General features: G+C 43.5%; 2 protein-coding genes across 2 annotated transcripts in view; one reads left to right on the forward strand and one right to left on the reverse strand.

The window, feature by feature from the left end:
• The window catches only part of PGD (phosphogluconate dehydrogenase), a 33,537-nt gene extending 19,213 nt beyond the window's left edge, over nucleotides 1-14,324 (forward strand). Inside the window, 9 exon segments of the mRNA XM_073603557.1 lie at nucleotides 1,033-1,167; nucleotides 1,294-1,396; nucleotides 1,399-1,466; nucleotides 1,468-1,483; nucleotides 6,677-6,807; nucleotides 7,828-7,961; nucleotides 10,478-10,577; nucleotides 11,323-11,445; nucleotides 14,093-14,324. Coding sequence (XP_073459658.1) covers nucleotides 1,033-1,167; nucleotides 1,294-1,396; nucleotides 1,399-1,466; nucleotides 1,468-1,483; nucleotides 6,677-6,807; nucleotides 7,828-7,961; nucleotides 10,478-10,577; nucleotides 11,323-11,445; nucleotides 14,093-14,212 — 930 coding nt within the window. The 3' untranslated portion in view covers nucleotides 14,213-14,324.
• Nucleotides 14,325-16,047: 1,723 nt separating this feature from the next.
• LOC141110170 (uncharacterized) lies at nucleotides 16,048-52,611 on the reverse strand (the record flags this gene model as incomplete). Its single annotated transcript, XM_073601378.1, is given in 6 exon segments — nucleotides 16,048-16,254; nucleotides 16,452-16,556; nucleotides 32,634-32,717; nucleotides 34,019-34,181; nucleotides 38,419-38,570; nucleotides 52,473-52,611. Coding segments are annotated over 6 exon segments (742 nt in total), but the record flags the coding sequence as incomplete, so codon positions are not given.
• Nucleotides 52,612-54,721: the final 2,110 nt, after the last annotated feature.

Consider the following 54,721-nt stretch of genomic DNA (forward strand, 5'->3'; position numbering starts at 1 on the left):
AGCTTCCCCCTCATTTGCTAAGCTCTGGAGTAACTGCACTTGCAGAGTGCCGTTCTGCTTGTGTCTATCTAGCAAGGTTACTCTGCAGTATAAGCAAAGAAGCTGAGATTTCTGCAGTCTGTAAATGTGCTTTTACTATACAAAGATGCTGTACATACAAAACTATTACAATCTTAGGAATACAAGACTGACAGATATCTATAACAAGCAAAATGCCTAGCAAACTGAACAGCCTATGGTCAATATCAGTACAAATACACTTAAAGGGTTACTTTTCTGGTTACTGTATGTTCGTGATCTCCATTGGAAACGATTCTCCTTGAGATCAGGCACGTTTCTTGTATCATGAGTGGCTTCCGATCTTAAAACAGCATGATGATGTGGTGTGTGTGTCCCAGTCTCTACTCGCCCCTTTTATGTGTCAAGCTGTTTACCATAGTTACCAAACAACAGAAAACATACCTGTTTACTGTTGCTGTAGAAACAATGGATTGTTGAAAACTGTCGAATGAATACAAAAATGGTATCTACGTATCATTGTCTACTCAAGCCAACACCTGACAGTAATCTAACAGTCATTCTTTCAGTTTGAGAGCTGAAAGAACCTCAAACAAGTGATTCTCTCACGTGTGTGCTGTAGCTATAGAGACAATAGCCTGTTGAAAACTGTCAATTGAATACAATAATACACCGTACCCATTGTCTACTCAAGCCAGAACCTGACAGTATCTCTATGACCAACCACTATTGTGTAATGTTATGTCCCATGTATCTTATGTCTGATTAATATAAAAAAAATCATATTGTAACAAACGCAACACAAGTGCTCAGTCTATTTGCCGTTAGTAAATCCACCCCTCTGTTGTGCTGAGATGCAGATAACCCGTTTCGCTTGTCACGTCCAATGTTTCTTCATCCTGTCCTTCCTGCACTGTCATTTACACATGGAAGTGCTGTGAGGCTTATTCGAAGCGCTTCCAAAATATTCTCCCTTCCCCAGTCCTCTTAAAATATGTTTGTCTTTATGTCCAGGTGGGTGATGAAGGTGCTGGACACTTTGTGAAGATGGTGCACAATGGCATAGAGTATGGTGACATGCAGCTGATCTGTGAGGCCTATCATCTGATGAAGGACATCGTGCAGTTGGATCACGATGAGATGGCAAAGGTGAGCGAGCCTTCCCACCCCACCCCCCCCACCACCGGCCATCAGAGTCTCTAACTTTCTGAGAATCCACAGATGACTAGCACACATTCTTTGTGTTATTGATCATTCTTTGTTTTTGTAATTCAGACATTTGAAGAGTGGAACAAGACTGAGCTGGACTCCTTCCTAATCGAGATCACAGCCGACATCCTAAAATTCCGGGACACCGATGGCACCCACTTGCTGCCCAAATCCAGGACACAGCCGGGCAGAAAGTAACAGGAAAATGGACGGCAATCTCTGCTCTGGATTTCGGTGTTTCCTGTGACCCTCATTGGTGAGAGTGCCGTCAGTGCTTTAGATTTAATGTGTATTTCCACTTTTGCAGCTAAATTGGGATAACACCTACATTTATATTTGTTACATGTTCCCCAATAACATAGCATAACTTAAAAAGGTAACTTGCATTTAAGTGCTTTTTTACGTGCTTAAAAAAAATCTGTCCATGCTCTCCCTGCTTTTGTAATGTTTAGAGGGGGCTGTGAAGTAATACTAAAGTCTTGTTTGTTATTTTTAACAAAAATAAATAAAAAATGTTATACTTACCTGCTCTGTGCAGTGGATTTGCACAGAGCAGCCCGGATCCTCCTTTTCTCGGGTTTCCTGCCAGCGCTCCTGGCCCTTCCCTCCCGGTTTGTGCTCCCACAACAAGCAGCTTGCTATTGGGGCAGTCGAGTCACATTCAAACACGGAATTGCGTCTCTCTCTCTCTCTCTCTCTCTCTCTCTCTCTCTCTCTCTCTCTCTCTCTCTCTCTCTCTCTCTCTCTCTCTCTCTCTCTCTCTCTCTCTCTCTCTCTCTCTCTCTCTCTCTCTCTCTCTCTCTCTCTCTCTCTCTCTCTCTCTCTCTCTCGAAGCCAATGGCGCTTTGCTGCTGTCTCAGTCAATGAGGAGGGAGAGTCCCGTGTCTCTCGTGCAACATCGCTGGATCAAGATGGGGCTCAGGTAAGTATTAGGGGGGCAGAGAGGGGCTGCCTGCACACAGAAAACTTTTATCTTCATGCATAGTATGCATTTAAGATAAAAAAAAAAAAAAAAAATCTTCTGCCTTTACTACCAGTTTAATATAATTGTTCCTGTCCGTACTGTTCGCAGTTCCTCATTATCACCTATAAGCTAGATTTGAACACGGTTTGTCGTTACAAACTTACAAAACACTCTTCCTGCATTGTGTGTTAATAATATAGCCTAGCCTGTTTGGGGACAAAGACACCACGAGCCTGTCCAGACATTCTGCCATGACACTTTCTTAGAAACATTTTTTTTTTTTTTACAAACTCTTTATTACAAAATTTTTACTTACAAATTATTTAACATAACTTACATGATCATATCTATATCTTTTCTTCCACAAATTTTTACATGTATATCTATTTTTAATACCCATTCACTCTTACAACCCATTCTTCCCTCTCATCCATCTTATGGTCACTAATTCTTTCCCCTTTTACTCATTTTATACTGTATTTTGTATACTGTACATATTTCTGCATATTTCCTTTTTGTTCATACATTATTTTCTCATGTGGTACCACTTGGTTTACTGCTCTCACCCATTGATTTATTGTAGGTGGATTTGGCTGGATCCATTTTTCCACTATTTGTTTTCGGGCCAGGAATAATACTTCTTGCAAAAATATCCTAGTGTATCCACACACCCTTTCTTTTACCACCCCCAGCACACATAGTTCCACAGTGGCCGTAATAGGTTTATTTATGACTTTTCCTAATTTCTTGACCCACCTGTTGCCAATACCTTCCTATACATCCACACTGCCGCATCACATGGATGAAATCCTCTCCTCCTTCCCCACATCTTGTTCAGTCTGGCGCCTGCATCCTCCCCATCCTATACAGTCTGTTTGGTGCCAAGTATGTCTGATGTATTATATTTAATTGAATTATCCTGTTGTTCATTGCTGGCGATACTTTCAAATGCGAGGAGCAGATTTCATCCCAGTCCTGATCACTCATTCCCGGGATGACCCCCTGCCATTTATCCCTCACGCCCACCGGGTCCCCACTTATTTTACTCCTGTAATAGGTGTGAATACAACTTGAATATCAATCCCTTTTGGTCCTTGAGATTTTAATATGCCTATAAGGGGATATCTAGAGATTTTTGGTTCTTTTCTTTAGGGCTGCAACTAACGATTATTTTCATAATCGATTAGTTGGCCGATTATTGTTTTGATTAATCGGTTAATAACCTTACAAAAAAGTGTGGTGTATAATTTAGTTAATATGTAAAGTTTAAAAAAAAAGGACATTTATTCCTAAATATCTCTATACGCAGGGGTAAATATAAAATAACCACTATACGGTTAGGGAGTAAAATCTTTAATCCACTCTGAGAATAACAGACAGAAGAGATATACTCTATATACTATTAGAGGAGATATACTCTATATACTATTAGAGGAGATGTACTCTATATACTATTAGAGGTTGAATCTTGTAAATATCAACAGACTCAGATCAAATTTTTTTATTTAAAGAAAAAAAAAAAGTTCTAGACTGTTTTGCAGATTTTCAAACAGAACTGTAATATTACATGCTTTTCTGCAGCTTCTCCATTGAAGTATATTGAACCAAAAAAGCACTGTTTTGCATTGAAAAAGGCCCTTGACCCTTTCCAAATACACAGCAGCTGAAAAAAAGCATAGATGTGAACGTTAAATGAACTGTAGTGCATTTCTGCAAAAAGCACCAAAAAAACACATGGGTGGGAACCAGGCCTAAGACATTTAGTAACATAATGGAGTTAAAAAAAAAAAAAAAAAAATTAGCCCTTCGTTTTTTTACTGTGCAACAGTGAAAGTAATGTTTACAGTAGAGATTATTTGCTCTTTTTTTACTATAAAGTGCTAATTTTAGCTTTTTTTTAACCCCATTGTGTTACTGGCCGATTAATCGGTTATGAAAATAGTAATCGATTAATTTCATAATCGATTAGTTGTTCCGGCCCTACTTTTCTTTCAAACTGTATATATATTTTCGCACATATATTTTTTTTTTTTTTTTTTTTTTTTTTTTTATGTGTGTGTGTAATTTTATAATATATATATATATATATATATATATATATATATATATATATATATATATATATATATATATATATAAATTTTTTTCTCACACATGTGTTTTTAAAAAAAAATATATATATATTTTTTTTTTTTCACAGTGGTGCCCAAATACCACCAAAAGCTCTGCTTTGTGTGAAAAAAAGATATACATTTTAATTTTTGGTACAGCGTTCATGACTGCGCAATTACCATTTAAAGTGGCAAAGTGCTGAATAGAAAAAAAAAAAAAAATGGCCTGGTCATGAAGGGGGGTAAAACCTTCTGGAGCTGAAGTGGTTAAACAGTCACAACGTAAATGATTTAGTGATGACTCCTTACAGGAATGTGACGTTCATATAAAATGTTGCAATAGTGAAACAATAAAGTGGCCGCTGTTGTGACTATACCATATCTGTGTGCATCATGAAGACTTGGGTCAGCTCGCCGGAACCCGCCTGTATCTCCGTCAGGAGAAAGGAGCAATGTGGCAGCATTGCACACAGCTGGCAGAGGAGCATTTTGCAAATTAAAAAAAAAAAAAAAAAAGTTTATAACCATGTCTACATCTTGTGACTGTTTTTGGTAACAATTTGAATTGCAAACTAGGTTTCAACGCTTGTAGTTGTGCAAAGATAGTGCTGTATTTGCAAAGCCGTTTCTAAAAAGGAACCGCTGCAATGCAATTTAAAATAGATTCGTGTTCTCTTCTGTCTCAGAACCAAATCATGATTGCAATGCACTAAGATGCGACGACGCATATGTGTTAACAAATGGCCCCTAATGTGTTTTTAATTCAATGGTGCTTTATAATGGCAGTGACATGCAGATAATATGTGTGATGTTTTAAGGTGTTATTTAAAAAAAAAAAAAAATTTAGTTAAAGCATTTTTTTCAGAAAAGGTCACACAGGGGGAATTCACCTTTTGCAATGACTTCCTGAGTACTTCCTTGTAGCCTGTTTGCTTTAGATTAGATGATGCTTTTATTGTTGCCATGTAATACTGTGTGGGTGGGGATGATTTCTTGCAGACACTTCCTGTCCCCTCCCTCCTGTAGTTTTTGCTGGTGGTGTAATTCGGCCCAGGAAGACTTCACAATCAGATTTGTGCCATCTGTGATCCAATTCTTTAAGATGATGCAATGGAGTTGCAGCACAGAGTTGGGGTTAAGGGAGGGGGTGACACATGATGGGGCTAAAAATCTGTGAGGCTGCTCAATTTATTTTTTCTCTTCTTATATTTTTTTTTTTTTTTCTTTTCCCCTTGCATGTCTGTCTGCATGTCAGATTGTATGCATGTAATTTCCCTTTTAACCTAATTTCCCAAATGAATTTCATTTGCAGATTAAATTTCCTTAAGGGGACATAGTAACCAGTAACTGTCCAGACACTTAGGAAGTATTGGATGGTGGGCTTAAGGTAAACAAGCTACTGAATTACCACTAAAAAAGTGTTGGACATTTAACCGCTTGACCTCCAGAAGATTAAGAAGAGTCTCCGCTCTAATTCGTCCCAAAGGTGTTCTATCGGGTTGAGGTCATGACTCTGTGCAGACCAGTCAAGTTCCTCCACCCCAAACTCGCTCATCCATGTCTTTATGGACCTTGCTTTGTGCACTGGTCCAAATCATTTGGTGGAGGGGGGATTATGATGTGGGGTTGTTTTTCAGGGGTTGGGCTTGGCCCCTTAGTTCCAGTGAAGAGAACTCTTAAGACGTCAGCATACCAAGACATTTTGGACAATTTCATGCTCCCAAATTAGTGTGAACAGTTTGGGGATGGCCCCTTCCCGTTCCAACATGACTGAGCACCAGTGCACAAAGCAAGGTCCATAAAGACATGGATGAGTGAGTTTGGAGGTATAGGAACTTGACTGGCCTGCACAGAGTCCTGACCTCAACCCGATAGAACACCTTTGGGATGAATGAGAGCGGAGACTGCGAGCCAGGCCTTCTCATCCAACATCAGTGCCTGACCTCACAAATGCGCTTCTGGAAGAATGGTCAAACATTCCCATAGACATCCTAAACCTTGTGGACAGCTTTCCCAGAAGAGTTGAAGCTGCAAAGGGTGGGCCAACCCAATATTGAACCCTACGGACTAAGACGTCATTAAAGTTTGTGTAAAGGCAGGCGTCCCAATACTTTTGGCAATATAGTGTATATACGTGATCCCACACACAGCAGCCGCCCTGTAGCAGTAAAATTGCTATAGGGTGGTGGGCAAACCGTTAATATTGAATGTATTTGGCTTTTGAGTAAAAAAAAAAAAAAAAAAAAAACTTTAAATCCCAGTCCAAAGCATAGAGAAGGCATGAGTAGCAGAAAATCCAAAGCATGCCAGAAAATGCTGCACAGTGTCTTGTAGTGGCATTCCTCTGATAGTGTTGTCACTCCTGTCTGTACAGGTGAAGCTGTGTTTGCACGCTGTCTGTCGTCCCTAAAGAATGAGCGGAAAGTGGCGAGCAAACAGTTACAAGGACCAAAGCAAGCCCCCTTTAAGGGTGACAAGAAGGCCTTCCTCGAGGACATCAGAAAGGTAGGTGTTCTGGGATTTGCTGCCTCATAGAATTGCAAAGCCTCTTATTTCGTTGTTTTGGATATACATATAAAAGAGATCTGCTTGATGTAAATCTTCTCAATTCCTACTTCTCTGTGTAGTTATATACTTTACCTGGAGTTCCCCTTTAGAGCCCTTTCACACTGACAGCGCGGGGGCGTCGGCGGTAAAGCGCCGCTAGTTTTACCGTTGCTTTAGAGGTGCTTTTCTGCCGCTGGCAGGGTGCTTATAACCCCTGCTAGTGGCCGAATAAAGGGTTAAAAGCGCCCGCAAAGTGCCACTACGGAGGTGCTTTGCCGGCGGTGCTGCCCATTGATTTCAATGGGCAGTGGTGCTTTAGGAGCGGTCTATACACCGCTCCTAAAGTGCCTCAAAAGAGCTGCTTGCAGGACTTTTTCTTTAACGTCCTGCCAGTGCAACGCCCCAGTGTGAAAGCAAAATCCAGAAGTAGTAGAAAGAGAAAATTATCACCGCTCCTAGGAAAGCCGATCGAAAGCAAACATCTCCTCCATGCTGGAAGCAACAGGTGCCGGCAATGCTTGTACAACGAAGTAATTAGAGAAAGTCCTGGACACGCACTCAAATTGATATGTTGCCTTTATTGAATAAAAGTCATAAAAGATACATGCCGCAGCAGAAAAATGCAGGAAAGCTGACGCGTTTCACACTGTGGTCAGTGCTTAATCATAGCTTTCTGCTGCGGCATGCATCTTTTATGACTTTTATTCAGTAAAGGCAACATATCAATTTTGAGTGCGGCTGTCCAGGACTTTCTCTAATTACTCCAGTGTGAAAGCACTCGGGCTTTCACACTGGGATTGCAGATGAGGCATTTTTCAGGCGCTATTTTTTTAGTGCTAAAGCGCCTGAAAAACGCCTCCAGTTTGAAAGGGGTCTTAAACACACTTTTGTTCCGGTGTGAGCCCCTTGGTGATGAGCTGCAGTCGGCGCTCAGACTAACTCATCGTCTGCTGAACTGCTTTCTGTTTCCTGTTGCAGGCGCTATATGCATCCAAGATCATTTCATACGCACAAGGGTTCATCCTCTTCCGCCAGGCGGCCCAGGAATTTGGCTGGAAGTTGAATTATGGCGGTATCGCTATGATGTGGAGAGGAGGCTGTATCATCCGCAGGTAATTTCTTAGCACATACCTCCATGGCTTAGAGCAGATAACACACTGGAAAAAATAAAAGTACATCGCTAAGGTTTTAAGGGGGAAAAAAAAAAAAAAATGCTTGTTGCCCCGCTGGCATTGACTGACTGAGTTACTCACCTAGGCTTTTCAGAAAAAAGGCAACGAGGCGAACATATTTACTTGGCACAGGTTTCTTTTAACTTCTGAAGGCCCCTTAGACAGACCTGGGCAGTTTGTGCCTTCTCAGCTGTTCAGATATAAGTCCCGGAAAACAACCTGAAAACGCACATACTCTCACTGCTCAAAGGTAAGTCGGCAACGGTGGCATGACCTCTGTGGTTTGGGGTCTTCACCTAGTCACAGCTACAGTTCTCAAGAGAAAGAAATTCCGGATGGCCTCAATCCCAGTGATGAGATTTAAAAAAGCCTTTTCAGTAAATCTGTAAAAAGCACACTGATGTACAGGCAGAAGAGGCGGGGTGGTGTTAACGCGTTTCACATTTTAGACTGCTTTATCAAAAGCCCATAACAACCTAATGGCCTGCAGTTGTTGGGGAATGCAGAAACCTTTATTTTCACAATAGCTGGAGCCCAGCAAAGTGCCGAAATCTGTTCTTGGTACATACTCGTCCTGTGGCATTGTGTTGGGATTGTAGTAGAGCTGTTGTAAGACCTATGAAGGTACAAGTATGCTGCTTTTATTATGAGAAGTGTCCATTGTAGCCTCCTAAGCTGGCCATAGATGGATTGAAATTTGGCCAGTTCAGCAGGGACTGGATGATTTTTAATATTACCTATGGCCGTTCCCCCTCGAGACTTCTCTCGAAAAGGAAGTGTTAGCATCTGCAGTCAATCTGCTGCAGCACCGATCTGTGTAATCTGACAGCGGAGGAATCCCGTTGTCAGATGCCATGACACAGTGAGGAGGACTCCTCCACCATTCATCTCGCTAGTGTGGATGGGGAGTCTGTTGGTGTTTAAGGCTCCGTTCACACTGCCGCGACTTTAGATCTGACTTGTGAGTCCCCAAATCGCATGACATGTGAAATCCCATGTAAGTCAATGAGAGCTGTCTTAAAGTGGAGCTCCACACAAAATGGAAAGCTCTGCATGTTTGCTCCCCCCCCACTGCCAAGAAGAAATGGGCTGGGGTGCCGACATTGTAGGATCCCTGGACAGGTAAGTGTCCTAATATTAAAAGTCAGCATCCTACAGTATTTGTACCTGCTGACTTTTTTAATTTTTGGGTGGGGCAGGGGCTCTGCTTTAATTAGCACTACTGAAGATGCTCCAGCTTTATAAAATGTTCCTGTACTACTTCAAGGCTACTTGTGTCCATAGACTTCAATGGAAGTCACATCCAAGTCGTATCTTCATCTATATTGATGTGATTCAGATCCGACAGAGGAGGATTATACAGGTGGTGCATGGCATCTACCTGTATGCTGTTACCTCTGCGTACTTGCACAAGACAAAGTTGGTTCAAAGTAGTGCTTAAAGGGTTTGTAAATCTTCTTCCTTCTCCTTTTTTTTTTTTTTTTTTCTTTTCTTTTTTTTCTTTCTTTTTCTTCTTCTTTTTTAAATCTTATCTCCACTGTGCAGTTCGTTTTGCACAGTGTGGCCCCGAACCTGGTCTTCTGGGGGTCCCCCGGCAGCTTTGGCGGCTCCTAGCATCGGTAAACCCCCTGGGAGAAGTGCTCTCCCGGGGTTACCTTGTGGGCGCGCTCCCGAGTCCAGCATTTGCGTCTATAGACACAGAATGCTGGACTCGGCCCCCGCGTCATTGTATTTGATTGACAGCACTGGGAGCCAATGGCTGCGCTGCTATCAATCTATCCAATCAAGAGCCGAGAACCCCGGGCAGAGAGGTAGAGCATGTCTCCGAAAAGGCAATGAAGGGCTCAGGTGAGTAAAACTGGGGGGCTGGTCACTGTCAGAAGGGTTTTTACAACCTCTTTAAGTTGCCTGTTAAAGTCACATAGTAAGTCACGTGACTTTCAGGTTGCAGTAGTGTTTGTTTTTTGATCAATCCGCCTGCTGCTCGCAGAACAGAGCTTTAGTTTTATGTTTTAGGGGTGTGTAGAAGTTTTATGTAGCACTTTCTATAGTACAGTGGTTCTCAACCTTCCTAGTGCCGTGACCCCTTGATAAAATTTATCTAGGGAAACTGTAAAAAGAGCCTATTTAGTACTGTATAAGCAGCCTTAATGCATTCCAGTAATTATCAATGCTTCCGTCACGCTCTAAGTAGCTGTGCATTGAACATTAATGCGGTTTGACATGCTTTTATCATGTTTCTGTTGACTTCAATGGAAAATGCATCTGGGGAAAAAAGTGTGCGTTCAGCCTAAATGGAATGTAAGTCTGTTCAGCATCTGTGAAGAGACGTTTAATAATTGTACTGACACCAGGGAACTATTGTATCCCCTGACAACCAAGAACAAATCGACTGTTTTGCATAAATTGGGGCCTCATAATGAAATGCTTTTTCTTCATTATTATTTCACTTTTAGTGTGTTTTTGGGGAAGATCAAGGAAGCCTTTGACAGGAATCCAGATCTGCAGAATCTCTTGTTGGATGATTTCTTTAAAAAGGAGATGCACAACTGTCAGGTAATGAGGAGATGTTGTTGCAGGAATGATTCATTCAACCCTCCTTCCAGATTTACTGAAAAATGTATAGATAATAAATGTGAGTTCTTACTTCTGATTCTATAGCAAAAGTAAGCTACTGTCTGGATTGTCGGTAAGCAACAGCCCTAATATTTCATTCTGCACAGACCACAATTCAGTACAGATTTGAATACAATTGTATGAGTTCTCTTTTGCTGTTTGATAATATTAGACAATGTTGTACAGTGTGAACTCGATTTATGTTTGTGAGAAGTCAAATCTGTACTTGGTGAGGGTCTCAGTCAGTTTTTAGGGCTCCCCAAATGATCAGATCTGACTTTTTTTTTCTTGATAGACATGTTTGTCTGTGGTCCTGAATTTAAAGGGGTACCTGTGTGGAATAGAAATTGGGGAGGGGCGCTGGTTTTTTAAAGATGGGGCGCGCTTCAGGATTGTCATCCTGATCCTTGTTTCCCTAAGTATGTTGCCAGTGCACTAGCAAGAGTTTAGACTTTAATGGCTGCATGCTTGTTCCAGGGCAGAGACCAAATGAGACCTTCTCTCCCTCCCAAAGGGGGAAGAAGGTCATTTGGTCTCTGGCCTGGAACAAGCATGCAGCCATTAAAGTCTAAACTCTTGTACAATCACTTGAATTGGTGGTCGCATTTTTGCCCACAAATTTCATAAAATAATTCTTTTACTCTTATTTCCCTCATTTGTTTACTTCTGTGTTTCTCCTGTTCAGGAATCATGGCGCAGAGTAGTGAGCTCCGGAGTGCAGTACGGCATCCCTATGCCATGCTTTACCACCGCACTGGCTTTCTATGATGGTTACAGACATGAAATGTTACCGGCCAACCTCATTCAGGTAAAATGATTTTTGTACAGGGCCTAGTCCAGTGTTTCATTTAGGGTACCCTTTAAAACGTATGCACCACTTTCTAAAAAAAAGTTTTGTATATCACAGCAGCCTTCACACATCGGGGCTCCTAACGTTAGAGGCGATTTTTATTTTTGCAAAGCAAATACACCCTTTATACCCTGGTACTGATATCCAGCATTTCTCTGCTCCCCTAGCTCTGACAGAGGGGCAGGGAATGGGAAAACAAGGATGCTGTAAAAAGGCACCTGTCGTGCCCCTACCAACCAATGGTAATACCTGTGGCTTTGTGTAGCAAAAGGTAGACAATTTTTAGGCAACCCAGATGGCTCCCTAGTTGGGGGGGGGGGGGTACATGACTTTTCTCTTATAAGCCACACAGGGAGATTTGGGCTCCATTCACACCTAGGCGATTTGAATCATGGGCGGAATTGCTGCGATACCAAATTGCGGTGGGACACACGTTTTGAGATGCCATTACTTCTTAAGATAAATTGTGGCAAATTGCAATGCTGTTGCCCCCCCAAAAAAAAGCCCCTGCTCATTTTTAAGCAACAGGCTTTGCACATTGTGATTTTGACACGATTGGGGTGCTATTAAGAAGTAATGGCATTGCAAATGCATACCATGATTTGGAATCTCTGTGATTCCGCCCGCGATTCAAATTGCCTAGGTATGAATGGAGCTCTATTAAAATTGGTGCAAACAGAATCTGGATCAACTGTGCAAAGTAACCAATCAGCTTCTAGGTTTTAACCCCCATTCACATTGACTGCAGCTTTGAAATCACGCGACTTCATCTGAAATTGCATGTTACTGTGCAGCAGCCGACCTCCCTCCCCCCTTTTGCATTTTCTCAAAGAATGCAAAATGTTCTCTGATTGGATGAAGTGGAGGTTTTGATGTCACCACCCCCTACACCTCAACCTCGTACATTGCAACTAAGCAAAAAAAAAAAAAAAAAAAACTTGCACTGAAGCTTTTAATGTGTAGACTTGTCAAATCATTATATCTTACCTTTTAAGAGGCATTGGAATCACATTTTATTGTGCAATATGCAGTGTACAGGATAAGAACATAATGGGGTCAGTGCATTGCTTCTCAACCTTTTTCCAGTCAGGGCCCCCCCTAAAGTATTACGCACATAACTGTGCTCAATCCTGATGCTCTGCTCTTTAGAGGTTCCATTAATTCTTAAGGGTACCCCACATATTTTCAAACATGGGGTGCTTTTGGTGCAGCACAATTTAAAAAAAAAAAAAAAAAAGTCAGACTTCTTTTTTCCTGCATTTTGCATTGAAATTCATGGGCTATCCTATACACAGAATGCATCCACACAGATGTGAACCAAGGGCTTGTTCACATGTCAGGTTGGAGGGGTGGTAAAACTACATGGTTGAGCTGTGTTTACCACCCCCAACTGCTCCCCCCTTTAGCTGCAAAGGCAGCAGCTGGGGGTGTACACATGCTGTGGCTGCAGATGTACCCAGGGTGAATGGGGCTGCAGCCACCCGGCAACTGTGTGCATTGCAGAGTTGCTTCTTTACTGCCTGCCAAATGCCTCTGAAAAGCAATTTGAGCATGGATTGCTTTTCAGAGGAGCAGCAGTCCTTGCTGTTATCACAACCACACCCTAAAATGCAGTTCTGACAGTACAGGAATAGGGGGGTCAGGATTAAAAGTAATGTATACAGACACATGCGTGCGCACACACACTATTAAATGGGTACCTTAACGACAACAACATACAATGCACTATTAACAAACGCACACATATAGGTTGAACTGGATGGACTTGTGTCTTTTTTTTTTTTTTTTTTTTACCTCACCAACTATATATGTAACATGTACACACATACACGTATAAGCCCCTTTTTCTAGTACAATACCTTTCCTTCACACAGCCGGGTACACTGTTGGGGGAAGCAGAGAGCACAGCACACTCCCCTTGTTAAAATTTGAGGGAGCTCCCTTAAAGTGCCAATGTATGGTTCAGCAGGGGGTCGGGCTCATCCAACAGCCCTTCTCCGCTGATCCCTGCGGCACACCTGAGGACCTCTGGCGGCACCGCGGTTGAGAGAGGCTGGGTCAGAGGCTTGATTCTCCCATGACACCATTGAAGGTATCTGCGGCAGGGAAGTCAACCTTCTGTAATAGTTATGCTCTTATCCTGTAAATGTTATGTTGCACAAAAATCTATAGACTTTAAAAAGAAGTGTGTAAATTTCAGTTTTGCTATATTGGTTTAGGAATTTTCACCTAATATAATATTACTACTTTTTTTTTTTTTCCATCTGCCTTCACATGTCATATTCCTATCTTTGATACATCTACCAAACAATGTATATCTCATTACTACAGGTACCTAATATAACGCTGTCTATTTACACAATGCTTTACATATACTCACATCAGTCCCTGCACACAAGTAGCGTACAATCCTAAGGTCTCTAACTCACATTTCATACATGTACTAGGGCCAATTTTAGACAGGAACCAATTAAATAAAATATATTTGGTTTCTATTCTGCTTTGGCAATAACAGGCCTTCCCTGTGGATGTAATTGAATGAATGGCTGGGGGTACAGAGAGTGTGCTGGTAATATTAATATTCTGTGTACTTTTTCTATTTCAGGCACAGAGAGACTACTTTGGCGCTCACACCTATGAGCTCCTGTCAAAACCAGGACACTTTGTTCACACAAACTGGACCGGACATGGTGGCAACGTGTCGTCGTCTTCTTACAATGTCTAAGACCCGTCTACAATAAACATAGTCCTGGATGTCCTAGAAGCTTTCTCAGTTGTCACTGTTGTAATCTGCACTTTTCTGTCTAGCGAGAAAATAAATTTCTTTTTATATATGACTGATGTTTGTTCAGATCTTTCTTATACATGAAGTTTCAGTGGGTTAGCAAAGAGGCAATGTCCTCTCCTCCCCTGCACTATACAGATGTGTGATTGGCTAAATGAATTCTTCAGCCCATTTAGTTACTAATGCATAAAAAGCCTTGCAGACCGATACATGATTGCATTTCTCAGAAAATGTACAATATGTACCATTTATTAGGGGAGCAAATATGTTTTTTTTTTTTTCTAAATGTACTAATTTCAGCTAGTACTTGTCCCATATGATTGCAGAAGAACTAAGTGCAAGCACCTTTAGAAGTATGAAGACTTGGATATGTGAATAGGTAAGTGTATTTGTACAAGAAGAATCCGGTATATATACACATCTGTATGAATGCATGTAAGGTGGGGTATGGATCTATGTGAACAACTCCTACTCGCACTATGGCGGTTGAGCTGTGTTTGGTGGGAATAGGCCACATAGAAAACAATTGTGTTTTTTTTATATGCACTGTTCACACCATACAAAAACACGGCTCAGACACGGTGTGAACGAGCAATAGTTATAGTACACGTTGTGCACAGCTAGGGTGGCTGTGTGTTTTGTACAGAGACATATATACATTGGTATGCAGTGTACTCCATAAGACATTTCTGTGGGTTTTTTTTTTTTTTGCTGTAGGCAAAACTTTTTTCAGTTTTATATAGAGTGAGGAGTTGGACCCTCTGTCAAGGGTGTGTGTGTGTGTGTGTGTGTGTGTATATATATATATATATATATATATATATATATATATATATAAATTTTATTTATTTTTTTTTTGTGGTCTGCATCCCCTCCATTGAATTCCACCCCTGTATTTGTGCTGGCCATCATTGTAACCAAAACAGAAAGTGAGGAGAAATCTAAACTTAGATGTGTCTCCATACCAAAATTTTTCCAATGGGGGACACCTAAATTTCTGCTGTATCTCTGGGACAGGAAGTTAAGGGAAATGTCCCCAGTGGAACACAAACTAACATGACAGGGATTTAACAAGTGCTGCCCCCCCCCCCCTCCAGCTACTAACCTGCACAGAGCAGTCACAGCATAGAGGGATTAGATGGCCGGCTGCAACATACTTTCTTCAGATAGTGGCAGTAAATGGGGGGTAGAAGATCTTCCTGTCAAAACTCTTGCGGGGGGGGGGGGGGGGTCTGGGGAGTGCAATCCTAAAATGTTACACCCTAAAGATAGGTGTAACATGTTAAAAAAGGTGAACTTATTCTTTTTTTTAAGAGCAAGTGCCCATTAGTTAGATTCTCATACACCTGAAAGGGGGGGACCAACAATGTATACTGCCATTGAGTCTGTCACGAAAACTGAAAATTTCCTTTTAAATACCGTAATTTTCCTCTCCTGATGGGCAGCGTGGTTATTCTCCCAGTGTAGGCTACTTACGTACTGTGGCCTCTGGCTCAGCCTCAGTTTACAGGAATAAGGTATGAGTGAGGGCGGAGCTACCCTTTCCTACAATTTCTAAGCAAAAAGGTTTGTGCTGTACATACTGTAAGGTAGTATTTGCAGAAATGGGTAGGAACGGGGTAATGAATATTCCCAGGCATGTGTGTGTATATAATGGCTGTAAATATGTATATGGAAAATTTTAAGTTTGGAAAAAGGTGAGGTTGTGATTCTGCTGCCATCTTGTGGCCAGGTGATATAGGCATTGCCACAACAAAAACATTTCTGCAAGAGAATAATTTTGAATATATTTATTTTGTACATAATTACATTTCTTTGCACACTTGAAATATCAGAATGTCAGTTGTGTACAGAGAGAATTTTCACCAGCGTCATTATGCTTTTTAGTTTAGCAGGAGGTCCAATAGGAGACCCTGCAGATGTGTCTGGTAACATGCGTTTAGCTTGAGGACTGTAGAGTACCGCTCTGCCACTTGTGTCATCTAGTAGGGAAAGAAAGAAAAGACTTAAGGCCAAATGAAATCCTATTAGAGGCTTAAAAGGTCAGAGTGGGGTTAGCAGGGGGTGAAATGTTTCAGGAAGTCCTGACCCTTTTAATTAGGGAAGACTAAAGCAGAATCAGTTTCATATTCTGTGGTGTTTTTATAGTAAAGATATTAGTATTATGGAGTACACTGACCTCTTCTGTCACTGAATTCCTCAGGGTGTCACTCCACCTCTTCTGATGCTTTCCATCCTCTTTTCTTAATGCAATTCGAAAGCTATTTGAAAATAATTCCATCTCCTAAAAACAATACTCTGGTTAGATGATCAGCAATTAGTACATAGAAGGGAATTAAACTGGAATTTAAAAGAATACAGACTCGTGAAGGGCTCTTTTCTCTCCATACATGCGTTTTTTATTTGAGTGCATGACCTCCCAACCTGTGCATATTCTCCATGGGCATCCCTATACCCACCAATCATGTCATAGTGGAGAGCAAGTACAATTTTTAAAGTGGTATTAAACGAAAAATTTAATAATGCAGCTTAGCAATCATTAGATGTGGTGCCTGCATTCGTTCGTTTTCAAAAAACCCGACAGGCTGGCTGTACACAAGTTGATCGATGGGGCAGGATCAGCTAGTGCAGTGGTTCTGAACTCCTGTCCTCAGGACCCACTAACAGGCCAGATTTTGAGCATTACCTTGGGGAGATGCAGACTATAATACTGCAATCACTGAACAGCAAATTGTATACACCGATAAATACGGTACATCACAAATGATAACACGCACCCCAATTTTAGGGGGGAAGTTTAACCACTTGACAACTGGGCACTTAAACCCCCTTCCTAACCAGACCAATTTTCAGCTTTTGGTGCTCTCACATTTTGAATGACAATTACTCAGTCATGCAACACTGTATCTATATGAAATTTTTGTCCTTTTTTTCACACAAATGGAGCTTTATTTTGGTGGTATTTAATCACCGCTGGGTTCTTTATTTTTTGCGCCGTAAAAGAAAGACCGAAAAATCTGTAAAAAAAAAATACATTTTTCTTTATTTCTGTTATAATATTTTGCAAATTAGTAATTTTTCTTCATATATTTTGGCCAAAATTTATACCGCTACATATCTTTGGTAAAATTAACCCAAATCGGTGGATATTATTTGGTCTTTGTGAAAGTTATAGAGTCCAAAAGCTATGGTGCGCATATCTGAAAATTGATCACACCTGAATTACTGACGGCCTATCTAATTTCTTGAGACCCTAACATGCCAGAAAAGTACAAATACCCCCCAAATGACCCCTTTTTGGAAAGAAGACATTCCAAGGTATTTAGAAAGATGCATGGTGAGTTTTTTTGAAGTTGTCATTTTTTCCCACAATTCTTTGCAAAATCAAGGGGTTTTTTTTACTTTTTTTTTTTTTTTCCCCACAAAATTGTCATATTAGCAGGTTATTTCTCACACACTGCATATGCATACCACAAATTACACCCCAAAATACATTCTGCTATTACTCCCGAGTATGGTGATACCACATGTGTGAGACTTTTACACAGCGTGGCCACATACAGAGGCCCAACATGCAGGGGAGCACCTTCAGGCGTTCTGGAGCACCCAGGCCAATTCTGACATTTCTCTCCTACATGTAAAAATCATCATTTATTAGCTAGAAAATTACATAGAACCCCAAAACATTATATATGTTTTTTTAGCAAAGACCCTAGAGAATACAATGGCGGTCGTTGCAACTTTTTATCTCGCACGGTATTTGCGCAGCAATTTTTTAACGTTTTTTTTGTGCTTTACAAAAACCAAAACAGTAAAGTTAGCCTAATGTTTTTGCATAATGTGAAAGATGAAGTTACGCCAAGTAAATAGATACCCAACATGTCACCTTTCAAAATTGCACGCGCTTGTGGAATGGCGCCAAACTTTGCTACTCAAAAATCCCCCATAGGCGACGCTTTAAAATTTTTTACTGGGGGCGTGACCGGAAGCTGCCCTGTATGGACGCTTGATCCTGTAGCTCTCCACCGACCTGCAGCCTAACGGCCTATTAAGGGGATTTTAAGCACCTGTATATGGGTGGAAATCGGAGAACCCGCTCCTCTAACCCCAGGGGACCATCCGCGCCACCCTCCGGACCCTCAACGACCCTCCGGGAGTACTTTAAACCTCCCTCCGGCTCCGACGGCGGGATGGACAAGATGGCGCCGCCGCCATGCTCTCTCTCCACGATGCCGCAGCAGCCGCCGAACTCTCCTCCGCTGCTGTACCCACAGAACACGCTGGTGCTGGATCGGGAGAGGAGCGGTTCGGGCACCCGAGACCCAGGAGGGGTGAGTCCATCACAACCTTATATGCCCCATAATGGGATACAGCACGACCCCCGAGACACTACACAAGGCCTCACAGCAGTCAGCTATACCCAGTGCTCTGAGGCCTACCCGCGGCTGCTACGAACGGCCTCAGACCCGGCTCTTTCAGCAGGAAGGAGGGGGTCCCCCTCACCCTCACTGACTTCGGGAGACTTTCCCCCACTACCGGCGCCGGAGTACGCCTTGGGACCCCAGCTCACAAAACAAACAGGGGAAAGCAACCCCCTGCAGGAACGCCACTATGTCATGGGCCTACCTCAGCCACAAAGACAAGCGCGGCATAACACCTCCACCACGACAGAAAGAGGCATGGATCAGGCACTGTCCTATGCACAAGTGACTAACTCTCCAAATCTGAACCACAGAGAAGGCGCAATAACTGCTTCTCATCCCCCTTTCTTGAGAGGGGGTAACATACAGGGCACCCATATTCAGCCTAGTGGAGCACCAGAAACTGAGCCCCCCCTTGCTCCACGAGGGGAGCCCCCTTTCTTGCATTGTCCCCAACAACACATGGATGATGACCCACAAATCCAACAAAACACTACATGGCAAGCATGTCTCCAAGCCATACCCACTAAAGAGGACTTTAAACTCCTTATTGAAGAAGTTAAATCCGCATGCAGGGCGGAAATCCAAACAATTCATGCCAACCTCAAACACCTATCTGAGAGAGTGGAGATGGCTGAAGAGGAGATTCAGGAGACCAAACTTGCTATACATCGCACTCAAATGCAAGGAGCTGATCACCACCTAATGCTCAGAAATATGCAACGCCATATTGAAGATTTAGATAATAGGGGTCGCAGGAACAACATTCGGATTAGAGGACTACCAGAATCGGAGGGCCCGGAGGATCTCCACGAAACCCTGCAATCTTTATTTAACAACTTATTGGGGGACCCCCTGAATAAACCCATAGAGATGGACAGAGCCCACCGTGCACTACGACCCAAGGGACCTGCCTCCAGACCACGTGACGTCATATGCAGAGTCCACTCCTTCCCCTTAAAGGAAGACATCATGCGAAAGGCCCGAGACGCCAGGAAGGTTGTTCATGGAAATGCGCCTATACAGCTATACCCTGATCTTTCCTGGATCACCCTACAAAAGCGTAGAATTCTCCAGCCTCTACTAGCCTCACTACAGGAGAACCGCATAACTTATCGATGGGGCTTTCCTTTCAGTTTAACGGCCCGCCACCAAGGAAAATCCGCCATCTTGCGCTACCCGGAGGACTTGGATAACTTTTGCAACACCCTAGAAATTCCTGTCCCCCGTCTTCAAGAATGGGACTTGGTAGAAACACCAACGCCCCCGCCGGTGATCTGGCAGAAGATATCTCCAACAAAACGTCCCAGGGACAGAGACTCTCCTAGAGGGTCCACTAAGCATAGGAATGGATGATTGCCATATTGGGCCCCCCCCTGGCCCACCCATCAGCTATATTTGCAACCCCCCCTTCTTAGGCCCAAAGCCTGTTAATTCCTGCTTCACATCAGGCACTTTCGGTTGGAGACTTGACAGTAGTAGTTTCTCTGGTCACTAGTCCCCCTTTAGGTTTACCTAACCAAAGTTCCCCTTTTTATTTCCTATTGTTATAGGAGGTTCTCTGAATACTGCTGTATTTGACAGTTGGGTTCTCTATGTCCCCCCGGACTGGACTCTTTATGGGAGGCCCGCCCGGGGAGACTTATTGGAACTTACTTGATCCCGGGCAATCTGGATTGCTTGGGGTCTTTTTGCAATGTTTGCTTCTTTTGATTGTGTTGATAACTAATATCTCTTTTCTTCTTTCCACTCTCCTTTTCTTTTTTCTCTCCCCCTTTCTTTCCCTTCCCCTGGCACATCATCGGCTCGGGAGGGCTGACCGGACATGTCCTAAGTATGGATCCCTCACCTCCTTGGATAATGAGACACTCTCGCGGCTGGATAAGCTAAGTAACGCTGAGCTCACACATACCCTCAATTATGGTTAAAATAATATCACTTAACGTTCACGGCCTAAATTCAAATAAAAAAAGGCATCTAGTTACGAGGGAACTCAGGCAGTCTGGGGCGGATGTGGCCCTGCTGCAAGAAACACATTTTAATAAGGGAGGCGCCTTCACATTTGCATCCAGATACTATCCTCAGGTTTACCAGGCGTTTAGTCCCCGCAAAAAAGCCGGAGTGGCGATCTTGTTCAAAAAGGGCTCCCCCTTCAAATGCACTGAATCTCTTATAGACCCACAGGGACACTACATTATTTTACGGGGCCAATGGCAAGATCAAGGGGTCACTATCTGTGTACTATATGCCCCTAATACCCATCAAATACACTTTTTAACTAGAGTACTAGCGCGCATATTTAAATCCCCCAACGACTACTTGATCATTGGAGGAGACTTTAATTTATGTCAGTCGGTTGGTCTAGATCGCCATGTAATGAACCCCACAGAACCCCAAGCCCGAGTGGCTCGGGAAGCACAATTATTTCGCCAACTCACTAGACGCTATGCTCTTTTTGATATATGGCGGGCACTACACCCAGGTGACAGACAATATACATTTTACTCCTCTCCTCACCGCATGCACTCTCGTATAGACTACCTATTTGTTAACAATGCCACCCTTCGCGCCACTGTGGACGCTCAGATCCTACCCATCTCCTGGTCTGACCACGCCCCTGTGACTATGTCCTTGAAGATGGGTACCTATACACGTAAACCATGTCACTGGCAACTAAACAACTTTCTTCTACAACACACCCCATCTAAACTAGAACTCGAGTCAACCTTACAAAACTATTTTCTTGAAAATGACACACCAGATGTTACTCTTGCCACTCTCTGGGAGGCCCACAAGGCGGTCCTCAGGGGGCGGTGTATAGCACTATCCTCAGCCATGAAGAAAGATGCAAAGGCATCCAAACTTCAGGCGGAGAAGGATCTTAAAACCTTAGAATCCCAACTACAGACTTCGCCATCCCTAACCCTTCTTAAAAAAATTGTTTGCTTGCGTACTACACTTCGGGATCTAGCGTTAGGCCAGGTAGAGAAAGCTCTCCTTAGACTAAAACAAACGTACTACGACAAAGGCAATAAAGCCCACTCATTACTAGCACGTAAACTGTCAGAAAGATCACATATGACCACCCCTCATCAAATAAAAAATAGAAGAGATACACTTCTCTCACACCCCCAGGATATAGCTCAGGCTTTCGGAGAATTCTACACAGCCCTATATAATGACCCTGAAATTCCACACGACCCACTTTCCCCTGACTTAGCTGAGCGTATGCAACAATATTTAGTAGACAGTAATATTCCTAAACTTCAGGCATCTGATTTACTTTCCCTTAACGCCCCGATATCGGTAGAAGAACTGACAGCCACCATTAAAAGTTTACCGTCACGAAAGTCCCCCGGCCCCGATGGCCTCCCTTATGAATATTATAAGACATTTCTCCCGGTCCTCCTGCCCCATATGTGCAGATTGTACAATGCCTTCCTCCAGCAAACCCCTATTCCTTCAGACATGCAGAGATCATTCCTCACGCTGATCCCTAAGCCTGAAAAAGATCCTTCATTATGCGCAAGTTATAGGCCAATCGCACTACTAAACTCTGATTTAAAAATTTTTACCAAGCTCCTCTCGATGCGACTGAACCTAATACTTCCCTCCTTAATACATAAGGATCAAGTGGGCTTTGTCCCCCTCCGTCAGGCAGGGGACAATACGAGACGGATTATTGATCTCATAGAGGTGGCAAACAGGGACGGCCTAGAAACATTGGTCCTAGGGCTGGATGCCGAAAGGGCCTTTGATCGCCTTGGATGGCCGTTCCTGTTTGCCACACTGAAACACATGGGGTTCCAGGGCCCCTTTTTGCGGGCCATACAACACTTATATACAAATCCCTCCTCTCAGGTTAAGACACCCTTTGCCCTATCATCAGCTTTTTCGATAGCTAACGGAACGCGCCAGGGATGCCCTCTCTCGCCATTGTTATTTGCACTATGTGTGGAGCCTCTGGCAGCGGCAGTGCGTAAAAATCCAAATATACACGGGGTTCCGGTACGGGGCAGGGATTTTAAACTAGCACTATTCGCGGACGACATTATACTTACCCTGACTCAACCTAGGATATCACTCCCTAATTTACATGCTGAGCTAGATTTATATCGTTCTCTATCCGGTTACAAAATAAATGCGTCTAAGTCAGAGGCCCTTCCCATAAATATCCCTCCAGTAGAGGTTCAACATCTACAACAATGCTTCCCCTACCACTGGAAAACTACAGCCCTTAAATACTTAGGAGTGCAGATCACCCCGTCGTACACCACCCTCTATAGAGCCAACTTCCTTCCCCTCTATAGATCTATAAGGGAGTTGCTACAAAAATGGAAGGTCCACCATATATCCCTCCTGGGGAGGGTGGCCTCTGTAAAGATGACCATCCTTCCCAAACTTCTGTACCTTTTCCAGACGCTTCCCATTCCGGTCCCTCGTTCAGATCTGAGGAAACTTCAGGCGGATCTGGTGAGGTTTGTCTGGAACTACGGGAGGCACAGAATACCTCAATCAGTATTAGTGGCGGCGCGCTCAGAGGGTGGACTGGCATTTCCCGACTTGAACAAGTATTACCAAGCAGCCCAATTGCGGGCCCTGGCGACCTGGTTTCCCCAACGGTCTTACAATAGATGGACTGAAATTGAAAAAATCTGGCTGGCACCCATACACCCAAATAGCTTACTCTGGAATGCAAATGTGGAGGTGGAATCGACCCGGCTCCTGGGTCCTATGTCTCTTCTTCGCTCTCTCTGGCGTAAACTTTCCAGAACTCATAAACTGGGCTCGGAGAGATCTCTCCTCACATCCTTTCTTTATAACCCCAGACTGCCTGCAGGCCTTACACATCAAATGTCCTCACCATGGGCAATCAGAAATTTGTTCCATTTTGGTCATCTAGTGCACCCCTGCACGCGCAAATTGCTCTCATTCATCGATCTCCAACGGAAATTTAACCTCCCCCGTCAGGTGTTTTATGGGTATCTACAGATCAGGCACTATGCCCAGTCAATAGCCCCGAATTTACAATTCTCAACTCCAACCGTATTTGAGAACCTGATGTTAGAGGGCTCCGCACGTCGAGGACTAATCTCAGATATATACAAGGTGCTAAATTCATATTGTATTGCCACCCAGGGTAAACATGCATACATGTTGAGATGGGAAAGAGCACTGGGAGAAGAAATACCAGAAGCAACCTGGCAAACAATTTGGTCTCAAGCAGCTAAAAGCTCTCTCTGCACACTCTATAAGGAAAACGCCTATAAAATCATTTTCTTTTGGTATATGACCCCTGATGTCCTCCGAGCCATCTACCCCTCTAGCTCAGATAGATGTTGGAGATGTCAGAGAGAAAGGGGAACACTATATCACATTTACTGGTCCTGCCCCAAGATAGAGCCCTTCTGGAGGGAGGCGCAATCCTTACTAACCCACTTGCTGGGAGTACAGGTTCCCAGAACCCCTAAATTATTCCTCTTGGGAGTATCTGGCTTACAGATACCTAAGCACTCCAAGAAACTGCTTCGGCACATCCTGACAGCCGCGAGGTGTCTCATAGCCCTCTACTGGAAAAGAAGGGACCCGCCTACCTCAACAGATCTATATGCCAGAATCAAGGATATAGAGCTAATGGAAAAAATGACTGCTAGATTGCAAGACAGATTGGAAACACATGATAAGGTCTGGGAAGACTGGCATAGACGAGAAGATCCTCCTTGAGCCACAGGTGGAGCCTCCCCCATCCTCTCCCTCCCTCCCCTCCCCTCTTCTTCCTTTTCTTCTCTACTCTTTCTTTTATTCCTTATGTTTACTGGATGATGTAAGGTTACACGTCTATATGCATATGTTGATTATTGCACAGTATATGGTTACTAATCTAAGCTTTATACAACTGAATGTTTTTCTCTTGATACCGACTACTTGCCGGTTTTGCCTCCGGCATGGCAAATCTTATACAACAAGATATCATTGTCTTTGTAACTTACCTGACTTTTGGATCAATAAAATGTTATTTGAGAAAAAAAAAAATTTTTTACTGGTTACATGTTTTGAGTTACAGAGGAGGTCTAGGGCCAAAATTATTGCTCTCGCTCTACCGATCGCAGCGATACCTCACATGTGTGGTTTGAACACCGTTTTCATATGTGGGCGGGACTTACGTATGCATTCGCTTCTGCATGCGAGCACACAGGGACAGGGGCGCTTTAAAATTTTTTTTTTTTTTTTTTATTGTTCATTTTACTTTATTTATTTTAGTTTGATGCTTTTTTCCAAAAAAAAAAAAAAAATTTTGACCACTTTTATTCTTATTACAAGGAATATAAACATCCTTGTAATAGGAATATGGCATGACAGGTCCTCTTTACAGTGAGATATGGGGTCAATAAGACCCCACATCTCACCTCTAGGCTGGGAAGCCTGAAATTTAAAAAAAAAAAAAAACGATCCTGGCTTCAATCGTAGCGGTGAGTCGGTAGAAGCGCGGGAGGGGGGACATCCCCTCTCGCCTCCCGTAAGAACGATCAAGCAGTGGAACAGCTGCTATGATCGTTCTCATGGTGTAGGGAATTGCCGGCTGAAAAAGCTGATATCTGAATGATGCCTGTAGCTGCACCCATCATTCAGATATCCCCGCACAAAGTCAAGGATGTTGTATGACGGCCGGCGGGCGGGAAGTGGTTAAAACGCTTTTTTTTTTTTTTTTTTAACACAAAGTTGTCCATTTATACAATATTTCTACCACATAACATGTACATACCAAAAATGACACCCCAAAATAGATTCTCCTGCTCCTCCTGAGTACGGCGATACCACATGTGTGAGACTTCCACAGCCTGGCCACATACAGAGGGCGAGTACAGCTGAGCATGGCTCGGTATGGCAGGGTATGGTGGGGTATTGCGGAGTATGGCGGGGGGCATGGCAGAGTATGGCGGGGGGCATGGCAGAGTATGGCGGGGGGCATGGCAGAGTATGGCGGGGGGCATGGCAGAGTATGGCGGGGGGCATGGCAGAGTATGGCGGGGGGCATGGCAGAGCATGGCGGGGGGCATGGCAGAGCATGGCGGGGGGCATGGCAGAGCATGGCGGGGAGCATGGCGGGGGGCATTGCACAGCATTGCAGAGTATTGTGGGGGCATTGCACAGCATTGCAGAGTATTGTGGGGGTATTGCAGAGCATTAGGGATGGCTGAGCATGGATGGATGGATGTCTCTGTGCAGCGCTGTGGGCACTACACATACAGCCCACAGCGCTGCAGACATCCATCCATCCCCCTCCCCGCTCACAGTGTACCGATCAGTACACAGGAGGGGAGGAGAGGAACCGGCGTCGTCAGATGACGCCGGTCTGTTTACATGTGATCGCGCCGTCATTTGACGGTGCGATCACATGGTAAACGGCCGCGATCAGCGGCCATTTACCGGGATCCGTGATGCGCCGGGTCCTCTGGACCCGGCGGTCACGGATGTGTTCGGGTGCGCGCCCCAGGGGGCGCGCGAGAGGGAAATTCTGGGAGGACGTCATAGTACGTTCTCCCAGAGTTATCCAACCGCCCTGCAGCCGTCATTCGGCTATGGGCCGGTTGGTAACTGGTTAAGGAAATAAAAAACGTACATTTTAAATAAAGAACGTTGAAGCAAAATTAGGGTCACAGCTCATTAATGCACCCTGCTCAGTGCCCATCTGCAGCCTCGCCAGTGTTGGATTATCCCTGCTGTCTCAGAGGGAAGAGGAGGAGCGAGCGCCACTGAATTACACAGAGCCTCGATCTCCTGTGTATCCGGTGCTCCGTCACTCACAGCCACGCCTCCTGGCCCTGCTCATATGATAGACAGAACAGTGGCCCAATGCGGGGCCAGGAGGCGTGGCTGTGAGTGACGGTATTTCAGTTATCTCACAAACCTGGCCTGTTAGTGGGTCCTGAGGACAGGAGTTGAGAACCACTGAGCTAGTGCATAGGATGCATGAAAGGTAAAACCTTTTATCTTTATAACCACATTAAATGTATGCGTGCAGTAAATAGAACACTCCTTTAAAAAAAACAAATTTCAATCACAAAAAAAAGGTTGTATTAACAACTCAAACATTTTAAGAATGAAGCCTGTTGCCTTTAAAATACTAGAAATATAACAAAACATTTATCCACCTAAATTGGCAAGGTGTGTGCAAAATAAATATACATAGACACACTTTCACCTGATGTAAAAGTTTCTTACTCTGCTATGCTGTGGACACTTGGGCAACCTCTACCAAATTCTCCATTTTACTAGCTGTGCTGCTGCTCCTCAGCTTGAAGATCTCCTGCAGACATACTCTGTACACCGGTTAACAGTATATGTCCTGCCATACAAAGAAACCAGGGCATAGACGGGGTTGATTTACTAAAACTGGGGAGTGCAAAATCTGGTGCAGCTTTGCATGGCAGCCAATCCGCTTCTAACTTCAGTTTGGATAGAAATAGAAAAAAAATAAACCCTGGAAGATAGGTTATTATGCAGAGCTGCTGCGCCAGATGTTACACTCTCCAGTTTTAGCAAATGAACCCAAAAGTGTCCTCAGCCATGGTCTGAGAACATTAGAATGTGGGGCTAAAGGTTTACTTTGGAGCTGACCTATCCTTCCCTCTGTGTTCACACCCAGGTACCATAGGAAGGTAAGGTAATGGGGTAGGTTATTTTGGAATATCATCCACCTGTTTTTAGTTTTACATATAATCCATCAATCTTTCAGATCTCAAAAATTCCTCCTTGTACATAGTAAAGAGTAACCCATTTCTACAAAATATAAAATTAAAGGTTTATAGATCAATAAAGTACACTTGAATACTTCCCTATTAAAGCGGTGGTAAACTGTGTTTATTTTTTTTAAACCTGCAAGGCAATGCCATAATGTGTTACATTGCATACTAGCACATTATGTGAACCTTAACTTACAACGAAGCCCTCCCAGGGGCACGCTGTCACCAGTGAAGGAGCTTCCATCTTCACTCTGTCTTCTTTCCGGGTTCGTGGACTTCGGCTGTGCGAGTGAGCAGATGAAGGCACTCCCACGCATGCGCACAGGAGCCGCTGTTCCTTTAGAGTGCATGCACCGGTGACATCACCGACTGCATGTAAAGTAAATATCTCCTAAATGGCACACGTTTAGGAGATATTTACAGTACCTATCGATAAGCCTTATTATAGGCTTACCTATAGGTATAACGCATGTATGGGCGTTTACTTCCACTTTAAAGTGAGGTAGAAGTTTTACTAATAGCTGTGAAATTTCTGGAAAAAGCAGCAGTAACCCCCGGCGTAGGGATGAGCCGAACACCCCCCCCCCCCCCCATGTTGATGGGGGACAAGGGCCTCATCCCCACAACCCTTGCCCAGTGGTTGTGGGGGGGCTTATCAGAATCTGGAAGCCCCCCTTTAACAAGGGGACCCCCAGATCCCAGCCCCCCCATGTGAATGGGTATCGGGTACATTGTACCCCTACACATTCACCAAAGAAAAGTGTCAAAAGCGTGCAGTCAGCGGGAGCCTCCCATGGAGGTGGAATTTTTTCCTTTTTTTTCTCAGGCCGTCGGACACTGTGATCGAAGATGAATGGAAATCATGGGACAGTTTTTTTTTATTTATTTTTTTTTAATAAAGGACTTGTCCCAAATGGTCAACAGTTAGAACAGGACATGGAACAACTGACCGGTTACAAATTGAGAAAGGAGTGCGGCAAGGGTGTACATGGTCACCCTACTTATTTAACTTACCGTATTTATCAGCGTATAAAACGCACCCCAAGTTTAGGAGAGAATTTTAAGGAAAAAAACTTTTAGGAGGGAAGTTTAAGGAAAAAAAACTTACATTAAAATGCCCATCAATGCAGCTTTATCGTGTCCATTGCAGCCTTGTCAGTGCAGCCTTGCCCCCAGTGGTCAGTGCAGCCTTGCCCCCAGTGTCCATTACATGCTTGGACAGATCGCTTGAAAGATCGCCGCCGACAGACATAGCATGTAGTTTTAAATATGGCGCCGCGGAGTTCGGGGGGGGGGCTCGGTGGCGCTGAACGAGCGCCGCCGAGATACACACACATAGTCGAGTGTACTCAGCTCTTTCCGGCGCCGCTCACAGTCCTGCCCTATGATGGACATAACACAGGTCCAATGGCGGGACTGGGCGGGACTGTGAGCGGCGCTGGAAAGAGCCGACTATGTGCATCTCGGCGGCGCTCGTTCAGCTCCGCTGAGTCCCTCCGAACTCCGCGGCGCCATATTTAAAACTACACGCTATGTGAATGTCGGCTGCGATCGCTCCGATAGATCACAGCGGGGATCGGCGTATAACACGCACCCACGATTTTCCCCTGATTTTAAGGGGAAAAAAGTGCGTGTTATACGCCGATAAATACGGTATATGCAGAGTACTTAATGCGAAATGCCAGGATTGACGAATCACAAGCTGGAATTAAGATCATCGGGGGAATTACCAACAACCTAAGATATGCAGACAATACCACACTAATGGCAAAAAGTGAAGAAGAACTAAAGAGTCTCTTAATGAAGGTCAAAGAGGAAAGCGCAAAAGCTGGCCTGAAATTGAACATTAAGAAAACTAAGATCATGGCAACTGGTCCCATCACTCCTTGGCAAATATAAGGAGAAGAAATGGGAACAGTGACAGATTTTATCTTCGTAGCCTCCAAGGTCATGGCAGACGGTGACTGTAGCCATGAAATTAGGAGACACTTGCTTCGTGGGAGGAAAGCAATGGCAAACAGACAACATTATAAAAAGCAGAGACATCACCTTACCGACAAAGTGCTGTATGGTCAAAGCTATGGTATTCCCAGTAGTAACCTATAGCTGTGAAAGTTGGACCATAAGGAAGGCTGAACACGGAAGAATTAATGCTATTGAGCTATGGTGTTGGAGAAGATTCCTGAAAGTCCCTTAGACGGCAAGAAGGTCAAACCAGTCAATCTTGAAAAAAATCAACCCTGAATATTCACTGGAAGGCCAAATCCTGAAGCTGAAACTCTAATACTTTGACCAACTAATGCGAAGAGAGGACTCATTAGACCCTGATGCTGGGAAACATGGAAGGAAAAAAGAGAAGAGGACGACAGAAGAAAAGATGGATGGATAGCATCATCGAAACAACGAACATGAAGTTAAAGTGATTGTAAAGCTTCTTTTTTTTTTAAATAACAAATATGTCATACGTAACCCTCCACTGTGCAGTTCATTTTGCACAGAGTGGCCCCAATCAACCTCTTCTGGGGTCCCTCGTCGGCACTATCAGCTCCTCCCCACATCGTATAACCCCCTAGGAGAAGCGCTCTCCCAGGGGGTCTCCCAGGGGGTCACCTTGCGGGCGTGCTCCCGAATCCAGCATTTGCATCCATAGACGCAGAATGTAGGACTCGGCCCCGGCACCCGCATCATTGAATTTGATTGACAGCAGCGGGAGCCAATGGCTGCGCTGCTATCAATCTATCCAAACAAGAGCCGAGAACCCTGGGCACAGGGAAAGAGCGTGTCTCCGTCGTGGGAATTACAGGGCTCAGGTGAGTAAAACGGGGGGCTAGGGGGGCGGTCACTGTCAGAAGTTTTTTCACCTTAATGCGTGGGAGGCAGTGGAGGACAGAAAAGCGTGGCGCACGCTATGGTCCATGAGGTCACGAAGAGTCAGACACGACTGAACAACTAATCAACCATAACTTTATGACCACTAACAGGTTAAGTGAATAACACTGATTATCTTGTTACAAAAACTTGTAGGGGGCCTGGGCGAGTGCAGGGCGCTCAATGGCTGCACTGGCTTTCTGTATGCCTGAGAGTCGGCAGCTTCTGCTGCTCTGTGTCATTGAGCCGACATCTGGTTCTTTGTTGTCACCTCTGGCTACTTCCTGCATCTGCACCTCTTGTGTGTGCTCCCTGTACTGTATTCAGCTATCTGTGTCTCAGTGACATGTGGAAACAAGAGCTGAGACTAGGAAGACCTTCTTACAAGTGAAGGGTGTGTGTGCACACATGTCATATATATACAAATTACATAAAGAAAAAAAATGTGCTGAAAAAATATGTCATTGAATACAACAATAAGAAAGCAGCAGCATGCAGTGCGATAACACAGAAAGTCCAATATAATAAAAAGAAAGCTCCGCTAAAAAAAATAGAAGTATGTCCTAAAAAAATTCTTTATGAACATCCAATGGGAGCACTTAAAATCTTGCAAACACCATGATGTGCACATATAAACAAGGTGAAGTGTCCTTTTTTACACGCGATACTATTACTTCTTAACTGTAAGTGCAATACTACGTTTTATTAAAGTTACCTTGGATATATTACACTATGGCCAGTTCTTTTCTCTTTTGGGTTATATACTGAGGGAACGGATATCTTAGCTGGAGCGAGTGAGAAATTTCAACTATTTAAATCACCATCCCTATTGTGATCATCTGCAACATTTAAAGGCCCCGGCTGGGTTGCAAGCCATCTGCCTTTATTGCTTGCTGTCTGGTAAGCCTAATCTACAGCTACGGTGGTCGGCACTTCACCTTGTTTATATGTGCACATCATTTGCAAGATCTTAAGTGCTTCCATTGGATGTTCATAAAGAAATTTTTTGGACATACTTCTATTTCTTTTAGCACAGCTTTCTTTTTATTATATATATATATATATATATATATATAGACACACACACACACACACACACACACACACACACACACACACATGTGAGGGGGCAGGTTGGCTGAGTGCATACAGGTGTGAGGAAGTGAAGAAGGCTTCAGGGTGCCCAAGGAAGTCCAGCAAGCGCAAGGACCGTCTCCTACAGTTAATGCAGCTGCGGGATCGGGGCACCACCAGTGCAGAGCTTGCTCAGGAATGGCAGCAGGCAGGTGTGTGAGGACATCGGCAGCAAAGAAGTCACTTCTCTTCAGGAAAAACGTCAGGGACAGACTGATATTCTGCAAAAGGTACAGGGATTGTACTGCTGAGGACTGGGGGGGGGGGAAGTCATTTTCTCTGATGAATCCCCTTTCTGATTGTGGCATCCAGAAAAAAACCTTGTCCAGAGAAGAAAAGGTGAGCACTACCATCATCAACAGTAAAGCATCCTGAGACCATTCATGGGTGGAGTTGCTTCTCAGCCAAGGGAGTGGGCTTTCTCACAATTTTGCCTTGCCATGAATAAAGAATGGTACAAAACATCCTCCAAGAGCAACTTCTCCCAACCATCCAGTTTGGTGAGGAACAATGCCTTTTCCAACACGATGGAGCACCTTGCCATAAGGAAAAAGTGATAACTAAGTGCCTTGGGGAACAAAACATTGAAATTTTGGGTCCATGGCCATGAAACTCCCCAGACCTTAATCCCATCGAGAACTTGTGGTCAATCCTCAAGAGGCGGGTGAACAAAAAACCCAACAAATTCTGACAACCTCCAAGCAGAAGTTAATTGACAGCATGCCAGGGAGGATTACAGAGGTCTTGAAAAAGAAAACGCTGCAAATATTAACTCTTTGCATAAACTCCATGTCATTGTCAATAAAAGCCTTTGACACTTATGAAATGCTTGTAATTATACTTCAGTATACCATAGTAACATCTGACAAAAAGATCTTTTGGGCACGGCTGTAGACTTCTTACCATACTTTTCACATACCTAAAACTGAATATCGCTCTTAGAAGGATCTTTCATTACTTTTTTCCCCCCCTCTTTATCTACTAGACTCTGCTCGCCTGGAGCACCATTGACTCAACTAAAAAAATAAAAATGTCTAGAGTTCAGCTGTAAAATACTAAATTTTACTTGTAAATATACATTTTTGCAAGGATTTGGTTTATCCTGCAGTGTGCCAAAAAAAAAAAAAAAAAACAATAAAAAGCTGTACACGTTAAAAACTTGCTGAACACATCGATGAGCTGTGTGTGTCTTACCTGTAGCGTAGCTGTTAGTTGTTTCCCAGTGTTTTCATATGTTTCCAGCTTTCCTGCAATCATTTTACTTTGTTTCCCAATAACCTACAAAAAGAATGACACAAAATATGTCTGAAAAGGAGGCTATGTTAGATAAATGCTGCCAAAGTGCTGGGTAGGAAGTATCAAAATCCTAGTGGAAGGGCAAGCATGGAAACATTGGGGATGTGCACTGCCGAAAAATTTGTAAGTTTTTGTTTCATTCGTTTTTTGTTTTTTTTTCGAAAAATAGAAAATAAGAAAGGAATATCCTAAAAAGAACGAAAATCCGAAATTTTGAAATAAATAATATAAATAAAAAAATAATAGAAAAATAACTAACTATTAAATTATAGGTATTGGAATTTCCTTTCAAATTTGGCTGTTAGTGAACATAACGAATACAAATTTTTCTGAAGTTACGAATTATCCGAAATAAAGAATGCCGCATCTAAACAAATGGAACGGAACAAATTAATAATACGTTTTTATTATTATTGTTATTTATTATTAATTAGTTACGTTACATTCGTTTAGATACGGCATTCGTTATTACAGATAATTCATAACTTTGGAAAAATTTGTATTCGTTACGTTCACTAACAGCCAAATTTGAAAGGAAATTCCAATACCTATAATGTAATAGTTAAGTCATTATTAGTTAGTTATTATTTCAGATTTTAGAATTTTCAGGTTTTTGGATTTCCGAATTTCCAAATGTCCGAATTTTCAAATTTTTTCGAATTTCTGAATATTTGCAAAAATTCGTAAATTTGGATATTTCCGAATGAGCAAATTTGTCTAAATTTGTTAAAAAACAAATTCGTAACTAAACGAATTGCACATGTCTAATTGGTAATGTTTATAAAAATTGGGAATCCCTTTAGCCCCTTTCACGCCAGCAGACCAATCAGGCTTGTCTGTTTTTCAGGCAGACCAGATCAGATCATTGTCCTGGGGTGGTCTGATCCGCTGACACCCGCCTGGCATCTGATCCGACAAAATCCACTGAAGATAGATGTATAGCAATATGTCCACCATTCATCCAGCAGATCAGATGACAATCAAATTGAAACGGACATGCAGTTCGTTTCCATCCGACCGCCTTAAAAAGAGGACAATGGGCTCTGTCCTTGTTCACTCTGCATAGTGGAGCGGACACAGACACGGACCTGTCATCTGCCTGCTCAGCGGAGAAATCCCCCGCTGAGCAGGCGAATTCTGCTCGGACAGATCTGCCACATGTGAAAAAGGCTTTAGCTGCACTATTAAGAGCATTGCACCCAATGTTAAAGCTAGAAATTCTGGTATAAAAAGGTAAAAAAAAGAGCCTTATATCAATATCACACAACATGTATTCTGTGTACCTGCGTATGTGAGATCTGCTGCTGGACAACAAGGTGGCGGTCACATTTTACATGATGCAGCCTCTCCTGAAACTCCACAACATCCGACAGCCATATCTTCACCTCTTTCCCTTGTTCCAAGAAGGCCAAGAACTGCTCCCCTACCAATGTCAGCATGTACTGCCTGCAGCCAAGAACACAGAGGATTCATCATACATGTATTACCTAAAGCAAACAAAAGTCTAAACTGAATGTTTTATTGCAACATTCGTGTTAAGGCCCAGGTCACACTGGTACGACAGACAATCGCTCCGTCTTTGAGAGCACATGTTGCATGACAAGTTGCTCCCCATTAAGTGCAATGGAGCTGTTTTAATAGGAGCGACTTGAGTCGCTCCTACTTAGAAAAAAAGGTTCCTGTACTACTTTTGGGCCGACTTCAGCATGACTTGCATTGATTTCTGTTTAAGAAGTTGTATACAAGTCGTGTCAAAGTTGCGCTGGGATGACGGCTTCAAAGTCGCGTCAGTGTGAAGAACCGAGCCGGCTGAAATCTAAATGTTATATATCATTTAAAAAAGTTGCTACAATAGTACAAAATGTATAATACTGTAAAAAAAAAAAAAAAAAAAAAAGAAAAAGTATGTAGCACCCTCGCCCTAAACAGGGCTGCTAATAAATCTAGTTGTGCTAGGTGGTAACTAGCCTGGCTAATTGGTAGATTGATCCACTGACTCCTGTTCAAAGTCGGAGTTTGGGGTAGTCTCTCTCTTCTGTCAATAGGTGGCACTGTTGCTTTTGGCATTAGAATGAAGGATTACCATAAATTCAGATAATGGCTAACTAGCATAGGTGTGCGCAGCCTAGTGCATTAGAGCCCTTGCACACTGGGGCGGGGGGCGGCGTCGGCGGTAAAACGCCGCTATTATTAGCGGCGTTTTACCGTCGGTATGCGGCCGCTAGCGGGGCGGTTTTACCCCCCGCTAGCGGCCGAGAAAGGGTTAAATACCACCGCAAAGCGCCTCTGCAGAGGCGCATTGCCGGCGGTATAGCCGCGCCGTCCCATTGATTTCAATGGGCAGGAGCGGTAAAGGAGTGGTATACAGACCGCTCCTTCACCGCTCCGAAGATGCTGCTGGCAGGACTTTTTTTACCGTCCTGCCAGCGCATCGCTCCAGTGTGCAAGCCCTCGGGGCTTTCACACTGGAATGAAAGCAGCGGCACTTTCGGGGCGGTTTGCAGGCGCTATTATTAGCGCAATAGCGCCTGCAAACCGCCCCAGTGTGCAAGGGCTCTTAGGGTGTGCTCCCCAAAGCTCAAACACAGATGAACGCCACCTGCTGCCACATGGAGGAGGCTCTGATGGTGGGAGAAAGTTGATTGGGAGCATATTATGCTACACTCTACATACGAGTGTAGTGTGTTCCTATAATTGAACCTAGCCTTTAATATAATTGGGGCATTTACACTGGCTACTGGTGCCACTCCTGGATAATGCTAATGCACATGGGGTGATTAGGGAATGGGCACACCCTGTGCGCACACCCATGGTAACTAGGATGTCTCAGCCAATCAGCAGGAGTTTCTTTGACCACTGTGTATGCTGGGATAGGCTATTTGGGAGGAGTCAGGTGATCGGGGTTCTTCCCACCCGAGGCTGCGGCCTGGATGGGTGTGTGTTGAGAAGCTCCTGGCGGCTAGGCCTGAAGCCTGAGGCCTATCCAGAAGGCATACTGGCTGCTAGGTCCACTTAAGGACTATTCAGCAGTTCAGGGTTCCGCAAAGGAGAAGCAGCCAAGGTTAAGCCCGAAGCCTGGGGCGGAACCGCATGTGTTAGAGGCTCGGCCTGAGGGGAGCCTGATCGTTTTCCAAAGGTAAAAGAGAAGCAGTTGCCGGAGGGACGACCACTCCTGTTCACAGAGGCAGGTTTGGAAGGGATGAAGTTCTGAAGGAGTACCAGAGCAGACGCTTCAGTAGCTGGGGATGGTGAAGTAGTGGAAAAGCTTCAGTGGAGACTCATCCAGGAATACGGCGGGTAACTGTGAGTAAAGCTTGAAGATAAGTACAGCGGTTAGCTGTGGGTGAAGCTCGGGAATCAAGCAGGTAGCTGAGAGTCCAAAAAGTCTAGTGAAAGACAGGGAGCTGAGCTTAAGGATCTACAGTGGGATACTGTGAGTTAAGCTGGAAGATCTACAGAAGGATACTGTGAGAGAAGTTGTTGCCATAGGAGACAGCGGTTGCCTACAAGATACAGATCGCTGCATTCAGCTTAAAGGCCCTCTATCTGTATTGCTGTCTGCCTTGTTCTATTTTTGTCTGAGGAGTTTGCCGTAATTGCTATTGCATTTGCTAAGGGTGTCCTGTACCCTAAACCCTCTCTCCCACCATTCCTGTTAAGAGAAATAAAACTCTTCATTTGTTTTTACAAAAAGTGACTGGCGCCCAATCTTTTCACCTTGCACTACACCCACTATGCCTAGTAACCTGCACACTGAGGAGGAATGTCAGTTCTTCCTGGCTCTGGGGGGGGGGGATCACCATCAGGCCCTTGGAAGTCGGGGAGACAAGCTTCAATCAGTCAAAATTTTAGGCAACATTTAGGGGTCGTTCACACCATTTGCATGATTTACACAGATGAACGCAGGCTCAACACTAGGGTATTCACACATTACTGCATTGCCAGCATGTTGCATTAAAGTGTCATTTCCAGAAAGTTAAAAAAAAAAAAAGGGGGGGGGGGTCGTTTTGTGCTGAGAGGGATCTATTGTTCCTGGCTGGTCTGATGTTGCTGGGGGTTGTTTCTTAGAGGGATTTACTGCTGAGGGAGTGGTCTATTGTTGCTGGCTGCTAGGAGAACTATTGTTTCTTGCTGGGTTTTTTTTGTTACAGGGGGCTATTGTTCTGAAGGGGGTCCATTTTACTGCTTTTCTTGTTATTAACAAATTCCATAGCAACACAAAATGATCCTTGGTTTTGTACTCTCTAAAAGGAGAAGTGACAGCCACCCCCCCCCCCCCCCCCATTTAAAGGGGAGTACAGCCAAGGCACAGTTCTTTGGAGGCCAGCGTAGGGTTGCCACCTGTTCAGGATTCACCAGGACAGTCCGGGTTTCAGTCCCCCAGAAACCTGGACACATTTTTCAGACATGAATGTAGTTCAGAACCTGACAGGAGGGTGATGGGGAACTATGCACGGTGCATTACTATTCTCTTTGGAGCGCCCAAAGGTGTCCCAGGTCTGTTATCCTATACAGCAGGGTTTCTAAAAAAAAAAAAAAAAAAAAAAAGGGCCAGTTTATTGTTCTTCAGACTTTATGGCAGGAGTGGACCTTTTCCTGGCATCAGTGGGAGTAAACATCACCACAATTGGTATTAGGCGGAGGAATAGTGCCCCTTCGTTGATATCATTGGCAGGAATTGTATTGTGTTGGTGTCAGTGGGAGAAATGGTGCCCCATTGTTGGTATCAGTTATCAGGCAGAATAGTGTTTCATATCAGTGCGAGGAATAGTGCTCCAAGAGCTGGATAAAGGCAAGAAAAGGGCCACATCTGGCCCCCGGGCCGCAGTTTGGAGATCACTGCGATAGAGTATATTAAAAAAAAGAACAAAAAATTGCTGTGCACCGCTAAAGTGTTCGAGTATGGCGTGAAGATAAAGCGGCAACCCTAGTAGGAGGTAAAGATAAGGGGTGACTTGGATGGGGGGGGGGGGGGGGGGGGGTACCTCCACCTAATCGTTGAGAAAAAAAAGCCCTGACTATAGTACATCCACTCCTACACAACAGACATCACATGTTTTAGTGTGTTCAATTCAGCATGCCAATTGATCATGATATCCCAATGTCATGATGAATTAGTAGTAGTACACAATGCACTCGCACCACAGCTGTACTTATACATTTGCAAATAATAAAATCTTAACCTTAATGAGTGGAAACAGGATTCAAAAACATAATTTGAAGGGGGGCCTTGTGTAATGTTGAAGCACCATGTATTCAAAGTGTATCTAAGGTGGAAGTTATTTTTTTAGTCTTGGATGAAGTGTGGAAGGGTTAAGACAATCGAACACATGTGGCAAAAAAAAAAAAAAAGAAAGAACCTGACAGCCCGACAGGCTTTAACCATTCCATACTCTATAGGAAATGTTTGTCTTTAGATACACTTGCGGTTCATTGCCTATTCCCATGTGTCTGTATGTTTGTTACCATGGGCAGCATTGGCAGGTTAGCCTGGGGGGGAAGTTGGGTGTCACTCAACATCTCACATTTATGCCATCCTCCTTCATAGCATGAATGCGAAAAACACTGAAAATCAACAATAAAAAAAAAAAAAAGAAGGATGGAACTTCTTTTTCTTCGGCTTTTGTTTTTCACTCAGGTGAAATGTACAAAATATGACACAAGAAGCACAACCATCTCTCACCTTAACTCCATGTAAGCTGTTACATAGTCAAACTTGTTGAGCAGGTCCCGAATTCTTGTGTACTTGCTGTTGCCCTTCGGACTGCAGTAGAGTATCCGGGTCTTCAATGAGTCAATGATGATCTGAACTCTCTTCAGCTGTTTACAGGCACTCTGCGGTATGACATCAGATGACAAAACTTACTATAGGGGGCAGATAGATTTCGGACATTATTTTACAGTATATATGACAAGTGTGACCTCCCAAGTGTCCTAGAGCTACAAACTCCAGCATATGATTGCAGCCTCTAGCTGGGACTTCTTGTTATTAGGCCAGGGGCTGCAGATTGCCAAAAGAATAATTTCAGCTGAGCTATCCTCAGACCTGAGAATATAACGACCCTGCACACCTGAGTACTCAGACAGGCTGCAGGCACCTGGTAAAATCCAGACACAGGAAAAAGCCCTCATTCAGGCTCCATGCACACTGAATCTCAAAAAAGCCTTTTCTGGACGCCAGATTGCTGGCAGAAAACTCTGATTGAAAAATGTTCTTTTAACAGCGTTTTGTACTGGTGTTTATGAGCGTTTTTTAGCGTTTTTAATAAAAATACACAGAGGACACTCCAAAAATCCCACAATGCATTGAAAAAAATAGAACGCCGAACGCTAATTAACGTGCATTGATGAGCGTTTGAGCCTATAAACTCCACTGCTCATTAAAGCTAAAAAAACGTCCATGTGTGCATGGACACATAGGATAACAGAGTGGAGTTTATGGGCTTTTAGAAAAAAAAGCCCAAACTCCAATAAACTGCAGTTTATCAGCTCCAGTGTGCATGGAGCCTCACGCTGAACACGGCCTTGAAATCAAAAGACATCTGTGCGAGTTCATGCACAGATGTCTATTGAAATCGTCGCAAAGTCAGCGTCGCACCGATTGAGCCGCTCCCATTGCCGACAATAGGCTCCGATTTGATCTTCCAAATTGCATGTCAAATAGCGCTGATGTGAACAGGGGCTGAAAATTCCACTATATAACCCGCATGACCGCACAATTGTCAGCTAAATTAACGCAGTACTCAACCCGTCTGTGTCCTCAGGGTGGATCGATTCTTACAGTACATCTCTTATCTTTGTATCCATATTGGCAGGGAACTGTCTTCCTTATACAATCTTTACTACCCCCCCCCCATTGATTACAAAGATTGTACGGGAGTTGGAAGCATGGGCATCCCTTCCCTTATCGCTCTTTGGTGAATGAAACCATTGTGAAAAGGTGACATCTCCCAGACTACTTTACCCTCTGCAGACTTTCCCCCGCCTATTGAAACACTCGGATGTCCAAAAAATTCATTCGGGCCTGCTTGCTTTTCTGTGGTGTGGTAAAAAAAAACAGAATTGCGCTCCAAAAACAATGTCTCCTAAAGGGTGAGGGTGGGGCGGGTTTGCCCAACCTTAGGTTTTAATATTGTCTCTTGTCTGGTAGAGCAGGGTATCAATTGGTTATCGAAGAAATCTTGCTACGCTAACTATATGCTGTAGAACACAAACAAGCGGCTGCTGCCCCCACTAGAGTTGCCACCTCATCCCTTTAAACCCAAACACATATTAATTACACAGGTTCTGTGGCTGATTGAGGTGGTAATTAAACTCACTTGTTGCCTTAACTGCATTAAATTAGCCTCAGAACCTGTGTAATTCATGTGTGTTCGGGTTTAACCTCCCTGACGGTTTTCCCGAGTGTGGCTCGGGGTTAAATTTCAGCACCATTAGCGGTAACCCCCGAGCCACACTCGGGATTACATTGCAGGATCCTGGTGCGGCTTTACTTACCTTGTCCCCAGGATCCTGCGATGTCCCCCCCCGCTGTGTCTGCGGGCTCTGTCCTCCGCCCGAAGCCTCTCTGTGCCGGGCTCCGTTCCTTGCGAGCGTCGCACAGAGGCGGAGCCTGGCCGCAAATTAAAAAAAAAAAGTGAAAATCATAACACATACAGTACGGTAATCTTACAGATTACCGTACTGTTTGAAATCATTTCACATCCCTTTTGTCCCCAGTGCTTTGTCCAATGCCCTGCATGCAGTTTTATATTATATATACTGTTCTTTCTGCCTGGAAACTTGAGACTGTCCATAGCAACCAAAAAGTGTCCCTTTACTTCAAAAGTGGCTTTAGACCAGCTAGAAAACAGCGATAGTAAATTAGAACACTTGCAGAATTGAGCGATAGTGAATCGTGGGGAAATTTTATTATTATATATATTTTTTTAATTATTTATATTTATTTATTAAAATTTATGTTTTTGTGTTTCAAACTTCATCATACCCGGGATATCTACTAGAATCTTGGTGGACAGATTTAAGTGTCTTATTGTTAAGAATTACAGGCCTACAATATAAAACGCCAAATTTCCATGCAAAATAATTGTACCGCTTTCAGCACCTAAAATCCGAAATAATCATACCGCCAGGGAGGTTAAAGGAATGAGGTGGCAACCCTAGCCCCCACCTATTACCGGTCTATTGCAGCAAGGAGCTCTGGAAGGGTGGCGCATGTCAAACAAATACAAGAAGATTTAGGCTATGTTTCCACTATTGCGTCCCCAAAGTCGCGCGATTTTGCCGCGATTTTTTACCGCGACTTTTTACCGCGATTTGAAGCAATGCCTGTATCTATGGACCTCAAGTCGCATCAAAGTGGGACCAAAGTAGTGCAGGGACTACTTTGAAGTCGCTGCGACTTGAAGTCGCACAAATATGAACGGTACTCATTGGAAATCATGGGATACAATTTGTCATGCGACTTTTCAGTCCCAAGTCGCATGAAAAGTCGCACTAGTGGAAACATAGCCTTACAAGCTCAAACTTACCAACCGAATTGTCCTGTCTAACAATATGCGTTAAGAACAGGGGTTTAGTCTGTACACATTTGCAAATACATGCGTAAGCTACAGGCCCCGTCAAGGCACCCTGTTTTCTGCAGTCCCTAACCCCGACTTCTGGGTCATGCAGGTAAGAGGGAGACCGTGTGACATGTATGGGATATAGAGGTACAGTGTGTTGTAAGACAGACCAGTATGGTGCAAAATGTAAAGAGAAACTGTATTGTATTTTTTGAGAGCACATATTTTGATTCTTGCAAATGTCTTTTTAATTTTTGATAAATTTTCGTGCTTCATTTTGTATTTTTACTGTATTGGATATAGAGAAGATTTTAAGATTAGCCACTAGAGGGCGCAAGCACACAATTAGAAATCACTGTGTTCCTTGAAATTGAAGTAAAGTTAATTTTTCAAAAATTTGCCAACAGGCAGGGTATTTATGACAGAAGAGACCCTATTGGTCCCGATCAATCCCACCACATCGCTGGAGGGCACCGCTTGACAGGTAAGTCTGCCATAATGTACGAATATGCTGTGCATACTAGCACATGCTGGTATAACCCAGCTGGGGGGGGGCCCTAAAATGAAAATTATATAGCGGAGTTAAAGTGATTGTTAAGTCTCTGTCATATATTTATATAATCCTGTGTGCCCCAGGTCTCTGTGCTCTATAAAAAAAAAAAATGCAGTCTATACTTGATTTCAAAGCGCCGCTCGGCGCTCACGTGACCGGCCTGCTCTCCCCTCTCCTGATCTGACAGCTAGAGCAAGAGGGGCCAAAAATCCTCCGCTGACATCAGTCGGGGGGGAGAAGAGGGGAGAGCTGGGCAGTCACGTGAGTGCTGAGCGGTGCTCTGAAATCAGATACAGATGCCATTTTTTTTTATAAAGCACAGAGACTGGGGCACACAGGATTATATAACACATTAAAAGTTATTTCAGCAGCAGTAGGGGTGACGGGCACTGTCACGAGCTGACAGGCAGAGAGGGAGGGAGGAGAGGAGGACAGGAGAGCTGTCCTCCTCTCCCCCCGTGGATAAACCATGGTCAGTTTACAGGGGGGGAGGGCAGAACCAGGGAGGATCAGCCAGGTATTTTAGGTGATATGGGGGGCCAAATTATACAGCACAAGCACTGTGCTGTAGAACATGCAAATTTTTTTTTTTTAGGGTAACAAACGCTTTACCTATTGCTTTAAAGTGGTATTAAACCCAAAATCAAAAATGCATTAAGTCCAGTAAAATATACCTGAACCCCTTCCCACACCCATTCTAAGCCTATTCTAACTACCCTGTAAAGGATGAATGTCTATACTTACCTATTGTGAGGGTGGTCCGGTCCAGTCACACGATTGGCTCCCACTGGCAGCTTCTGTGTAGAGAAGGGACAGCCGACAACGGATGCCCCATAGTAAACCTATGGGTATGGTCAGCGCCCAAGTTCTGCAGCCGTTGTCGCTGGTCTCTCTTCTTCACTGAAGCCGGTCGCTGGAGAAATCATGTGGCCGAAGCCCCATCAGAATAAGTAAGTATAGACATCTTTCCTTTAAAGGACATTTAGAATAGAATTAAAATGGGGATGGGAGCAGGTTTAGGTATAGTTAGTATTTGCCTGGACTTTCACTTTAAATTCTAGTTTGCCAATTATTAGATGTGGTGGCTGCATTAGCTTTCTTTTTTTTTTTTTTTTTTTAGACTTTTTTTCCTTTATTTTCTCCTAGTAATCCAGTATTATTTTACAACATCCTTTAACCACCTTAGCCCCGGAAGATTTTACCCCCTTCCTGACCAGAGCGTTTTTTGCGATTCGGCACTGCGTCGCTTTAACTGACAATTGCACGGTCGTGCGATGTGGCTCCCAAACAAAATTGACGTCCTTTTTTTCCCACAAATAGATCTTTCTTTTGGTGGTATTTGATCACCTCTGCGATTTTTATTTTTTGCGCTATAAATAAAATAAGAGTGACAATTTTGAAAAAAAACGCATTATTTTTTACATTTTGCTATAATAAATATCCTCCAAAAATATATAAAAAAATATTTTTTTCCTCAGTTTAGGCTGATCGTATTCTTCTACATATTTTTGGTAAAAAAAAAAATCGCAATAAGCGCTTAACAATTGGTTTGCGCAAATGTTATAGCGTTTACTAAATAGGGGATAGTTTTATGGCATTTTTATTAATAATTTTTTTTTACTAGTAATGGCGATGTACATCGGCGTGCGCCGGTCGGGAACTGGTTAAAAGACCAAACTTTTATTCATTCATGTAAACCAAAAGAAAACTGCTGTAACTGCTTATAAAGTGTTAACTGGAGTTCAGCTTCACCAAGTGAAATAAAGGTAAAAAAAACGAATGCGGCCACCACATCTATAGTTACATAGTTACATAGTTACATAGTAGGTGAGGTTGAAAAAAGACACAAGTCCATCAAGTCCAACCTATGTGTGTGATTATGTGTCCGTATTACATTACATATCCCTGTATGTTGCGGTCATTCAGGTGATTATCTAATAGTTTCTTGAAGCTATCGATGCTCCCCGCTGAGACCACCGCCTGTGGAAGGGAATTCCACATCCTTGCCGCTCTTACAGTAAAGAACCCTCTACGTAGTTTAAGGTTAAACCTCTTTTCTTCTAATTGTAATGAGTGGCCACGAGTCTTATTAAACTCTCTTCTGCGAAAAAGTTTTATCCCTATTGTGGGGTCACCAGTACAGTATTTGTAAATTGAAATCATATCCCCTCTCAAGCGTCTCTTCTCCAGAGAGAATAAGTTCAGTGCTCGCAACCTTTCCTCATAACTAATATCCTCCAGACCCTTTATTAGCTTTGTTGCCCTTCTTTGTACTCGCTCCATTTCCAGTACGTCCCTCCTGAGGACTGGTGCCCAGAACTGGACAGCATACTCCAGGTGCGGCCAGACCAGAGTCTTGTCGAGCGGGAGAATTATCGTTTTATCTCTGGAGTTGATCCCCCTTTTAATGCATGCCAATATTCTGTTTGCTTTATTAGCAGCAGCTTGGCATTGCATGCCATTGCTGAGCCTATCATCTACTAGGACCCCCAGGTCCTTTTCCATCCTAGATTCCCCCAGAGGTTCTCCCCCCAGTGTATAGATTGCATTCATATTTTTGCCACCCAAATGCATTATTTTACATTTTTCGACATTGAACCTCATTTGCTATGTAGTCGCCCACCCCATTAATTTGTTCAGGTCTTTTTGCAAGATTTCCACATCCTGCGGAGAAGTTATTGCCTTGCTTAGCTTAGTATCGTCTGCAAATACAGAGATTGAACTGTTTATCCCATCCTCCAGGTCGTTTATGAACAAATTAAATAGGATTGGTCCCAGCACAGAACCCTGGGGAACCCCACTACCCACCCCTGACCATTCTGAGTACTCCCCATTTATCACCACCCTCTGAACTCGCCCTTGTAGCCAGTTTTCAATCCATGTACTCACCCTATGGTCCATGCCAACGCACCTTATTTTGTACAGTAAACGTTTATGGGGAACTGTGTCAAATGCTTTTGCAAAATCCAGATACACCACGTCTACGGGCCTTCCTTTATCTAGATGGCAACTCACCTCCTCATAGAAGGTTAATAGATTGGTTTGGCAAGAACGATTCTTCATGAATCCATGCTGATTACTGCTAATGATATCATTCTTATTACTAAAATCTTGTATATAGTCCCTTATCATCCCCTCCAAGAGTTTACATACTATTGATGTTAGGCTAACTGGTCTGTAATTCCCAGGGATGTTTTTTGGGCCCTTTTTAAATATTGGTGCTACATTGGCTTTTCTCCAATCAGCTGGTACCATTCCAGTCAATAGACTGACTGTAAAAATTAGGAACAACGGTCTGGCAATCACCTTACTGAGTTCCCTAAGTACCCTCGGATGCAAGCCATCTGGTCCCGGTGATTTATTAATGTTAAGTTTCTCAAGTCTAATTTTAATTCCGTCCTCTGTTAACCATGTAGGTGCTTCCTGTGTTGTGTCATGAGGATAAACACTGCAGTTTTGGTTACTGAAGCCCCCCGATTCACTCGTGAAGACTGAGGAGAAGAATAAATTCAATACCTTTGCCATCTCCCCATCCTTTGTAACCAGATGTCCTTCCTCATTCTTTATGGGGCCAATATGGTCTGTCCTCCCTTTTTTACTGTTTACATACTTAAAGAATTTCTTGGGATTTTTTTTTGCTCTCCTCCGCTATGTGTCTTTCATGTTCTATCTTAGCCGTCCTAATTGCACCCTTACATTTCTTATTGCATTCTTTATAAATTCTGAATGCTGAGGATGATCCCTCAACCTTGTATTTTTTGAAGGCCTTCTCCTTTGCTTTTATATGCATTTTTACATTGGAGTTAAGCCATCCAGGATGTTTGTTCGCTCTTTTAAATTTATTACCCAATGGGATACATTGGCTAATGCCCTTATTTAATATGCTCTTAAAGCAAACCCATCTCTCCTCCGTATTCTTTGTTCCTAATATTTTATCCCAATTTATGCCTTTTAGCAAGGTTTGTAGTTTAGGGAAGTTGGCTCTTTTGAAATTCAGTGTCTGTGTTCCCTTCATGTTTCCTATTTGTGTGATTTATACTGAAACTAATTGACCTGTGATCGCTGTTACCTAAATTGCCCCGTATTTCCACATCTGTGATCAGGTCTGTATTGTTGGTAATCAGTAGATCTAGTAATGTTTTATTTCTAGTTAGTGTGTCTACCATCTGACCCATAAAATTGTCCTGCAAGACATTAAGGAACTGGCGAGCCTTAAATGAATGCGCGGTTCCCTCCGCCCAGTCTATGTCTGGATAATTAAAATCCCCCATTATGATAACACTTCCCATCCTTGCTGCTAATCCAATTTGTGATAGGAGATCCGTCTCCACTTCCTCCCTCAGGTTAGGGGGCCTATAGCATACTCCCCGTATTATTTTCCCCTTAGCTTCATCCCTTTGGAGCTCTACCCATAAAGATTCCACCTCCTCCCTAGCCCCCTCAGTGATGTCATCTCTCACATTCACTTGTACATTATTCTTGATATATAGGCATACCCCTCCCCCTTTTTTACCCTCTCTATCCTTGCGGTATAGGGTATACCCTTGAATGTTTGCCAGCCAATCATGAGAGCTGTTGAACCAGGTCTCTGAAATTCCCACAAAATCCAAATCCTCCTTGTACAACAGTATCTCTAGTTCACCCATCTTGTCTGCCATGCTCCTGGCATTAGTGAACATGCCACATAGTTTATACCGGTCGCATATTGTCCTCGTATTGGGTGTTTCAAGATTGCAACTAGGACTTGCTACTATACTCACCTTGTGTTTTTGTGCTTTGGTTAACCTACCACTAATGCCCCAATACTTCCCCCTTCCACCCTACTATCTAAGGGTGGAAGGGGGAAGCAAAAGATTCCAGGTAAGATAGATGCTAAAGATTCTTTGGTCGTGCACGTGGTCTGCGAGTGCCTGTGTATTGTTGAGTATAAGTGTCAGGAAGCTAGTTGTTAGGTAATTTGGACAGGGTATAATCCCTAATCCTCATTAAATTAGTAGGTACGATACCCGGCGGGTGTGGAGTGTACTCGGGTGTACATCTTTGCGGCATATATGCTTTCCTTGATCATCTGATCGAGGGCAAATACTGCTGTGCAAAATATAAGCACATTGTTTCCCTGGAAGCCCAGGTTCTGAATCTGGGGAAGCAACTGTCAGCACTGAGAAGACCCTCCATACTAAAGGAGAGCCAGGAACGTACCCGGCAGGTGCCAGCACAGAGGCTGGTGGAGACAAAGAGGTGCAGGCACTAAAAACGAGTAGATGGGTGATAGTCAGGGGGAAGTGCCAGGGAGGCCGATCCTGGGCTGAAACATCCCAATAAGTACGCTCCATTGAGTGACATTGGTGAAACCGGTCAGGGATCAGCACTGCTGGAGCTGAGGGACTCTCCTAGCTGCCAGGAAAGAACTCCTCCAGTGAGAGAGGGGGGGGGGGGCAAAGGGAAAGGATAGGCAGATTCTGGTGGTAGGGGACTCAATTCTTAGAAGGACAGAGAGGGCAATCTGTCACAAAGACCTGAAACGCCAAACTGTATGCTGTCTACCGGGCGCTCTGGGTCGGCACATCACGGATCTGGTGGACAGATTACTGGGGGGGGGGGGCTGGGGAAGACCCAGCTATCATGGTGCACGTTGGCACCAATGACAAAGTCAGAGGCGGATGGAGTGTCCTAAAGAACGATTTTAAGGACTTAGGAGCTAAATTGAGGAAAAGGACCTCCAAGGCAGTATTTTCAGGAATACTACCTGTACCTCGAGCCACACCAGAAAGGCTGAGGAGCTGGTGTAGTAAGGAGGGGTTTGGGTTTCTGGAGAACTGGGCTGACTTCTCAGTCAGTCACCAGTTCTATAGAAGGAACAGACTGCACCTAAATGAGGAGGGTGCAGATCTGCTGGGAGTGAAGATGGCTGAAAAGTTAGAGGGGTTTTTAAACTAGGCAACGAGGGGGGGTCCAGAGTTAGAGATAGTCAGCAATGAACATATTCCAGAGGGTAGTATTGAGGGCATTAGTGGTAGGTTGACTAAAGCACATAAACCCAAGGTAAGTATAGTGACAAGTCCTATTTGCAATCTCGGAACACCCAATAAGAGGACAGTATGCGACCGGTCTAAACTATGTGGCCTGTTCACCAATGCCAGGAGCCTGGCGGACAAGATGGGTGAAATAGAGATACTGTTGAACGTGTAGGATTTAGATTTTGTGGGAATTTCAGAGACCTGGTTCAACAGTTCTCATGATTGGCTGGCAACCATTCAAGGGTATTCCCTTTATCGCAGGGATGGAGAGGGTAAAAAATGGGGAGGGGTATGCCTATATATCAAGAATAATGTACAAGTGAATGTGAGAGATGACATCAAAAAGAGAGCTAGGGAGGAGGTGGAATCCTTTTGGTTAGAGCTCCAAAGGGATGAAGCTAAGGGGAAAATAATACTGGGAGTATGCTATAGGCCCCCTAACCTGAGGGAGGAGGGGGAGACGGACCTCCTATTACAATTTGGATTAGCAGCAAGGATGGGAAGTGTTATAATAATGTAAAATTTTAATTATCCAGACATAGACTGGGCGGAAGGAACCACGCATTCGTCTAAGGCTCGCCAGTTCCTAAATGTCTTGCAGGACAATTTTATGGGTCAGATGGTAGACGCACCAACTAGAAAAAAGGCGTTACTAGATATACTGATTACCAACAATACAGACCTGATCACGGATGTGGAAATACGAGGTAATTTAGGAAACAGCGATCACAGGTCAATTGGCTTCAGTATAAATCACACAAACAGGAAACGCAAGGGGAACACAAAGACACTGAATTTCAAAAGAGCCAACTTCCCTAAACTACAAACCTTTCTAGAAGATATAAATTGGGATAAAATCTTAGAAGCAAAGAACAAGGAGGAGAGATGGGTTTGCTTTATGAGCATATTAAAAAAGGGCATTAGCCAATGCATCCCATTGGGACATAAATTTAAAAGAGAGAACAAAAGTCCTGGATGGCCTAACTCCAATGTAAAAATGCATATAAAAGTAAAGAAGGCTTTCAAAAAATACAAGGCTGAGGGATCTTCATCAGTATTCAAACTTTACAAAGAATGCAACGAGATATGTAAGGGTACAATTAGGGTGGCTAAGATAGAACAGGAAAGACACATAGCAGAGGGGAGCAAAGAAAATCCCAAGAAATTCTTTAAGTACCGTATTTATCGGCGTATAACACGCACAGGCGTATAACACGCACAGTCATTTTAAGAGGGAAGTTTCAGGAAAAAAACTTAAATTTTAAATAAGGAACTTTGAAGCAAAATAAGGGTCAGTGCCCATCTGCAGCCTCACCATTGCCATCAATGCAGCCTGATCAATGCCCATCTGCAGCCTCACAAGTGCCATCAATGTAGCAGCCTCACCATTGCCATCAATGCAGCAGCCTCACCATTGCCATCAATGCAGCAGCCTCACCATTGCCATCAATGCAGCAGCCTCACCATTGCCATCAATGCAGCAGCCTCACCATTGCCATCAATGCAGCAGCCTCACCATTGCCATCAATGCAGCAGCCTCACCATTACCTTCAATGCAGCAGCCTCGCCAATGCCATCAGTGCAGACTGATCGATGCCCATCTGCAGCCTAGAGGGGACAGGGAGGGGGGCAGGACAAGCGCCGACAGATTACATACAGTGAGAATCTCCTATGATAGACAGAACAGTAGTCCAATGGTGGCCCAGGAGATGGGACTTCTTATTACAGAGGCCACCAAGTAAACAGAGGATTCTCACTGTATGTAACCTGATGGCGCTCATCCCACCCCCTCCCTGTCCCCTTTGAGGCAGCTAAAATTGAAGTATTGGTGTATAACACGCACACGCTATTTGCACACGATTTTCATGGTGAAAAAGTGAGTGTTATACGCCAATAAATACAGTATATAAACAGTAAAAAAGGGAGGACAGACCATATTGGCCCCATAAAGAATGAGGAAGGCATCTGGTTACAAAGAATGGGGAGGTGGCTTCAGTAACCAAAACTGCAGTGTTTGTCCTCATGACAAATCATATGAAGCAACCTCATGGCTAACAGAGGACAGAATTAGAAATAGACTTGGGAAACTTAACATTAATAAATCACCGGAACCAGATGGCTTGCACCCGAGGGTACTTAGGAAACTCAGTCAAGTAATTGGCAGACCATTGTTGCTAATTTTTGACAGTCTACTGACTGGAATAGTACCAGCTGATTGGAGAAAAGCCAATGTAGCACCAATATTTAAAAAGGGCCAAAATACATCCCTAGGAATTACAGACCAGTTAGCCTAACATCAATAGTATGCAGACTCTTGGAGGGGATGATAAGGGACTATATACAATATTTTAATAATGAAAACGGTATCATTAGCAGTAATCAGCATGGATTCATGAATAATCATTCTAGCCAAACCTTCTATGAGGAGGTGAGTTGCCATCTATATAAAGGAAGGCCCGTAGACGTGGTGTATCTGGATTTTGCAAAAGCATTTGACACAGTTCCCCATAAACGTTTACTGTACAAAGTAAGGTCCGTTGGCATGGACCATAGGGTGAGTACATGGATTGAAAACTGGCTACAAGGGCGAGTTCAGAGGGTGGTAAAAAATGGGGAGTATTCGGAATGGTCAGGGTGGGTAGTGGGGTCCCCCAGGGTTCTGTGCTGGGACCAATCCTATTTAATTTGTTCATAAACGATCTGGAGGATGGGATAAACAGTTAAATCTCTGTATTTGCGGACGACACTAAGCTAAGCAGGGCAATAACTTCTCCGCAGGATGTGGAAACCTTGCAAGAAGATCTGAACAAATGAGGTTCAATGTTGAAAAATGTAAAATAATGCATTTGGGTGGCAAAAATATGAATGCAATCTATACACTGGGGGGAGAACCTCTGGGGGAATCTAGGATGGAAAAGGACCTGGGGGTCCTAGTAGATGATAGGCTCAGCAATGGCATGCAATGCCAAGCAGCTGCTAACAAAGCAAACAGAATATTGGCATGCATTAAAAAGGGGATCAACTCCAGAGATAAAACGATAATTCTCCCACTCTACAAGACTCTGGTCCAGCCGCACCTAGAGTATGCTGTCCAGTTCTGGGCACCAGTCCTCAGAGAGGATGTACTGGAAATGGAGCGATTATAAAGAAGGTCAACAAAGCTAAAAAAGGGTCTGGAGGATCTTAGTTATGAGGAAAGGTTGTGAGCACTGAACTTATTCTCTCTGGAGAAGAGACGCTTGAGAGGGGATATGATTTCAATTTATAAATACTGTACTGGTGACCCCACAATAGGGATAAAACTTTTTCTTGGAAGGGAGTTTAATAAGACACGCGGCCACTCATTAAAATTAGAAGAAAAGAGGTTTAACCTTAAACTACGTAGAGGGTTCTTTACTGTAAGAGTGGCAAGGATGTGAATATCCTTTCCACAGGCGGTGGTCTCAGCTGGGAGCATTGATAGCTTCAAGAAACTATTAGATAATCACCTGAATGACTGCAACATACAGGGATATACAATGTAATACTGACATATAATCACACACATAGGTTGGACTTGATGGACTTGTGTCTTTTTTCAACCTCTCACCTACTATGTAACTATGTATGTGTAGCTCTGCAAGAGCCGGTGATACAAGGCAGGATGGATCCATGCTTTTATGTTTACACAAAATTCTGACCCGACCATCTGAATGTCGCAGCTGAAATCGATCATCAGATCAGGCAACGTTTTTCTAATCTTCTATTGTTCAATTTTGGTGATCCTGTGTGAATTGTAGCCTCAGTTTTCTTTTCTTAGCTGACAAGATTGGCACCCAGTGTGGTCTTCTGCTGCTGTAGCCTATCTGCTTCAAGGTTCAATGATTTGTACTTTCAGAGATGGTATTCTGCATACCTTGGGTGTAACAAGTGGTTATTTGAGTTACTGTTGCCTTTCTATCATCTCAAACCAGTCTGCCCATTCTCCTCTGACCTCAACAAGGCATTTTCCTCCACACAACTCCCACTCACTGGATATTTTCTCTTTTTCGGACCATTCTCTGTAAACCTGAGAGATGGTTGTGCGTGAAAATCCCAGGAGATCAGCAGTTTTTGAAATACTCAGACCAGCCCGTCTGGCACCAACAACCATGCCACGTTCAAAGCCACTTAACGTGGTTGTAAACCCATGAAAAAAAACAAAAAAACCTGCAAGACAAATGGCATAATGAGCTAGTATGCATAGCATGCTAAGTCATTATGTATTACTTACCTGAGATCGAAGCCCCCGCAGGAGATATCCAGTGTAGCTACAGGTAAGCATTATAGGCTTCCCTGTAGCAAAAAGTAGTTGTAAAGGGTTTTTTACAACCACTTTAAATCCCCTTTCTTCTGCATTCTGATGCAGCAAGTCATCTTCACCATGTCTAGATGCCTAAATGCATTGAGTTGCTCCCATGTGATTGGCTGATTAGCAATCTGTGTTACCAAGCAATTGAGCATGTATACCTAATAAAGTGGCCTGTGAGTGTATATCCAGATAAATTTTTTTTTTTTTTTTTTTTTTACATGCAAAAAATAAAACAATAAAAGCATAACCAAGACCGTGACAATAGCAGTTTACCTGGAGTTTGTCGATCTTTTGCTCCAGTGGCTCGGATTCTGTTGATATATTTTCCTCTTCATACAACCAGACTTGAAATAATTCAATAAACTTTTCCGCATTCTTTATACTGTCAGCAGTAGAGGAAACCGTAACCTTCCTATTTGGGATATGAACACAAAAGAGGTATAAGAATACAGATTTGTCACTGAAAAAAAACTGAAGAAAAGGAAAGTATCTTCCATCTTGCTTGAGGTGATTGTAGCCATATTAGTGCACTTGTGACAGGTTGTAGGGCAGGTTGGACCATAACCGCTAGGAAAACAAAATACCATTCTTCCTTCTCTTCAGAAACAATTGAGTACTGTCCGTGATACTCTTTTTATTTGCACTAACATACAATTTTTCAGAAAGAAGAATACAACAAGCATAAAAACAGAACCGAAACAGAAGGGTCTATAGTGCAGGAAGATATCCTGTGCTTGAAAACCCCAGGGATAGCAAGAGGAAGGCCACCATGCCAACCATTCAAAATTTTCACTTTGATTAGAGCTACTTCTGTGGATATAAGTTAAAGAGTAACTCCACTTTTGTTGGGGAAAAAAACGCATTCCCCCTCGGGGTGATCCATGTACATTGCAGGGATTTTAGCAAACTTTTTGCAGATTCCTACCTTTTGTTAGTCTGAGGAAATATTGGTGTGTTTGTCTGAGTCCATGTCCAGAGTGAAACTGTATGGGAGGGATTTTATAATTATCAATCAGCTGCTGCACCTGCAGGGCTTTAATGCGGAAAGCAGCAGGGTTTGCGTCCCCTTTAGACATGATTTCACTTTGGAAGTATCTCACTGAAAAACTATTTTGTTGCAGGGGATGACCAAAATCTGACTTGAATCTTAGTGCAGATTTCTGGGAAAATCAGTAAGCCAATCACACAAGCAGGAAATGACATTTCTGGGGGGAGCGTTCTGTACACATTCTGTGTACAGGACGCCTCAAGGTTGCCATATTGCATTGAATTTTACAGAAAATGACAGCGCTACAGATTGAAAAGGAAATGTAATTTTCATTAACATTCCCAATTACAATATGACTTGTGTCACAATGGAATATGCTATATTTTTTTATTTGCTCTTTTGTTTACCATGGAAGTGGAGTTACTTGCCGACCTCCTACCTGGGAAAATAGTGATTTTACAGTAGAATACGGGGGGTTATGGCTGTAGCTAGATGCCATAACCCCGGTATTAACATTTGCAGCAGCCGCTGCTCTTTCTCCTAAAGTGATCAGAGTGGCTGATTAGCTGCTGCATCACTTTTAGAAGTGCCCCCCCCCCCCCTTTCTGGTGGTTATCAGGCTTACCTAGCTCACCAGAAGGCCCGAGAACTGATGCATGAGCTGGCCATACAGTAGCGATGAACAGAGGAAAGATGGCCTCCGCTCATCCCTATGGCCTAGGAGGCTGGGAGCGACATCATGAAGTCCTTCCAGTTCACGGCCGATGTAAACGAGGCGTGTTTTTTTTTTTTGGAAAGCATTCAATTATTTTTTTTTTTGATCTGATGCTTTCCATTGTACAGCCGTGGCCAAAAGTTTTGAGAATGATACAAGTATTCATTTTCACAAAGTCTGCTGCTTCAGTGTTTTTAGATTTTTTTGTCAGATGTTACTATGGTATACTGAAGTATAATTACAAGCATTTCATAAGTGTCAAAGGCTTTTATTGACAATGACATGACGTTTATGGAAAGAATCAGTATTTGCAGTGTTGACCCGTCTTTTTCAAGACCTCATCAATTCCCCCTGGCATGTTGTCATCAACTTCTGGGCCACATCCTGACTGATGGCAGCCCATTCATAATCAATGCTTGGAGTTTGTCAGAATTTGTGGAGTTTTTTCTTTTTTGTTCACCCGCCTCTTGAGCATTGACCACAAGTTCTCAATGGGATTAAGGTCTGGGGAGTTTCCTGACCATGGACCCAAAATGTTGATGTTTTGTTCCCAAAGCCACTTTAGTTATCACTTTTGCCTTATGGCAAGGTAATCCATCGAGTTGGAAAAGGCATTGTTCCTCACCAAACTGTTCTTGGATGGTTGGGAGAAGTTGCTCTCGGAGGATGTTTTTGTACCATTCTTTATTCATGGCGGTGTTCTTAGGCAAAATAGTGAGTGAGCCCCCCACTCCCTTGTCTGAGAAGCGACCCCACACATGAATGGTCTCAGGATGCTTTACTGTTTTATGACACAGGACTGATGGTGGCGCTCACCTT

Source organism: Aquarana catesbeiana, linkage group LG10, assembly GCF_042186555.1.
Source record: "Aquarana catesbeiana isolate 2022-GZ linkage group LG10, ASM4218655v1, whole genome shotgun sequence".
Lineage (NCBI taxonomy): Eukaryota > Metazoa > Chordata > Amphibia > Anura > Ranidae > Aquarana > Aquarana catesbeiana.